General features: G+C 41.0%; 3 protein-coding genes and 1 long non-coding RNA gene across 9 annotated transcripts in view; 3 read left to right on the top strand and 1 right to left on the bottom strand.

Annotated features, from left to right (window-relative positions):
- The window catches only part of LOC143516392 (cytosolic phospholipase A2 gamma-like), a 14195-nt gene extending 10651 nt beyond the window's left edge, over positions 1–3544 (top strand). Inside the window, exons 10-12 of the mRNA XM_077007942.1 lie at positions 2181–2335; positions 3027–3189; positions 3366–3544. Of these exons, the coding sequence (XP_076864057.1) occupies positions 2181–2335; positions 3027–3189; positions 3366–3529 (482 nt within the window). The 3' untranslated portion in view covers positions 3530–3544. The remainder of the gene's footprint in view (positions 1–2180; positions 2336–3026; positions 3190–3365) is intronic.
- Positions 3545–14012: 10468 nt separating this feature from the next.
- Positions 14013–37368, bottom strand: LOC143517645 (uncharacterized). Of its 4 annotated transcripts, none has more exons than XM_077010373.1 (6): positions 37124–37368; positions 34102–34188; positions 33796–33916; positions 25486–25581; positions 22767–22860; positions 14013–21959 (listed from the first exon to the last, which is right to left on the bottom strand). In XM_077010373.1, exons 1-6 carry the CDS (start codon positions 37164–37166, stop codon positions 15285–15287), a joined length of 7116 nt encoding a protein of 2371 aa, XP_076866488.1. In that variant the 5' UTR covers positions 37167–37368; the 3' UTR covers positions 14013–15284. The 4 variants fall into 4 exon arrangements, with proteins under 4 accessions (XP_076866488.1, XP_076866489.1, XP_076866490.1 ...); XM_077010374.1 differs by having other exon boundaries at positions 25486–25542; XM_077010375.1 differs by having other exon boundaries at positions 37129–37368.
- A 7035-nt stretch (positions 37369–44403) lies between these two features.
- Positions 44404–45293, top strand: LOC143517678 (uncharacterized). Its single transcript, XR_013132015.1, has 3 exons — positions 44404–44523; positions 44628–44775; positions 45254–45293. It is a non-coding gene; the product is annotated as an uncharacterized LOC143517678 (long non-coding RNA).
- A 17901-nt stretch (positions 45294–63194) lies between these two features.
- The window catches only part of LOC143517662 (cytosolic phospholipase A2 gamma-like), a 7199-nt gene continuing 930 nt past the window's right edge, over positions 63195–69463 (top strand). Inside the window, exons 1-12 of one of the 3 annotated variants that reach the window (XM_077010396.1) lie at positions 63195–63351; positions 63778–63847; positions 64029–64137; positions 64531–64673; positions 65186–65384; positions 65936–66041; positions 66353–66493; positions 67073–67147; positions 67284–67427; positions 67609–67725; positions 68083–68169; positions 68423–68577. In XM_077010396.1, coding sequence (XP_076866511.1) covers positions 63831–63847; positions 64029–64137; positions 64531–64673; positions 65186–65384; positions 65936–66041; positions 66353–66493; positions 67073–67147; positions 67284–67427; positions 67609–67725; positions 68083–68169; positions 68423–68577 — 1293 coding nt within the window. In that variant the 5' untranslated portion in view covers positions 63195–63351; positions 63778–63830. The remainder of the gene's footprint in view (positions 63352–63777; positions 63848–64028; positions 64138–64530; positions 64674–65185; positions 65385–65935; positions 66042–66352; positions 66494–67072; positions 67148–67283; positions 67428–67608; positions 67726–68082; positions 68170–68422; positions 68578–69463) is intronic. The other 2 variants (XM_077010399.1, XM_077010397.1) reach the window with 2 other exon arrangements.

Genomic DNA, 69463 nt, shown 5'->3' with positions numbered 1-69463 from the left:
GATAAACTCGAAGAAATCTTGGTGGTGGTGGGAAGCATGGGCCAGGAGTTGATGGCCTACCCCGCCTCCTTTCTGTTCCAACTTCAACCAAGCCCTGAGCTACCAAACCCTGAAAAGTTTGAGGATGTTTGATCCACTGATTCCCTGTGCCTTACAGTCATGCTGGTAAAGCCATGCTTTGATTAGTACGACAGACAAGACATGCCAGAAGAGTATCATGTACCAGCCACGGGTCCTGATGGGAAATTTATACAGCGTGCAAGATGTGGATCCAGCATGTCAACTCCTCTCATGGAAGTGTTATACTCCTTGATGATGTTCGGCTGATCAATGTTGACGTACTGCTTTTTGGACTTGTCCCAGTGCTGAGCTTTTCCCATAGGCTCTGATCCAGCATAGGTTGACATCAAACTGCTTTAGTGTCTTGCCATTTCAAACAAACAGTGTTGGTGTTGGACTCTATTCGATAATCATAGGATCCACGGCCTATTCTGGACAGTTCTTTGTCTGTTATCCGGTTGCATGCTGTTTTTTTTGCACAGTTCTGGTGTAGTAGATTCCCTTTGCCAATAATTTCTCAATTGGGGCAATGAAGTGAAGAAATTGTCTGCAAAAATCAGGAAATGTACTTTCTCTGCAAGTGATTCACATAGCTTAATCACAATGTCTCCACCAACTCCCAACTGACTCTTCCTTTTTTGTTTATTACCACCACCTTTTCCCTGATGTATGTCAAAGTCGTGCAGGAGACCAGTGACATCGCAGCGTGCCCACACTTTGAATCCCCATGGATGTGGCTTCCCTTTGATGTACTGTCTTATGCCACCAAATTTTCATTTGTACGGCACCATCATCTCATCAATGGTTTTTGGTGAGGAGCTGTAGACATTGCCTCCGAAAAGAATCAAAAAATGGTCTCAATTTCCAAAGTCGATCCTTGTTTATTTCTTCACTGGCCGTTTCATTGTATACAAAGTGGATGGCAGAGAGTAGAAGGCTGAATAGGTTGCGATTCATTACGTCTGCCACAGGCCCATAACGAACTTCACTTTCCCAGTATTGACGTACCCCATTCTGATCCCATTCTGAGATACATTCCTAGAACTTGTTCTAGCTCCTTCACTGAAGTGTCTACACATTTTCTATGCTTTTGAACACTGAATTGATTTGTATGCTCCACGATATTTTCCAGCATATCAAGAGAAACAAAACGTCGAAAGTAAACCAGTGGGGTGTCTGTCGCAGCATCCTGGTATGACTTAACCTGTTCACCTTGAAAGTTTATGTCAGGCAACTGAAAGTCTTTCTTTCCCCACTTGTAAGTGTTGGTGGCTGGATTTGGCTCCATCTGTGCACTAGCAGTGTTGGCAAACAGCCCATCTTCATCACTGGACGAGTTATTGGACAAGTCACTGTCTTGGGAAGAAGATTCACCACCATCTCTTTCATGCGGGTGAAACAACTCATCAGAATTGCTATCACTGTCAAACTCAGGGCCAAAGTCACTAACATCAGCTTCAAGTTGCTCTAATACTTGTTTTACAGTGAACTTTTGCTTTCCCTGTCCTGAAAAGGGAGCGGCCATACTCCCTAAAAATAAAGAGGTATTTACTTTCTTAGTCTCTGTCCCTGTACTACCATGGTAACTTACTAAAACATATAAAAAATACATTTATTTGAAGGCTTTAGCCAAATACAAGACTGTCACAAAAATTTTACCAACCTCTGATTTGCTGAGAAGCCAAATTAGTTTCCTGGGTTTGCAGCTCAACAAAACAGCATGTGGGTAGCCATCTTGTCACTGACACTGTTACTAACTGCAGTTCAATATTCACTACATAGGTGTCACTATACAGGGGTCAGAAGTGGCACTCTAGGCTTTTGAGGTTATATATATATTAGTGCTGTCAATTCCAGGTGCCGCAATTAAAAGTCCTCACCAGGATTTTGCTCAGGCTTCCTGGATTGTGTTGATTCCACTAATTTTACCTGGATTGCTAATTAGAAAATTAGAGCAAGCTTGAGCAAAATCCTGGTGAGGACTTTTAATTGCTCATTTTGGATGGCAGCAATTAACCACAAACCAAATTTGACCCCGTGGGTTCTCCAGGGCTAGTCTGTGTGTATCTGCATATAATCTGGTTGAATCTCATGTAATGAGTCTTGTTTGTCATTATCAGCTGCTGAAGTTCACCCCAGCATCCTGAAGTCAGAGACTCGACAATATGAGGATGCTGGACTGTTACTCAACTCTCCCTACTTCTCTGTACTGAGAAAGGAACGAAACGTTGACCTCATTATTTCACTTGACTTCAGTGCTGGAGATCCATTTGAGGTACCACACACACACACACACACACACACACACACACACATATATATATATATATATATATATATATATATATATATACGCACACATAGACTACATTTACGGCATTTAGCAGATGCTCTTATCCAGAGCGACTTACAAAAGTGCTTTGCATCTGATCACAACACCATAGACTATGTAATCAAATGTGTCTCTGGATAGGCAGATTGACATCTGATTGCTGTATAGCATAATAAATGCAAATCTGCTCCTACTGAACCTGCTCCTGCTGAACCTGCTCCTACTGAATCTGCTCCTGCTGAACCTGCTCCTCCTGAACCTGCTCCTCCTGAACCTGCTCCTACTGAACCTGCTCCTACTGAACCTGCTCCTACTGAATCTGCTCCTGCTGAACCTGCTCCTGCTGAACCTGCTCCTGCTGAATCTGCTCCTGCTGAATCTGCTCCTGCTGAATCTGCTCCTGCTGAATCTGCTCCTACTGAATCTGCTCCTACTGAATCTGCTCCTACTGAACCTGCTCCTGCTGAACCTGCTCCTGCTGAATCTGCTCCTACTGAACCTGCTCCTACTGAACCTGCTCATACACACACACACACACACACACACAAACACACACACACACACACACGCACAAAGTGCCCAGACACACGCACAAACAGCTAATTTTGAAAATTGTGCTTTTTGCCCCATACAGACAGTATATAGATCTGCTCAAATGTGCACAGACCTGCAGATCCCTTTCCCTACAGTCAAGCGTCCTGGACCTGGTGAAGAACTACACGACATCTATGTGTTTAAGGACAACAAAGCTCCAACTGTCATTCACATCCCTCTGTTTAATGTTGGTAACTGTAAAGGTAACTGTGATATACAGTAAACAATCCTTCACTGTGTAACTGGCTTCACTGTGCATGCATGTTTCAAGCACAAAGCACATCTTCACCAAATCCAGAGATAAAATAACAGACAGCCAAGACAATAGGGTTATAAGAGATCTATGTCTGTTATGAGTGATCTATGCCTGTTTCCCCAGGTGAAGTTGAAAAGTGGAAAAAGAGATATCACACCTTTCAGTCAGCTTACAGTGACAAAACGATCAGAGATCTTTTGGAGAAAGCTGCTCAGAACATCACAAATACAAAGGAGAAACTCCTGAAGGAGATCCAAGATGTGGTTCAAAGAAAGAAGAAACATTAGAGAAGAAACCTGTTAAATAAACACATGAGCAATTTGAACATGATGCCTGAGAATGTGATGATATACACCTTTATAACTGAGTAGACTGGGTAGAGGTCTGTTAATTATGTGATGGTGTACACCTTTATAACTGGGTAGACTGGGTAGAGGTCTGTTATTTATGTGATGATATACACCTTTATAACTGAGTAGACTGGGTAGAGGTCTGTTAATTATGTGATGATATACACCTTTATAGTACACCTGGGTAGTCTATAAGAGGTCTGTTAATTATGTTAGGGTTAATTAAACCCTGTCTGGTTTGCCATCATTTCCATATGCCGTGGACACCAACACCAATCACTTGTGAAATGGCTACAATGCTCATTAACAGACCCATATGCGAGATTAATAGGTAATTAATACGTATCACTAGTACATACATACGTACTGAGGGAAAGGCACTAGGGCGCGGTTCTGACATCGGTGATGGTGTGGGGCTTACAGGTCCGGGAGCGGGAGCAGCAGGTGAGGTTAGACCTTGAACGTACTGAGTCAACGTCTCTACGGTTGCGTTCAGTTGATGGAGGAGTTGGTCGTGACTACCAAACAACCTACCCTGGGATTGAACAGCCGCCAGTAGTGAAGACAGACCTGCTGGATCCATGGGAGGCGAAGTATTCTGTAACAGATCAGAATCATGAGACAGGTTGGGATCCATGTGCAGGTAAATAGGTTTAATATCGGACAATCCAGAAAACATAGTCGTACAAGCAGGGGTTGAATAATCCAGATAACAGAGGCAATATCGAGGACAAGGCAAAGGCAACGTCGAGAGAACCAGGCAGAGAGATCATACACAAAGAGGCTATAGAGATAAACGCCCGGTATGCAAACTAAGAAAGAATGGCAATACTTTGCAATGAGCAAGAGGGCTGGGCAGTGTTAAATACGCTTGTCAATCAGATGTAATGACAGACAGCTGGGCCACACTAAAACTCTGGGGAGTCAGACCTCTGGTGACCAGTGATGTAGTAACGCGTTACTCTAATCTTACCATTTTTTTCGGTAACGAGTAGTATAACGGCTACTATTTCCAGTCCAGTAATCAGATTAAAGTTACTTATCCGAATAACTGTGCGTTACTATTTTTATATTCCCTAGTAAAAAAATATATATTTGCTTTCTTCTTGGCTCAGTTCTACTTTTGCGTCTGACCGTAGCGCTCGACTCCGCACGCTGCGCGCGACCCTGTGAGAGCGCGAGCGCGTTTTACAAGTCATTTTTTGCAGTGTCCTCCTGTAACGATATGTGGTAGTGTAAAGAAACACCCCTCAAAAACAGGGGAAGGAACATTTACCTGAAGAATTTTAATGTTGCACTGTGTTCCACGTTTGAAAAGTGCTGGAATTTTAACTAACGTAGCCTACTTTAAAATGCTTGAAATTGGTATAATGGTTTTTCGTTTCACAAGCTGTCTGACTGAACTGGGGTGGGTTTCCCGAAACGTTCGTAGCGCTAAGTACTTCTTAACCTCGTACGTTTCATACGAGGTTACGAAGTACTTGGCGCTACGAACGTTTCGGGAAACCCACCCCAGTTCGCTTGTATTATGTTTACAAATAATACCGTGCAGCTACACAAAAGTAATGTCAGGAAATACTGTAGTGACTACTACTACGACTGCGCGCGCCAGGGTTGCGTTATCAATAAAGTTTCCCTCCTCGGGATTTTTGGATTAAGCAGTTTCTGCCTCGGTTACCGAACCGGCTTCAATACATTGTTACTGTTAAAAATGCACTTCCAATAAAGTGAGTATTGGAAAAATTTATTTTGCTGCTGAATGTAACTACTAAAGTAACTTGTAATCTAACGTAGTTACTTTTAAAATCAAGTAATATGTAACGTAACTAAGTTACTTTTAAAAGGAGTAATCAGTAATCAGTAATCGGATTACTTTCTCAAGGTAACTTAGCCATCACTGCTGGTGACTACCCAATCCTAGACTCAGTAGGTATAGCCCAAAATGTGACAGGGCCTACTCACCGCTGTAAACACACCTTAGATTTAATACTTACTTACGGGTTAAACATAGAACATTTGGCAATCATCCCCCAAAATGACGCCATTTCAGATCACTCCCTACTGATATATGAAATAGCTTTATATACGATTTACATCAGATGTGCCATACAAAAATCACATGCACTATCACATCCGACACTGCAACAACATTTATAAACAACTACCAAACACTATGCCACTGCAGCCGAATGAATTAGAATAGGCAACACAACAGTTTTATTCACCACTCACCAATATCTTAGACAAGTTAGAGCCTCATTATTCGACACTAATAGAAAACAACAATAACCCTAGATTTCTCTTCGCGACTGTATCAAAACTAACAAGAAATATCAATGACACTAGTTCTAATACAGCACTTACACACACTATTGATGAATTTTTAAACTTTTTAAATAATAAAATAGATAATATCCGACTACAGAGTCACAATACATCAAAGCCTAACCTCCAATCCAACCCCAGTAGTATAGGTATTAGTAACTACGCTTCTGAAAATATTACTGAGCTGAATAGCTTCGATCCTATATTGCAAAAAGAGCTCACAACACTGATTAATTCATCTAAGTCTACATCATGTATATTCAACCCAGTTCCAACCCGTCTGTTTAAAGACCTACTCCCAGCCATTGCAGGGCTCTTACTTAATATGATTAACTCCTCCCTTAACCTAGGGTATGTGCCCAAACAGATAAAATGCGCCGTAATTAGACCCTTGATTAAAAAACCAGAGATTCTAGCCAACTATAGAGATCCAGAGATTCTAGAAAAAGCAGTTTCCAATCAGTTAAGCCATTATCTCCAATCAAATAGTATCCATGAAAAGTTCCAATCAGGATTTAGAACGAACCACAGCACTGAAACAGCTTTAATCAGGATAGTGAATGATTTACTAATATCGTCTGATAATGGGCACGTCTCGTTCCTTATACTGTTAGATCTTAGTGCAGCTTTTGATACTGTAGACCACAAGATTTTGCTGGATAGACTAGAAAACACGGTAGGTATTAGAGGAGTTGCACTCTCCTGGTTTAGATCTTATTTGACCCACCGCTTCCAATGTGTAAGTGTTAATAATAAAACCTCTAAATCTGTGCAGGTTAAATATGGTGTCCCACAAGGGACAGTCCTAGGACCACTTCTATTTACACTGTACATGTTACCCTTAGGCGAGATTATGCATAAACACGACATCAGTTTCCACTCCTACGCAGACAACACTCAACTATATTTATCAGCAAAACCCGATGATTTAGGTGTAAACAGTAAAATCGAGAAGTGTGTAGAAGAGATAAAACATTGGATGGTGTGTAACTTTCTAGCACTAAATCCGGATAAAACAGAGCTAATAATAGTTGGGTCTAGGGCAGCGAGAGACAAGATACGTAATGTAGCATTGAATCTACATTCTTTTACTGTAACCCCCAGCGCAGAGGTAAAGAACTTAGGTGTCACAATAGACCCAGATCTCTCGTTCGATACACACATTAGTAATATAACTAGGGTAGCGTTCTTTCACTTACGCAACATTGCTAAAATTAGAAACATATTAAATACTAGTGATGCGGAAAAACTAATCCATGCATTCATATCCTCTCGTCTAGATTATTGCAACAGTCTTCTAGCTGGATGTTCTGGTAAATCGATAAACAAACTCCAGCTGGTTCAGAACGCAGCAGCGCGAGGTTCACCTGGGGAGTAACACTGCAGTTAGAGCCTACAATACCAGTATCATCGCTCTGACACGGAATGAAAACCTGGAGTTCATCACAAGACATTTACAGTGACAATATCAACACCCAGAATTTTCATTCTAATTACATTATACTTATTCTGATTGTGTGATTTGTGTGTGACTTGTGTGTTCGTCTGTATTATTTGATTTTGTGTAATTTGTGTGTTAACGGGCCACCCAATGGAGGATGGGTTCCCTTTTGAGTCTTGGTCCTCCCGAGGTTTCTTCCTATTCCCCACCATCTGGTTTGGACCCATTGTATTGTTAACCTTGTAAATCCTGTAAAGCTGCTTTGTGACAACATGTGTTGTGAAAAGCGCTATACAAATAAATTTTGATTGATTGATTGATTGGTGGCGAGACCGGGGAGTGCAGGACCTGACAGTATGACTGGAACCATTTCCAAGCAGAGCCAGTCATACCAAGGCTAGAAAGAACAAGGGATGTTGTTGTTGACCATGTCAAATGTTGCAGAAAGTTACAGAAAAATTAAAACTGATGATAGCTTGTTAGCCTTGGCAGCATGGACCTTCTCGGTTACCACTTTGAGGGCCATTTCTGTTGAGTGTGCCCATTTGAAGCCAGGCTGATTGGGACCATGAAGTTGCTTCTAGGTGAAGAAGAGAGATAATTTGTCATAGACTAAGGATGGAGAAGGGGGCGGGTTAAGAAGAAAAGAAACAGAACTGAATTAATTATTATGATTAAAAAAAAAATAATAATAATAATAATAATAACAGTAAAAATAATAATAATAATAAATATTGATGATGACGATAGTAGTGATAAGGGTGATGGTTAATAGTAATAGTGATGATAACCATTGTTGTTATCATGGTTAATGTTGTTATTGTTAGTAGAGTAATTCATATTGATATAACTACCTACATAGTAATGTGAAATGGACATATGTAATATGGAATAAATCTGGGATACTATGTATCTATACTATTTGTATGTGTGATAGTGTTGTGGGTTGTGGATGGCAGCAAAAAGATGGATTCTGATTTGGGATGGACGGGGGGTGGGAATTAATAAGCATGGCTTCATCCCACTCCTTTCCAAGTTGTTGTATGTATGTTGATGTATGCGTAATGTATGCATATGTGTAACTGTAAAAATATGAATATTTATATATAATTGTAATATTGGATTGTAATTGTTGGCTTGGCTTGGCATAAATCAAATCAAAAAAAAAAAAAAAAAAAAAAAAACTGAATAGTTTGCATGGGTTGGATGCGGATGACTCAAATTTCTCTCTATAGTAGGCCAACATTGCTGGTGTGACTTACAATGAGAACTTTGAAAGGAGAGACTGATATGAGCTGGGAACTGAATCTAGGTGACTTTTCTTCTACAGCCTTTCTGCAGTTCTTAGTACTCTCCTGCGGCTGCGTAGTACTTCCGTTTGCCAAGGGGTGGATGAGACAGATCCTATAAGCTTAGGAGAGAAGGTGCCACACCAAGCTCTGCCCTCCTCCCTTGTCCCGCCTTGTTTCCCTGTTACCATAGTTTCCTCCGTCTGTCACGCCCCTGCCCTCAGTGTTCTCAGCTGTGTCTCGTTCTCGTGTCCCTATCTTTGTGTATTTAGTTTCTCCTGTCCCGTGCTTCCTCGTCAGTGGTTGTCTGTAAGTTGTTGTTTCCCTGTTCGCCTTGCTCTCACTTTCTTGGTTTCTCTGTTTCTTACGTTTGCATATTCCTGGTTTCTCTTCACATGTTATTTTATGTCTTCCTTATTGAGTATTACTATTACCTGTTATCACTGTAATCACTTGCATTTCTCTGTTGCTCATGTATCCCCGTTCACCTGGATCATGTCTTAGTCGTGTGTAGTTCACTTCTTAGTCTCTGCTTTTGTCTAGTTGTAGGTTGTTGCGTTTTCTTAGTAGCCTGCATAATTACTCTGCTCTGTTGTTCGTTTGTCACGCTGTGATCACTTTGTTTAATGCATGTTGTGTTCAGGTTTTCTCTGTATTCATTGTGTAAGTGTTCGTTGTCATTTCTGTGCTTCGTGGATTTTAAGTACTCCTCGTTTCGCTGCCCATCGTTGTGTGCCTGCCTCTTTGCTATTTGGTTTAGTTCTTCTTTATACCGCTTTAGTTTTATGAGCATTCTGTTCTTTACATTTTGTCATATCTCACATGTGTACCCTGGTCCCTGTTGGTTTAGTTTAGTGTGTTGTCCTGTCTACTTAGTTGTGTCTAGTCATTGTGTTTCCCTGTGTTGGTGGAAATGGCAGGGAGGAAGAAAGAGAAGTTTAGAAGGTGATGGTCTGAGAGGTGAATGGGGAGTGACTGTTATATCCTATGTTCTGGTGGCTTTTGTAAAGACCACACCCAGAACGTGAGTCGGAGGAGACAGGTTGATGATGAGGTCAAATGCCAAATGCTCTGCCTGCGCCTAGACATTACTCAGGGGACCCGGAGGAATGCAGGGGGTTTTTGCTTCAGTGCTCCCTTGTGTTCGAACAGCAGCCGTCACAGTTCCCCACCGAAAAAGCCAAGGTGGCATACGTAGTGACACTGCTTTCTGGGAAGGCACTGGCGTGGGCAACCCCGGTTTGGGAAAACCAGCCAGAGCTGTGCGCTTCGTACAACCGCTTTTCCGAGGCCATGTGGCAGGCGTTCCACCATCCTGCCTCGGGGGGAGTAGTGGGTAGTCGGTTGTTGCGTCTGCGCCAGGGGAAGCGAACAGTCTCTGAGTATTCCCTGGAGTTCAGAACACTAGCAGCAGAGAGCCAGTGGGAGTCCGCAGCCCTGCTGGCGGTTTTTCAGGAGGGGCTTAATGACAACCTTAAAGATGAGTTGGCTGTCCGCGAGCCCCCCGGCGACCTTGACGCATGCATTGGTCTCGTGGTTCGGCTGGAGAACAGGTTGCGGGAACGCACACAGCGGCACCATTCCCACAGCAACAGCTCCACGCACGCACCTAGGGTTAATCCCCCGGTCTCAAGCAGTGAAGCCGGGGAGGACAATAAGGAACAGCCCATGCAGATAGGGCAGACCCGGTTAACCCCGCAGGAAAGGCAAACACGTCTGTCAGAGGGCCGGTGTATTTACTGCGGTAGCCCGGGTCATAAAATCGCCACCTGTCCTGACTTACAGGGAAAAGCCAGGGCTACCGGCGGGCCTCTCGGGATCTCCTCAATACACTCGTCTGAGCCTTCACACAACCCTGTCATGGCGGGGCACCACCGAGCATCGACAGCTGGCTTTCGTTGACTCAGGGGCAGCTGGTAACTTTATAGACGCCATGTTAGCTAAGGACCTTGGGGTGCCGTTGCTCGCTCTTCGAACGCCACTATCTGTTGCTGCCGTAGACGGCAGGTCGCTATCCTCGGGGGAGGTCGCCAACCAAACTATTCCCGTCAAACTGTCAGTAGGAGAACACATTGAGCACCTTACCCTGTACGTCATCAGTGCCCCCAAAACACTGCTTATCCTTGGGCTTCCGTGGCTCCAGCGTCACAACCCCGAAATAGACTGGCTCAACCTGACGGTTAGCCAGTGGGGTTCTATGTGTAAACAGTCCTGTCTCCTCGCTCATAAAGCCGGTTTTCCCGATGGGCCCCCTGAATCCATTAACCTCAGTCGGGTTCCCTCTGTCTACCACGACCTTAAACAGGTGTTCAGTAAGAAACAGGCTAGCGTCCTTCCTCCTCACAGGTCCTATGACATAGCCATCGACCTTCGACCTGGTACCAGTCCTCCCCGGGGTAGGCTGTTCTCTCTCGCTAGGCCCGAACGTAAAGCCATGGACCTGTATATCCAGGAAGCCTTGGCGGCCGGTCTCATTCGGCCATCTACGTCCCCGGCTGGGGCAGGGTTTTTCTTTGTGGGCAAGAAGGATGGGGGTTTAAGCCCGTGTATCGACTACAGGGGCCTGAATAAAATCACCGTGAAAGATCGCCATCCGCTGCCTCTCATGGCCACTGCCTTCGAGTCCCTTCAGCAGGCCAAGGTCTTTACCAAACTGGACCTCCGGTGCGCGTACAACCTGGTTCGGGTCAGGGAGGGGGACGAGTGGAAGACAGCTTTCACCCCGTCTGGTCACTACGAGTACCTAGTCATGCCATTTGGTCTCATGAACGCCCCCGCTGTCTTCCAAAGGCTCATTAATGACGTTCTGCGAGAGGCTCTGGACCGATATGTGTACGTCTACCTCAACGACATATTAATATACAGTCGCTCGCAGCACATGCATGTCAAGCACGTCCGTCGGGTTTATGTTAAGCTAGAAAAGTCTGTCTTCCACGCCACTGTGGTGCCCTTTCTGGGTTTTTATCGTCTCGCATAACAGGCTTGCTATGGACCCCGCTAAAACTAAGGTCGTAGCTCAGTGGCCTGTACCCACAACACTTCGCCAAGTGCAACGGTTTCTAGGGTTCGCCAATTTCTACCGTCGTTTCATCAAAGACTACAGCAAAGTTGCCGCTCCCCTCACCGCCCTGACCAAAAAATCCCCGGGGCCATTTGCCTGGACCCCTGAGGCCCAGGTGGCCTTCGACGCCCTTAAAGCGCGTTTCGTGGCCGCCCCGGTTCTCGCCACGCCCGACCCAGAGCTCCCTTTCACCGTGGAGGTCGACGCCTCAGATGAAGGGGTCGGGGCGGTGTTGTCCCAGAGGACAGTCAGTTGTTGGTCGGATAGTCGGGTTTTTTCCCCTGACGATTTTTGTTTCACTTACCTCTCTCTCGCCTTCTCGTTTTCGCGTTGAAGTATTTCCGCGTCTTTCAGTTGTTATTCTAATTAGTTTTCATTTTTATTCTGTACTTACCGCGCGTCGATTCCACTCCGCGTCATTTCTCAGTTTATCGTGTTTTGTCCTTCATTATATTTAACTGTAGGGTTTTTCTTTGTCTCTTTTCCCGCACTCCTTTTGGCGGAGGTTTCAGTTCTTTGGTTTTCTGTTTATGGTTTGGCATTTGGGTCCCTTTTGTCTAAACATCAAGCAGTGTGTGCGCGTGCGCACCACCTGCCTAAAAGAAATGCGCCATAACCAGAGTAGAAGGAGAAGTGGAAGGCCCCGCTGCACAACTGAGCAAGAAGACAAGTACATTAGAGTCTCCAGTTTGAGAAATTGACGCCTCACAGGTCCTCAACTGGCAGCTTCATTAAATAGTACCCGCAAAACGCCAGTGTCAACGTCTACAGTGAAGAGGCGACTCGGGGATGCTGGCCTTCAGGGCAGAGTGGCAAAGAAAAAGCCATATCTGGCTAATAAAAGAAAAAGATTAATATGGGCAAAAGAACACAGACATTGGACAGAGGAAGATTGGAAAAAAGTGTTATGGACAGATGAATCAAAGTTTGAGGTGTTTGGATCACACAGACAAACATTTGTGAGACGCAGAACAACTGAAAAGATGCTGGAAGAGTGCCTGACACCATCTGTCAAACATGGTGGAGGTAATGTGATGGTGTGGGGTTGCTTTGGTGCTGGTAAAGTGGGAGATTTGAACAAGGTAAAAGGGATTTTGAATAAGGAAGGCTATCACTCCATTTTGCAACACCATGCCATACCCTGTGGACAGCGCTTGATTGGAGCCAATTTCATCCTGCAACAGGACAATGACCCAAAGCACACCTCCAAATTATGCACAAACTATTTAGAGAAGAAGCAGGCAGCTGGTGTTTTATCGGTAATGGAGTGGCCAGCGCAGTCACCAGATCTTAACCCCATTGAGCTGTTGTGGGTGCAGCTTGACCGTATGGTACGAAAAAGTGCCCATTAACCCAATCGAACTTGTGGGAGCGGCTTCTGGAAGCATGGGGTGAAATTTCAACAACTCTGGTATCATTTCAGAAGTGACATAAGCCAAAATAATAAACAAACTTTCCCCAAACTAGAAAGTAAATTTGACTATGTCTAACCCAGAAAAGAAAATACACAAGTCCCTATCTCACTACTAACAAACAAAGACACAACCAACCCAAAATAAAATGGCAGCCACTTCCTACTAACCAGGGGTGGGTTTCCCGAAACGTTCGTAGCACTAAGTACTTCGTAACCTCGTATAAAACGTACGAGGTTAAGAAGTACTTAGGGCTATGAACGTTTTGGGAAACCCACCACAGAAAACATAAGAAACACCAACGTAACATGCCTGGTTACATTTGAATATAATACACTGTTACTCAACAGCCACGCCAACAAGTCATGCCATTGCAACACAAAGTCTGCACAGTCTAAAACCTCCCTTTTCCCTGAGACTTGACGTGATCGCTTCCATTTCATTTCGCACTCCCTGTCCATCACAGACACGTAAAAAGTTATATTATTCTCATTACCTGAGGGTGAAATTAATAGTCTGTTCAGTGACCTAATATGGTTAAAATATGATTTAAAAACATGCCACAGTGATTAGTTTAGTGTATAAATGCAAATTTTATTCATTTATGAATATCAACAATTTAACGTTATAATGCATACAACGCATAAGGTCGAAAACTTGATTTAGCTTCAGAGAGATAATCAAGTTATTAACTGAATCAGATGAAGAAACATGCCAACTGAAACAACTATGAAACAGAAAACTACAGAGCATTTAAACCAGGGGTCACCAACCTTTTTGAAACTGGGAGCTACTTCATGGATACCAATTATTGCAGAGCATATTTTGATAATAGATTGATAAGCATAAACCGAACCTAAAGTTGTTGAGCGAGGGAGGGGGGGGGGTGGTGGTTCATGTGCGAGTGTCAATTGCTAAGCGGAAAGACCGCTAGCAACCGCGGACAATCGCTAATAGCAGCAAAAACATACGTACTGATTTAAACCAACATTAACCAAGCCAAAAACTAAAATGATTAAAACAAATCTTAAGGAGGAAATGCCTTATGAAGTAAATTCTTAACAGGGTGAGAATGGCATGTCCTGTGTGTATGATAAAGTGGATAAAATCTAAGTCTAAAATGAAAAGGACTAAGAAAAGGACTGGTTATGATCACGCTAATTTGGTCAGAATAGCTAGTCTTATGGTGAGGACTATTTCTGAATGAAGGCAGACTTACTCATGGCGAGGGGCATGGGAAGAAATGGACTTCCATTATTGTTGACGCCACCTCAGTCAAGGCACATTTCTTTTGGAGTAGAACTGACTCTCTCCGTTAGGTTTTAATATTTAAGTATTAATCTGAGGGTGTTGTGAGAAGGGAGGGACTAGCTGTCATATGAATATATAAAGCTAAGGCATTTCCCTCCTGTTGGAAACAAACAGAAAAAGACAAATTAAATATCAACAGACATTGTAATGTGCATTTTTCCTACAGGTGTCAGGATACGAGTTACGACATTTCAGTGGCGTTCACTCTGGTGAAACTGCAACAGGGAGTGTGAATAGTCTCCACTACACATGATTATACACTATTCATATGTTGGGATATGTTGGGGGAGGGGGTGGTATACATTATTCATATGATGGGATATGTTGGGGGAGGGGTGGTATACATTATTCATATGATGGGATATGTTGGGGGAGGGGGTGGTATACATTATTCATATGATGGGATATGTTGGGGGAGGGGTGGTATACATTATTCATATGATGGGATATGTTGGGGGAGGGGTGGTATACATTATTCATATGATGGGATATGTTGGGGGAGGGGGTGGTATACATTATTCATATGATGGCATATGTTGGGGGAGGGGGTGGTATACATTATTCATATGATGGGATATGTTGGGGAGGGGGTGGTATACATTATTCATATGATGGCATATGTTGGGGAGGGGGTGGTATACATTATTCATATGATGGGATATGTTGGGGAGGGGGTGGTATACATTATTCATATGATGGCATATGTTGGGGAGGGGGTGGTATACATTATTCATATGATGGGATATGTTGGGGAGGGGGTGGTATACATTATCACAGTGTAGTTGACTGTGTAAGGTCCTCCTCACTGCTCCTCTCTCTGTGTAGTTGGCTGTGTAAGGGACACTTCCTCCTCCTACTCCTCCTCCTCACTCCTCTCCTCTGCAGCATCTGTTCTTTGTTGCTGTGTGCTACCTGGAGGTTCTCCATCTATCTGCTTCATGCTTCTCCTCCGTTTCTTTAGGAGTACCAACCCAATAATGTGTACAATAACAACAAGCCCAATGATTACAGTGGTTTCCAGAATCTTTAGGACTTTGTTGAATTTGCAATTTTGCTGAAGTGTCTCAACAGAAACTAAGCCGCCCCTCATAATGAAACTCAGATGGCCACAATGTTGAGTGGTGTTGACCCAGTCCTTCAGGAATATTCCCACAAAACCGCCGTCCCCAGTGTCAAACTTCAGAGACAACCCTGAGGAAGACTCACTGCACTCAGGAAAGCTTCCTGAAACAGAAGGCAGATATACGATATCAGTAGCACCATCTTCAGCACAGTTGTCAATGGTGATCCAGCCATGATGAGGCACCATCATGTAAATATCTCTTCCCTCTCCTCCAATTAGATAATCCCCGTCTACTACAGACACAAGGACATCATCTCCATCTGATCCTTTAAGAAGGGCAGGTTCATAACCAGAGACCAGGATGTCAGAGTAGATGGTACCAATTACGGTTTCCACATCTTTCAGCACGTCTCCCTCTGCATCAGCCTGGTGTCCTTCTCCACTCAGCAGGTTCACATAAACCCCTTCACCCTTCCCATGATCCCCCTGGTAGAGCACTGTGTCTCTCCCAGAGCCCCCGTCCATCACGTCTGCTCCTGGTCCTGGAATGAATTTGTCCCAGCCTGGACCTCCCATCAAGGTGTCATCTCCATCTTCTCCATACAGGGTGTCATCTCCTGAGCTCCCACGTATGATGTCATTTCCCTGCCCACCTATCAGCGTGTCATGCCCATCACCTCCATCTATGATGTCATGTTTAGAGCCACCAAACAGGGCGTTATCCAGATCATTACCTTCAATGTAGTTGGACTGACTGGTGCAGCCCTGAACCGTGTAGACAGTAGACAGATTTCTCTGTAAACCCAAATTTATGTGGCAGTCTAACTGTTGGTCTTTTAGAATCACTTTGTAAGCCTCAATCCAGGGATCGTGAAGTACCTGAGACTGGTTTGTCATAGGAGACCTGACCCAGAAATGAACTCCATCAGCACTCTGGAAGCTTAAGTGCTGATGTTTTTGTCCTGCTCTGTAATTCTTCAGCCTCACTTTCATGTCCTGCCCTTTCTCATTGGCTGAAATTATGACATCATGATTATCTGCATGAACTGAGAGTGGATTGGTCAGAAATTCTGCCTGAAACAGCACAGTGTCTTCCATTCCATCCTCTGCAAAGTTATCGATCACTATGTGAGTTCCATATTCTGGTTTTACAGTGTAAGTGTCTTTACCTTGTCCGCCTGTCATCGCCCCTCCCCCAGTGTAAGGGTCCAGCAGGTTGTCCTTGTCATTTCCTATCATGGTGTCATAACCAGATGATCCATACATTTCCACCACAGAAACAAACTCTCGGTTGTTCATTAGCATCATTTGATCAGATGTCTTAGTCCTGTAATCAACAGTCTGTGGAAGTTTTAGCTGGTCTCCACATTTGCTGGAATTTGTTTCCAGATTGAAAGTGATTCCATCTGCTGTACGAACCTGCAGGTGCTGTGACTTCACTGAAATAAACCACTGTTTAAGGTGGACTTCCTCTCTGTGGTTTTTTAGCCTTCTAACTGGTTTAAAATATGGTATATGGTAAAATGAAGAAAAAATGGTCAGATCTGGCCCAGAGCATTTGATTTCAATGAGCTCATAATTTACTTTTAAGAAAAGTGTATCGAGAGCAAAGTCTGGTGAGTAGTTGTCGATAGTTTTAAGTCCAAGACCTGGTGTTACAACGTACAAGTCCTGTCCTACACGACCCTGGAGAAAATCTGCTCCTTCTCCTGGAATTATGGTGTTTCCTTGGCCATTTCCTTTAATATTGTCATCTAGGTTTGAGCCACGAACTTCAGTGACATTTTGCAAAGCCTCATCTGTTTCTAGATCGACCACAAGAGGAGATGGAGACTTACTGTAATCTATGATTTGGCTCAGGATACACTTACTGTGGACTGGATCAGGCTGATTGCAGAGAGACATGTCTGCAGACAGACTAAAGATGATCAGATCTTTTGTGACAACTAACAAATGTCTGTCTTCTTCTGAACTAAACCAATTTATCAGAGTAACATCAGACCAGATGTCACTAAAAGGCATTAATATTAAACTGGTCCCTTCTACTTTAGTTTTAAAGTCATGCAGGTTTGCCTCTATTATCACCATGTCCATTTTTTTATCCATGGAGTAGTTTTCAATCATCACTTTAGAATCTTTCTTCTCGTTCACCACATAAACATCTTCTCCCTCCCCCCCCTTCATATAGTCCCAGCCCCCTCCTCCGTCTATCATGTTTGTCTGTGCGTTCCCGGTCAGACTGTCATTGTGAGGAGACCCCATGATGTTGGTGACAGTGTTGAGAAGGGGGTCAGTGGTGTCCACTGTCTGACCTTCAGATTTAGACATCAAGTTCACCCCTCTGGCCACAAGCTTCACAGTGGAAATCACAGTTGGAGAAATACCAAACAAAACCCCATCTGCTGATATAATGTTTATATGCTGGTATTGTTCTCCTGTGAACCAGTCCATCATCATCACATTATGGTCACCATAATACTGTAAAACAACACTGTTCCCAGTTTTAGTCACTGATATTTGATGGTAATTGACACTGAGAATGAGAACATCAATTGTTTTCTGAGGGTCGTAGTTATTGATGATGGCGTTGCCTCCATCTTTAGGAATGATGTACGTGTCTTTTCCACCCTGACCTTCCACATAGCTCCTCTGAGGGCCCAGGTAGAAGGTGTCGTCTCCTTCTTTACCATACAGCTGATAGTAATAGCTCAGCATGACTTCCATTATATGTTTGTCTGGGTTTGTCTGAACGGCATAAAAATTATTTTCTTTACTATTTCCACTATAATGTCCATATCTGGAGTTCTGAATTTCCTCATAACCAGAAACTACTCTTACTGATCCAGCTGGTATCAATAGCAAGATTCTTATTTGTATGTTACTATATACTAATGAATGTGATTCTCCAGTGCCCAAAATGACATCATCTGTCTCATGTGTGTCAATATTCCAGCAATGTCTCCCAATGCTTTCATCAGCTGACACAAAATCATCCATGCAGAATTCTGAGGGGCCCTGATCAGAGAGACAGAACGTGATGTCCCCTCCATTCCAGGAACTCTGACCTCCTGTAAAATCAATGGCCTTTCTCCCAGCTTGGACTTCTGTTGTGGAGTAATATTTATGGTAGTCAGATATTTGTTCTACAAGCTCCTGTCCATTATCTATTTCACGATAAGGAATAGTGACAAAGAAACTTTCTACATCAAGGATAAAATGAACAAAGCCCTTCCCAAGACCTCTGAAAAATGCTCCTATCTTGTCAAGAATCTTGGCGTCTGGTGGAAGCTTTTCAAGCTCTTTCTGGACATCAACATAGATGTCATCAAAGACCATTCGAATTGCATTCACTGCGAGATTGATTGGAGCTATAAATGGTGTTAGTACTGGCACAAGTTCTACAACATCTAAAGCAAGAATTAGAGAGTCAAGGGCTAAATCGATTTTCCCCAGTGTATCATTTCTTTTGCTGTCCTCCCAGATATTGTAAATACTAAACCCAATTCCAGCAAGAGGCAATACTACAAGAGCGCGTTTGGTTACAGGGTTTTTTAACGCAGTTGCTATGGTCTTCATTACTTTGCTTCCTGCAGAAACAGACACTTTTTTCCCAACTGCAGCCAGAGCCATTCCTGTGAATCCATGAACAGACTGTAGAGTACCCATAATTCCCTGTGTTATGTTTCCGTGTTCAAATGCCTGTGCTGCCCCATGAGCTCCCAGCATAAACCCCAATATCCCCAGTGCCGTCCCAGTTCGCTCCATGTGCTCAGATATCTTGTGGGTGGAAATTTTGGCAGAAACTTTTTTCATGCTTTTCCAAATCTTTTCCATTTGAGTTTGGCTTTCTGATGGTAGTTTCATCTTCCATTCAGTAATTTCATGGGGATTTTTTACAGATATCAGTTCAAATTTAAATTCTCCATCCTTGATGATCACACTGTCTGGTTTCACATGAAGTTCCTGCACTTTCTCACCAAATGTTCTCTGTAGTTCAGTGTGAACATGTTCTGCCAGTAAGGTAGATGATCTGTAGTAGTGTGATGAAAATTTTAGAGAACTCTCCACATCAGCAGCTGAATGAACATCACGTAGTGTAACTGCTCCATCATGTGATCCTCCCAAGACTCTTACTGGATGCTGCTCCTGCTCTGAACCATAATTTTCACTGAATTTCTTAAATTCTTGTTTAAAATAATTAGAATCCTTTGGCTGATTATTGGTAAAAAGATAACTGAATAAATTTCCATCAAATACAATATTTTCAATTTTTTGATTATGGTTCAGAATTGACTTGTATTTATAAAATTCAGTTGCAACATGATTTTCATTTCTAAGCAAAATCTTTAGGTCATTTTTTAACGCATCTGGAGTTTTTGTATAAAGTTTATTGTTTAATTTACTTGAACCTTTGTCTGAGGCTGACCCTCTAAATCCTCTTTCATTCGGGGAGATCCAAGTGTTTTGTCGGGCCATGGGAAGCTCCTCTAAGAGAAACTTTATGCCATTTTCTTTAACATTGTTATCACTGCTCTGGGCCATTTCCAAAGCCATTAGATTAAGGGGTAAAGTACGGAAATTTCTAGAGGACTCTGACATCCATGATCCCAAAAAATACACACTAAACCAAGACTCTGTTTCCATGTTGTATGTCCCTGCTGTGTATGAACCCTCTAGAGTCTGCTTGCAGTATTGAGCATAACCGTGCCTATCTTTTATGTTTTTACGAATTTTGAAATAACCTTCTTTCCCAATGTGGTTTTTAATGCATTTTTGGACACTGGGCATTATTTCATTTTGTTTAAGCCTTTTTCCAACAGGATAAACATATAAATTTTTACTGTCTACCTGAAAAATCCATTCATTTATCATCATAAATGTATCATAATTATCTCCATATTTTGCATTATGATGTATCACGTTAAAAAGATCATTACCAGATTTTATTTCTCGACATTTCTTAAGAATAGCTTTCATTTCACTTTCTGATTTAAGAGAGATGTCCACGTTCATGTCAGGTGCTTTATTATTTTTGTGGTCTTTTTCAAATTGTTTATACTGGTATCTAAGGTTTTTAAGTTTTTCTATATCAAGAATCAGATATTTCTCCTTTTGTACATTAGGCTTTACCCAAAGCCTGTCTATGACTGATTTACTGTCATGCTTTGCAAAAAGAACCCAGCAGAAACCCTCTATCTCAGTAATATGCTCATAATTATTTAGCTGAATTTTAATATCCTCATCTTCATAATGTTCCACAAATGTTTGAGGTCTGTTTATGTCTGGCCAGTCATTTTTATAACTTGTTAAGTCTTTCTTTATATTTCGATAATCTGTGAAGTCATGTGTGCCCAAGACATTTCTTTCAGCAGAAAACATTTCTTGGCCTCTGATGCCAGACTGAATCTGAGTAAGAACCTCCCCATTTTTGTCAAGCTTTACTATGATTTTCTTACTCTCATCCCTGTGTGTCCAGAATAATCCATCTGTTCTAATGTCTGCAGTAATCTTCTCTCCAGAATGGAAAACTTGAACCAGTGTATTTCTCAAGTGAAGCTCTGTTTCTATTGATCTAGCTTGAAGCTCTTTAAGTAGAGTGTTTCTGAAGGTTTCATCTGACCCAACGTCACAGCCCACCACACTGGTGGTTTTGATCTGGTTCTCCTCAATGTTCATGTGTGTAATGATCATTGCTACCTCCTCAGCTTCATAGCCTGCCAGCCTCATTTTTCCATCACTGCTTTTCTTCCCATGACCTACAAGCACCAGTCTGCTTTCTGCAGAAAGAGGCACTGGGTCTCCTTTGATTAATTTGGGCCTCTGATTCTCCAGTATGTAGACAGAGCTCACAGTGGGATGTTTCTCATAGAGAAATGTAGCAGCATCTCGGACTATGGGGTCATCCTCCATGATGAGAATGTGCTGTGTGTCGTACTGAGTGGTGTGGTCCACAGGCCTCTTTGGGACCTGATATACAACAGCTGCTCCTGCGTCCTCCACAATCTGGTAAACATGATCATTCTGGATGGTGGTTTCTAAGACTGCATTGATGTCATGTGATCTAAAAACACTCAGGAAGTTATTTCTAAACGTTCTGCTGATGTTGCCAGTGATGGAGAACAGGGAAGCCTCATGGAATGAAAGTATTAACATCAGAGATGACAGAGATGATCCAGAGAAGCCTGACAGAGTGTCTCCATCTTGTGAGATTTTCCCAATAATCTTTATAACTGTGTCACTACCAGCCACTGAAGAGCATGAGTCAGAGTTCAGACAGGTGGGATGAACCTTGGTAGAGTAGTGAGGGTCTTCACTGTACTCCTCTTCAGACTTCCTTATGGTCTCTGGTTCATTGTCCATTATGAGGATGAGTTTATGTCTGTAGGTGTAAGACACTTCAGATGCAAACAGTAAAGCTTCATGGGCTTTTTGTCCTTCAATGTTCTTCAGAAAATTATTTAGATCCTTAAACACACAAATGATTTTAGTTACTAACTATTATTAAAATTATTATTGTTATTGTTTTTTTTTATGTGCACTGTATATGCAGATAAATTTATTATGAAATTATTCATATAGGCTACTAAAACAGCACAGTAAATTATTCATATATTAAAACAGACTTAACAGCATGTGATAAAGTTAATTTACAATATCAGGAATATGAATGTGTGCCACGTAGGTCCTCCGCCCGTGTTGTTATTGTGTGTTTAGTTCCTTTGTTTTAGGTTTCCTTGGTTTTCCTTATGTCTTATGTTGTGTCCCCACCTTGTGATTATCGTGTTCAGCTGTGTGTTGTTTTATTTCTTGTTTGGTCTGTGTATTTAATCCTTGTGTTTCCCAGTCATGTTCGTTGGTTATTGTGAGTCTGTGCATCCTTGCTTATCCTGTTAGTCTTGTATTATTGTGTATGCCAGTCGTAAGTTCGGTCCTTTCCCTGTCGTGATTCGCCTTGCATGAATGTCAATATCTCGTTCTAGTTCTGTGTCCAATCATTTAGCTTTAGGTTTGTTCATGTCGATGGCCCACGTTAGGATCTTACTCTATGTCTTAGCTTAGTAGCTGTGTGTATCTGATGTCATTGGTTTGGTTTATCTCTTTTAAAACCAGCATCTCTCGCACGCGTGTCCAGTCTGCCCTTTCCAGTCGTTACAATTGGATTCACATTCAGCATTGTTTAAAATGTCATTTTGTTTGTTCATTTTGTAGCGTGGTTTAACAGCTGGGAAGAAATGTATGACAGATTCAAGTCATTATTAGTGTTCTTCCTACCTGCTGTTTGTGTAAGATGCACACAGCAAAGTCTGAACACTGTTGGAGATGTGTGAATGTTTCCATTTTCATGAGCTCATCACTGCATTTGAGGCTGCAAGAGGGTCAAATACAATACAGGTGATGTGATGCAATACAGCCCTGTGATAAATGTGAACACACTTCTGACCATCAGTCACTTATTAGGGTTCACACACACAGTGTGGGAAACCTATTGTTATTGTCGGGTTTTTTCTTTCTTTCTTTCTTTCTTTCTTTCTTCTTATTATTTTTCTACTGATAAAACGCATACTGCAGCCTAGACCGTAAGGCCCAGAGACACCAAACTTGGCAGAATGGTGTAGTCTCTTTGCGAGACCGTGCTAAAGTACAGACACCTACATTGGCCTGATGGTGGTGCTATAGCGCATCATTTTGCATTTTGGTCCATATCTCCCAAACCGTAGGGCCTAGAAACAAAATTCCACTTCTGATGGATTCCTTGGCTCAAGCCAAACAAAAAAGTCTCAAGAACCATTAAGCTCCGCCTACTTAGATTTTTTGCTAATTTGCATAATATGCAAAACCTACTTTTTTGTACTAGTCCCTGGTTTTTCATCCGATCACCACAACCTTGGTGTCAAAATATTCAGGAGAATCTCATTATCAAAGTTGCTTAAAAACATTTTGAGATTTGCATACAGTCTGGTTGTCACATGTCAATCAATAGCTCCGAGGCGTGGCCAAATTTACTTAAACAGCCATATCTCAGCAACGCTTTAACCGATCTTCATAAAATTTTAACAGTTGTTAGGGAACATGACTCCGAGGTCATAGGTCAAAGCTGGCCACGATTGTCCAATAGCGGGCGCTATAACATAGGAAAAACTGTTTCTCATAAACCATTAGTCACATCAAGCCAAAACTTTACAGGCATCATCAGGGGCCCAAGTGATATCAAGACACACAATGATGACATCATCACTCAAAAAACATGGCCGCCATGAGCCAATTAATTTTTATTTGAATTAATTGGCCATTTGACAGACTTACCATTGGCCAAACAACATGAAACCTCACCACTGTGCATATCTCAGGACTATGTGTCATGCTGTGCAGTTTTGAAACATTTGACCACTAGGTGGCGCTATTTGTGAAAATCATGCATAACTCCTCCAAATTTTCACTTAGGAACATGCAACTTGTTTATTTTTATTCCTTGCAGTAGACCTGACAACTTTGCAATTACAAGTCCTATTAAAAAATGCATACTTTTGTCACATTCATCAATTGTTTGAAAATAGCTATTTACAAACTAGTCATAGGAATTTGATCCAATTATGGCATAATTGCTATGAGCATAATCAGTAGACTGTAGGTAAAAAGTCATTTAAAAAATTTTGGATTTTTATTTTTCTGATTGGTCCATTTTACCATTATATCATTGTGGCCATGCCATATATGACCTATATTGCTATAACTGATAAACCATGTATGCAATCAACTCCCAATTTGAAAGGCTTTTATATCCTGAAGTCCTTGTGAGGAATGTCAAGTTTGGTTCAAATTGGCCTGTCGGGGGCGCTACAGTACCCAAAAACCTAAGAAAACATAAAAACTCATGCTGCAACCTTGTTATGCAGAATACAGACAAGTAATTGGTCTTGTATGATCCAGATCAATAAGTTCTATAACATTGCAATTGCATCTTATAACAAAAAGTGCACTGCCTGACCAGAAATGAACCTTTTAATTCACCAAAATGTCATATTGCATTACTGAGATTAATGAGATAACAGTATGGTAGTACTTGGGCTCCATCTAGTGGCCAAACATCGGAACGGACTGAAAACTATTGCTCACATGAAATACCACATAAACACACACACAAAGCTGATCTCAGCATGTGATTTAGTTCTGTGATCTAAATAATTTTGCCAATACAATTTATTTTGAACCTTTTGTGTATTTAGTGCCTCAACTGAATTTTTTTTTTTTACATAAAGTACACTGCCTGACCAGAAATGAACCTTTTAAGTCACCAAAATGTCCTATTTCATTACTGAGATTAATGAGATGTCAGTATGGTAGTACTTGGCCTCCATCTAGTGCCCATATTCCGGAACTGACTGAAAACTATTACTCACATGAAACACCACACAAACACACACAAAGCTGATCTCAGCATGTGATTTAGTTCTGTTATCTGACTCAATTTCCCAATACACATTATTTTGATCCTTTTGGGCCTTTAGTGCCCCAATTGAACCTTTTTTTGCACATTGATTTATTTGTGCATTTTTTCCACTCAAACAGCTTCTTTTCACATTTAGGGTCTAAAGGACCTTTTTGGCCTCTGCCTATTGAGGCCAAGAAGCCTATTTGTGTGTGAACCCGCCAATTGCCGCTTGCGGCTATATTTTATGGTAGAAATTTACTGCTTCACTTAGACTGATGAAACAGATCATTACACTCTCTCTACGTTTTACTTTTTAGTCTCAATCTTTAGTTTTAGTTCAGAGCAGATCTTTCCATATCTGGCTAAAATACAAACAAACTACATTTGGAGTTAAGATTGTAAGTTCCCAAGCCACAAGAACAGCCAACAGCTCCTTTAGCTCCGCCCACTCCGGCCTTCTGCTCATACAGGCAGAGGTACATGTTACTGGTTACCATGGAATCCACAGGGTAATACTGAAACTAAGACAGAACACAGTGACCTGTGTGCAGTTGTGCTCACCTGGTGTCTCTGGCGAGACCTGAATCACGTATCTTCTCCTTCCACCTGTGCACCTCACTGTGTTGGTTAAAAGCTTGATCATCTGCACTCCTCACACTTTACATTAATAAACAACAACAAAATGTATTTACGTTTGTTTACACATGGAATTAATGTCAATGTGAGTTTTGCCCACTTTTATGTATAAATGCAGACCACTAAAATATTAATTGCAAAGTAATAAAATTCCATTGAGTGACAATAAATTAAAGTGTGTGAGAACATTTGAAGCATTATGAAAATATATTTTCATATATTTTAACTGACAAATAAAAGATAACCAGGGATTATGGCTTGTGAGATGGAGATTGCATCAAACCTTATAAGACAGGCTGATCCCTATAATGTTTAAACCTGATACAACAGGCCGATTCTTATTCTAGTGTTTAAACCTGATACAACAGGCCGATTCCTTTTCTAGTGTTTAATTCTGATACTACAGGCCGATCCTTATTCTAGTGTTTAATCCTGATACTACAGGCCGATCCATATCTAGTGTTGTTCAGTAATGAAATGAGCTCTGATGCCTTGATATTGAACATCCCATCTCTTCTTCTCAGTTCATCATATTGGATTGTAAACATCCCATCTCTTCTCCTCACTCTGTATGAGCTCTGTATCTGTATCATATTGTAAATGAGCTCCATATCTCTGTACTGTATTGTAAATTATCTCTGTATCATATCATAAATGAGCTCTGTATCTGAATCATATTGTAAATCAGCTCCATATCTCTATTGTATCGTAAATGAGCTCTGTATCGTAAATGAGCTCTGTATCGTTATTATATTGTAAATATGCTCTGTATCTCTGGATTGTATCGTAACTGAGCTCTGTATCTGTATCATATCGTAAATAATGAGCTCTGTATCTGTATCGTTTCATAAATGAGCTATGTATCTCTATGTCATATTCTTGATATCAAACGTCAAGTCTCTGTCTCTCTCTCTGGACTCTGACTCTGTTTAGACCAGGGGTGCCCACACCTTTTCAGCTTGCGAGCTACTTATAAGATGACCAAGTCTAAATGATCTACCTACTATAAAATGCAAAACAATGATAATATAGAAGAAATAAATTTAAGTTATAATATAAGATGCTTCAGTGGCTGCCTTCGCTTTTGTGGTCAGATGTGAGAAAAATGACAAATGAAAAAATAGAAAAATGTTCTTTCACCTTTCTCCTTCTCAGCTCACTTTTTTAGAGGAAAGTCAATGTCATAATTTTTATGAACAGTCTAAAAATGCCGCTCCACATTTTCCTTCTTTGGAATAGCAACGGCACACTGACAGATGAGGCAAACACACTTATGACATAGTGAAATGTAGTGAATATGACATAGTGAAATGTAGTGAATATGACATAGTGAAATGTAGTGAATATGACATAGTTAAACAAATCCTCCTCCCATTCTGTATGAAGTAGGTTTTAGGCTTCTTACTCAGACCAGCTACGGCACTCATTTTTATACCCTTTGTTGTATTTAGTTTAAGATAAGATAAAATAATCCTTTATTGATCCCGCAACGGGGAAATTTGCAATATTACAGCAGCAGAGAGGAAGGGACAGAGAGAGAAGTATAAAGATAATATATAAGGTAAATAATAATTAAAAACAAAACAAAAAGTATACTGGTTACAAAAATATATGATATTGAAAAATATAATAATCTTATGTATGGTGATATTGGACATAGAAGTAGTAACTATTGCACATTTGCCGTATTGAGAGAAAAAAAAAAATTTAAATTGGAGGCTAGCTACGCAGCAAGCTAACTGAACAAGTTAGCGCGGTATAACGCGCATGCATAGGTTGTCAGTAGTTCAGACGTCAGATTGGCTACCTTGTATGTCAATCAAAATGCAACTGTCAGTGCAGATGGACGATAGCCTGTCATTCATCCAGTACTTTTTAATGTCATGTGATCTACCCACACTTCCTTCGCGATCGACCAGTAGATTGCGATCGACATATTGGGCACCCCTGGTTTAGACCTTAGATTGTTTATCATTCTTATGAAACCCCATTTTAAATCAAAATATAAAGAAACAGTTTGGTTGCAATACGTGGCAGCCAGTTAGGCAGTCATTGTTGGATTAAAAAAATAAATAAATAATAATAATAATAATAATAATAATATTGATGATGACGATAGGAGTGATGATGGTGATGGTAATAGTAATAGTGATGATAACCATTGTAGTTGTTATCACGGTTATTGTTGTTATTGTTAGTAGAGTAATTCATATTGATATAACTACCTACATAGTAATGTGAAATGGACATATGTAATATGGAATAAATCTGGGATACTATGTATCTATAATATTTGTATGTGTGATAGTGTTGTGGGTTGTGGATGGCAGCAAAAAGATGGATTCTGATTTGGGATGGACGGGGGGTGGGAATTAATAAGCATGGCTTCATCCCACTCCTTTCCAAGTTGTTGTATGTATGTTGATGTATGCGTAATGTATGCATATGTGTAACTGTAAAAATATGAATATTTATATGTAATTGTAATATTGGATTGTAATTGTTGGCTTGGAATAAATCAAATCAATCAATCAATCAATCAATATGGTTCTCAACACCCTAGTGAGTCTGAGTTGTTCAAAGCTCTTACTGGTCAGCTGAACTGACCACTGCCACTTTTGCAAACTGCCCCTCCCCCTCCCACTGCCCCTCCCCAAGGATATAATGCAGCACTGGGACATGGATGAATATTAAGAAATGGACAAATATATTTTCAAATAACTACTTCATGCTGGCCCTTATTTTCCCCTAAACATTTGTTGTTTTTATACAGTCACAAGCACTCAAATCTTTAAATTCAAAAGAATACACAACATCTACTTAGGTAGCCAATCTTTGACAAAGAAATCTTTAGATGCTTTCAAATTAGTAGGATTTAGTAGCAAACAAATCAGATACATGTCAATGTCCTGATAATGTTTCTGTCAATTATACTAAGATATAAAGGAGTGAAATATGTAGTTGAGGTATCTCAACTCTGCATTTGTGCTTTTTACAATACAAGTTGTAAAATAGAAGCTTTGCATTGGTCCTAGACCCTGATGAGCATTAGAGGAGAGGAATTAATGAAGAAACCTCCTTGGGAGTCTCCTTGGGCTGCCCAGCTAATCAACACTTTGTTAGTTGTGTTTAGTCCAAGCCACTTCAGTAGAGGTGTGGGAATGTCAGCACATTTAGGCAAGGCAAGGCAAGTTTATTTATATAGCACCTTTCATACACAATGGTCATTCAAAGTGCTTTACAAATGAAAAGAAAACATAGAAAATGTAGAACAATAGATTTAAGAAATTAATCACATATATAAAGAAAAATATATAATAAAATAACATAGAATGTAAGAAGTACAGTAAATAAAATAATAACAAGTAAATAAGATCTAAAGGGGGGGAGCAAAGATAAGAACAGTAAAAATAAAATGTTAGACTTTCTTCGTAGACTGAAGAAACAAACACAATAAAATCTAAAATAGGAAGCATGATTAAAACAGTAGATTTAAAGGAAGTTAAATTAATGAAGATAAAAGTGCTGTTACAGAGTAAAGGTAATTAAACTGAGCTGAAGGCCTGCTCAAACATGAAGGTTTTCAGTCTGGATTTAAAGGTATCTAGTGTTGGGGCTCTTCTAATGCTCTCTGACAACCGGTTCCATTTCTGAGCGGCGTAGTAGCTAAACGCCGCCTCTCCATGTTTAGTTTTTACCTTAGGCTGCACTAACTGACCAGTTCCTAATGATCTGAGAGTTCTGCTCGGCTCATATTGTTGGAGCACATCCAATAAATATACTGGTCCTACACCATTAAGACATTTATAGACCAGTAATAGTACCTTAAAGTCTATCCTGTAACATACGGGTATCCAGTGTAAGGATTTAAGGATGGGAGTGATGTGCTCCCTTCTTTTACTCCTAGTGAGAACTCTGGCAGCTGCATTTTGAATCAGCTGAAGCTGTTTAATTGTCTTTTTTGGGAGTCCAGTTAGGAGCCCATTACAGTAATCAATCCTACTAGAAACAAAGGCGTGGATAAGTTTCTCCAGGTCTGCTTTAGCCATACAATCTCTGATTTTGTTGATGTTTTTGAGGTGATAGAAAGCTGATTTGGTGACAGCTTTGACATGACTGCTAAAGGTGAGATCAGAGTCCATTAGTACACCAAGGTTACGTACTAGTTCTTTAGATTTTAGGCCTCTCGAATCTAGATAGGCAGCTAGTCTGTGTCTTTCATTGCTGTTCCCAAATAAAATAATCTCCGTTTTATCTTTATTTAACTGCAGAAAGTTGTGTTTCATCCACTTGTTTATGTGCTCAAGGCATTTACACAGTGAGTCTAGGGGACCGTAGTCGTTTGGGCAGAGAGCCATGTAGATCTGAGTGTCATCTGCATAGCTGTGGTAAGATATCCCATAAGAATGCATGATTTCACCCAGAGGAATCATATATAAATTAAATAAGAGTGGCCCAAGAATTGAACCCTGGGGTACACCACAGGTCACTGGCACAGTCTCAGAAACATTACCCTCCATTTCCACAAAGAAGTTCCTTCCTTTAAGGTATGAACTGAACCATTTTAGGACAGTTCCTGAGAGTCCAACCCAGTTTTCAAGTCTATTTATGAGAATTTTGTGGTCAATGGTGTCAAAGGCAGCGCTGAGATCGAGCAGTAGAAGAACAGACATGTTTCCTGAGTCTGTATTTAGCCGAATGTCATTGATAACCCTAATTAGTGCAGTCTCAGTACTATGATTAGGTCTGAAGCCAGACTGAAATTGGTCTAGACATCTATTTGTGGACAGAAAGTGCATAATTTGCTTGAAGACAATTTTTTCTATTATTTTTCCAATGAATGGTAGATTAGAAATTGGTCTATAATTATTCAACAAGCTTGTATCTAGGGTTTTCTTTTTCAAGAGAGGCTTCACAACTGCAGTTTTTAATGCACTCGGAAATACACCTGACATGAGTGAGGAATTTACTATTTGAAGAATGTTCACAGATATTGCAGGAAAGACATTCTTTAAAAACTTGGTTGGTAATGTATCAAGGCTGCAAGTGGATGATTTGAGATGACTCACTGTATCAATTAAACCTTCTTCATTAATAGTACTGAACTGGGACATGTTGAACATTTTGCGTGGTTTTGGAGAGAAAATCGGCTCGTTGGTGGACGTAGGCGTACAGATGGCTTGTCTGATATTGTGGATTTTAGTATTAAAAAATTTTGCAAACTCATTACATCTCTCAACTGAAACTAGCTCAGGGTCCATATATGTAGGTGGGTTTGTTAGTCTGTCAACCATAGTGAAAAGCACTTTGCTATTGTTAACATTATTGTTAATAATGCTAGAGAAGAAGGATTATCTAGCTTTACACATTATTATATTGTAATCACGCAGCCTATCTTTGAAAATCTCTTTATGTACGTGAAGGTTGGTTTTACGCCATCTGCGCTCAGCCTTTCTGCATTCTCTTTTTTGGTGCTGAACTGAAGGATCATTTCTCCATGGAGCTTTCTGCTTACATTGCATGGTTTTAACTCTAACTGGTGCAATCTGATCCAAGATACTGGCAGTTTTTGAGTTGAAACTATCCAGCAGAGTATCAACAGAGCCTGATAGTTGGCAAGGTGCAGAGCACATTTTGGTAACAAAAAGTGCAGCAGTCCTGTCATTTATCTGTCTTTTCTTTAACCTAACCTGCCTGGCATTGCTATGGATTGAAATCCACATTTCAAAAAATACACAGTAGTGATCAGACAATGCAACATCCTTAATACAGGCTGAAATGTTAAGACCCTTTGAGATAACCACATCCAAAGTGTGACCATGGCAGTGCGTGCTTCCAGTCACATGCTGAGAAAGTTCAAAAGATTCAAGTACATCATAGAATTCTTTGGCATAACTATCATTGGGATTGTCAATATGAATGTTAAAATCACCAGCAATGACAAAATGATCAAATCCAGTAGAAATAAAAGATAACATATCTGTGAAATCATCAATAAAATTAGCATTGTACCTAGGAGGCCTGTAGACAGTGACTAGTAATATTCTTTGTACCCCTTTTAAAATTGCACTCAAATATTCAAAAGATGTGAAATCACCAAGTGACAACTGCTTGCATTGGAAAGTATCATTAAACAGCATTGCTACACCTCCCCCTTTCTTGCCATTGCGAGAAACATTTAAAAAGTTAAAGTTTGGTGGAGCCGACTCAGTTAGCACAATATCAGCACTATATGAATTTAACCATGTCTCTGTTAAAAGCATGAAATCAAGCCCATAAGATGTAGTTAAATCATTAATTAGATAAGACTTATTTGTAATAGATCTGATATTTAGTAGAGCTAACTTAATAACCTGTGCATTTTGTTTCAAAGCCTGTGGGATATTTCTAACATACTGTAGGTTGGATGTATTCACAGTATCTGACCTAAACTCCTTGTTCTTTCTGCTTCTGATAAGAACTGGAATGGGAGAGATAATTGGGACACAGGGTCCATGCTTGTTTTGAAAATATGTACCGCTGATATCAACACTGTAGCAGCACGGACCCAAAAGATATCAATTTTCCTTTACGGTGGTGGAGGGTGGGTGGAGCTCCTGCTGGTGATGAGCTCGCGAGCGGAGCTGTCTATTTGGTGGATTATGAGCTTGTTTTTTAATTTGAGGTTGTGGGGGAGATTTGTTCAATAGTTCATCCATTTGGCTGAGCTTAGATTTGGCTCCTTTCACTAACTCCTTGATTGGGGAAAGTGGTTGTGGTGACTGTGGGGAAGGAGTTGAGGTGATTTTCCGCTGTACCTGAGGACTCGCTGACAGTGAAAGCGTCAGTCTTGTCCCTACAGATACAAGCTTCTCTAAAGTTTCTGGAAAGTTCAGGTGAGGTGATGATGATGATGAGGTGGAGGTGGTGGAGGATGGTGTGGATTGTTTATTCGGTTGTGGTGTTTCTGGCAGCTGATACAGCACATGGCTCCCATCTGATAACTCCGCACCCTCTATGTTGTTAATTTGTAGTCCATCTCGATTGAAGAACTCTCTCTTCCCAAAAAACAGATTGAAGTTGTCGATGAAGTTCAGTCCATTTGACCTGCAGGTTTTCTGTAGCCAAACATTTAATGCCAGTAGCCTTGAGAACATATTGCAGCCCCCTGCAGGCACAGGGCCACTGATGAATACCTGGATGTTAAGTTTCAGCAGTGTGGAAAAAAGATCATTAAAGTCCCTTTTCAACACCTCAGACTCCTCTTTTCTTATGTCATTCTTTCCAACATGAATAATGATCCGTTTCATTGTTCTGTATTCAGCCAATACTGTTGGAAGTTTCACATTCAGTTCAGAAACTGTGATGTTCGGCTCACATCGAGCTAATAGTTTCCTATTGTTTTTCATGCCATGAATAGAGTCATCCCCAAAAACAAGGGTGTCTGCTATGGCTACGGCCTGGAGCCTGGTGGCTCTTCTAGGATGTTCTGAATGGCTGAATCTTCTGGTTCTTTCTGGGTTAAGTAGACTGTTATTGGGAAAGTCATTGAGGTCTTGCAGTGGCTCAAATCTGTTTTGCAAGTGCAGCGACTGAGACTGATTTCCTCTGTGTCTGTGCTGTGATCTCTCAGCAACAACTTTAGCATTAGCATTAGCTGGATGTACTATGTTAGCCGGAGCATGTCGTTTGGGTTTAGCTCCAATGCGAACCCATTGCTGGTTTTGCCCATATCTTTCCGCTGTACTCACGTTTTGGACTCTGTCCACCTGTTCAGCCGGTCCAGCTCTGTGCATCTCCACCGCTCGCCTGTCTGCCCGCTGTCCGCCAGCAACATTCCCACACACAGATTGTCCTCGAACAGCGCTGAGATGCCATTCCTTAAACTCTGATAACACGGTCCTAAAATTTGTTTCTAAAATGGTCATTCTTTGTAAAAGATTGTAGCAGTTCTGGCAGCACATGTGCTCTGAACCAAAGTGCAGAGGCATCTTGTAGATTTCTTCTTAAATACTTTTCAGATTACTCAAATAAATGAAAAAACAGTAAAGGACAAGCAGAGCTAGCAGAAAAGATAGGTCACAGTTCTCGGTGTAACACCTGTTTAACCTGTCACCTGTTAATTTATTCATTGTAAATATTAATAAAATATCTACTTCGTGTGCTTTGTCTCCTGTGGCTTCACCCATGTTTGTGACTTTCTCCCACACAATGTTGTTTTAATCTCATCTTCAGCGTTAGTCGTGCTGTACTTACTGACGATGGTCTCCTCCCTCTGCTGTGATGGGGTGATGTGTGATGTGTTGGGCCAGTCCCTTCAGTCTGTGCAGGGAGGCCAGGTCAGACCCCAGATCCTCCCAGTCACGCTCATCCAGCTCTGGGGGGTTATTGTTCAAGCATAATTTAATTTCATTATAACTTCTAAACAAACACAGTGATGTTGAAACTCATACGAGAGTATTATATAGAATTATTATATAGAATTATTTCAGTGCAAGCGAATCTGAGGAAAAGACGTTTCCCTGTACTCTGCTGCCCTCTGTCTACCAACAGTAAACTTACCAAATTCTGCTGTTGGGCCAATAACACAGATCAAGAGCACCACCCACAGGAAGCACTGTGTTACTGCCATTGTCACTCCTGCAGCTCCTGGTTTCATTTTGGACCAAACACAAACAATTAAAGAGACACATTAATACTGAAATACTCTACTGGGCATTTACACTACCGTTTTAGGGTTACGGTTGGAATAACAGGCCTGTATTTGTAAACGTAATACAAGCCAACTGTTCAATCAGATAGCTGTTTGTTGTGAAACAAATACAGTAACAATTTCAAGCATTTTCAAGTTGTTCAGACAAAATTCCAGCACTTTTCAAGCCTGGAACACAATGCAACACTGAAGGTAAATGTTCCTTCCTCTGTTTTGAGCAGTATTTCTTTACAGTACCACACATCGTTACGGGGAACACTGAAAATAATGTGACGCGTCCAGTACGCTTCCGCTGCGCGCAGGTTCGTGCGCAAAGATTAAAGATGAACAAGGCACGGAAAACGACACAAGGGGAGAAGAAAGAAAATCAAAACGGGGCTCATGAGGCCGCCTAGGGAAATAGACACGTAGACTGACAAGGACAGGTAAAACGAGGGGTTTAAATACAAAATTAACGAGGACTAACAAGGGACAAGACACAGGTGAACCCAATCAGAAACGATGTGCTAGGGCTAGTGAACTCAACACAGGGGCTGAAAGGGAAATGAGATACGTCCCTCCTATTCAGTACACTAAAGCAGTACGAGGTAACAGATAGTAAGTCCGAGAGGATATAAACACTGCCCATTCGCCTACTGAAAGAACACACTGCTTTAACGGTTAAGCAGGACGTAGACAGAACTTGACTTTCGTGTAAATCTAAAATGAATATATATTTTTTCATGCACAGGAAATGCACATCACATGAACAGTGACTTCCATGTCCTGATATGTCAGTGCAGTCACACTAATGCTAAGAGACAACTACTTAATGTCAGTTAATATCATTCCTGTTGTTCATCAGGAATGTGACATGGGACAAAATCAAATGAAACAAATTGATTAGAATTCTAATTAATAATAAATAACAATACTAAAACATATCAGGACCCAATCAAATGATCTCCAGATTTACATACTTTTTGTAACGTCTGAGACTCGCAAAAACCGGAGGGCGAACATATTTGCGAAGAGAGCTTACTTTTATTCAGTACACAAGGGGTTAAACTCTCAGTGACAACGGAGAGAGACGAATAACCCACACGAACACTTGACGAACCCTTCCGGGATCGACGAGGCATGATTAACCCAATATACAACAACAAACAAAACAATCCTAGAAAATCACACACACGCAAAACTTACAATCAAAATATACACAGGTACAACATCACAGCAATTCTAATACGAACGGACACCAATTGAACAATACACTAGACACAGGCACAAAGAATACTACGGCTACATAACTGAATCAATCTGACCAAGTGCATCAGGCAAGACAACTATCAAAAGAACTCTCAACACGATTACTTACACAACATAAGACTCGCACAGAACACTGATTTTTCTACAATTACAAACAGTTACTCTTTAAACAAAAACGACAGGACAAGAATAAACTGAAGACTTCTCAATTCCATAAAGCACCGCGCTCCAATACACACAAGGAATTCAAACAGAGGACATGAACGAACAACACTGATTACTTCAAGGAGACAAAACGTGAAAGACCAAATGACAAAACCGTCTAATCTAACTGGACAAATGCGTGACTAGGATCAGTTTAATCTTAGCAGATTTTCATCAGTAACTCTTACATGAACACAGACGTACATACATGGCCAAGACGTAATAACAGACAACAATGGAGAAACGCGAGAGAACTAAATAGGAGAACGACACAGAATTAAATGCAACACAGGTGAAAGTAATAACAACCCAAATTAAATGAAAGGCATGAAAAACCAAGGAAAAACAAAAGAGGCAGACCCAGGGAGGGGCTACACGTTACACTTTTACATTGTAGATCACACATGCATCTGACATAGGTCTATATGATTGTGCTGGAATAGGTCCAGCAGTTTCAAACCAAACAGATCATCAGATATGATGCTTCCTGACAGTTTACAATGACACTAAAACAGATAAGAAACCCCCCAAGTCCACAGCAGAGCACGGAATGCAGATGCTGCCCTAAAGCACAGTGATTCAGACAGACGCACAACACACTCCACATCCCTTCAGAACATCCAGTAATCACAGAAAACTGGAGCCGGGGGGAACTGGAGAGGACAGAGGGGACAGAGGTTGTGTTGTCCCAAACAAGATAGAGATCGAGAGAGAGAGAGAGAGAAAGAGAGAGAGAGAGAGGGGGGGGTGGTCTTCCAGGAGCTGAGTGCATAATCACATACAATATGAACATTTACAAATTGTAGTAAAGTTCACAAAGTTTCCAGAGAAACTCATTCATGGGCTTCTACACCTCCAGTGGTGTAAATCAGTTCATTTTTTTTTTATTTCCTAATTTCATTGCTGCCATAGCAGTGACTGGCTATGTAAACACATATGTCGTTAATACAATGTCCATTAGTATTAAAATGTTTTGCCACGGGAAATTACACATACTTAATTTTGATGGTCTGAAAGGTGTAAAACATAAAAGCCTCATCTATGACGCAAACCTGGTTTTCAGGAAAACCTCAGGAAAAACAAGAGATGTAAGATTAAAGATGATTTGTTCCATATTATTAACGAATGCTACTTTCTAATTCATTGAGGTGAAAATAAGTTTATGTTGCAAGTAAAAACAGAAATAAAACATATAAAATACACATATATACATACATAAAAAGCACGTACAATTAAACAGCCAAAGAACGTTTGTTTTTACACAAATTATTAAACAAATCATTCCAAGAGCTACACGAAGTTCTAACAACAGTCCTGTTATAGATCACAGTGTAATAACAGATTAAATGGAAATGTGAAGCCAGATATCTGAAATAAACTCGTGCCAGTAGCCAGATGTCTACCAAGAACACTACTCACCGTACCAAGTTCTGAGAAAGAAGCGAAGCGACCACGGTACCATGGATTTGTATCATGGTAAGTTTCACTTTAGCTGTACGTATCCTGTATTTGTGGAGGTGGGAATAATTACCACCACGATAACTACTTTCTTTGATATTAATTAACCATTACAAAACACAAATAAGTGAAACAATGAAATGATCAAAAACACAAGTGCGCAAAACTCCTAACGATGAAAACGAATGAAATCTAAAAAGACGCGTATCGAAAACAATCACGTATCCCACCAACTGCGGTTGGTTTCACGTTCGCAAATTCGCATATTCGGAATTCTTTCTTCAATAATTTTAAGACAGTATCAGCAAAAGTGCCAAAATGTGCAAATTCTTATTTCTGGCAAACAAAACAAATACCTATAACTTTGTTTACGCCAGGAATATACACATTTTAAGTTGTAGACAACATTTTATTTAAAATGTAATATTGTGACCGCTACAACGTCTAAGGCACCGTCTACAAATTACATTAACACGGTTAACACGGATGCAAGTGGCGGTATTAAAGGCCCCAGAGCACTGCGCGCACTGAAATGCACATCACATGAACAGTGACTTCCATGTCCTGATATGTCAGTGCAGTCACACTAATGCTAAGAGACAACTACTTAATGTCAGTTAATATCATTCCTGTTGTTTATCAGGAATGTGACATGGGACAAAATCAAATGAAACAAATTGATTAGAATTCTAATTAATAATAAATAACAATACTAAAACATATCAGGACCCAATCAAATGATCTCCAGATTTACATACTTTTTGTAACGTCTGAGACTCGCAAAAACCGGAGGGCGAACATATTTGCGAAGAGAGCTTACTTTTATTCAGTACACAAGGGGTTAAACTCTCAGTGACAACGGAGAGAGACGAATAACCCACACGAACACTTGACGAACCCTTCCGGGATCGACGAGGCATGATTAACCCAATATACAACAACAAACAAAACAATCCTAGAAATCACACACACACGCAAAACTTACAATCAAAATATACACAGGTACAACATCACAGCAATTCTAATACGAACGGACACCAATTGAAAATTACACTAGACACAGGCACAAGGAATACTACGGCTACATAACTGACTCAATCTGACCAAGTGCATCAGGCAAGACAACTATCAAAAGAACTCTCAACACGATTACTTACACAACATAAGACTCGCACAGAACACTGATTTTTCTACAATTACAAACAGTTACTCTTTAAACAAAAACGACAGGACAAGAATAAACTGAAGACTTCTCAATTCCATAAAGCACCGCGCTCCAATACACACAAGGAATTCAAACAGAGGACATGAACGAACAACACTGATTACTTCAAGGAGACAAAACGTGAAAGACCAAATGACAAAACCGTCTAATCTAACTGGACAAATGCGTGACTAGGATCAGGTTAATCTTACGCCAGGAATATACACATTTTAAGTTGTAGACAACATTTTATTTAAAATGTAATATTGTGACCGCGTCTAAGGCACCGTCTACAAATTACATTAACACGGTTAACACGGATGCAAGTGGCGGTATTAAAGGCCCCAGAGCACTGCGCGCACTGTTTTTTTTTTTTTCAATAATTTCAATAGCTTTTCAAGGGACCATCATAAGAGCACCAAAGAAGTTGTATTAGACAAAGTGCATCCTAAATAACAATCTATACATCAGAGATGGGTATTCATAGCTGTTATCTATTTGTTGCAATCCATTGTTGTCTTATTATTTCAATAGCTTTTAAATAGTCCATCATAAGATCACCAGACAAGTTCTAATATATTAAGGGTATCCTAAACAACAACCTACATAGCTTATATGTGTATTTCTACCTCTTGTCTATTTGTGGTGGTGAGTTTTTATCTTATTATTTCAATAGCTTTTAAACGGTGCATCATAAGATCACCAGTTAAGTTGTATTACATAAAGTGCATTCTAAACAACAACCTACAACTCGGATATGGGTATTTCTAGCTCTTATCTATTTGTGGTGGTGAGTTTCTGTCTAATAATTTAAATAGCTTTTAAACGGTCCATCATAAGAGCACCAAACAAGTTGTATTACATTAAGTACATCCTATACAACAACCTACATCTCAGATATGGATATTTCTATCTCTTACCCATTTGTGGTGGTGAGTTTTTTCTTATAATTTCAATAGCTTTTACACGGTCCATCATAAGACCATAAAACAAGTATATATTAAGGGCATCTTAAACAAAAACCACAACTCAAATATGGGTATTTCTACATCTTGTCTATTTGTGGTTGTGAGTTTTTATCTTATCATTTCAATTAAAAAAAAAGTGTGCAGTGCTCTGGAACCGACCGCCACTTGCGTCCGTATTAACCTTGTTAAGGTAATTTGTAGATGGTGCCTTAGACGTTGCAGCGGTGACAGCAGTACATTTAAAATAACACGTTATCTACAATTAAAATACGCCTATTCCTGACGTAAACGGAGTTGTAGGTGGTTGTTTATGTTGCCAGAAATTAGAATTTTCATATTTTGGCACTTTTGCTATGACTGTCCTAAAGCTATTGAAGAACGAATTCTGAATATGCGAACGTGAAACCAACTTTACCGCAGTATCCCACTGCAATGTACAGTAGGCTAAACGACATTATTATTATTATTGCTGTTATTCTTAGTAGTATTATTACAGGTGTTAATGGATGGCTTGTTCTTTTTCATATTTGCTATTCTCCTGGAGCGTTTAGTAGACCGTCATTCACAAATCTCTAGCGACGCCTCTTGGCTTTCGCCATTATACCATCGTTGGTACCAAAACTATAGCTGAATTGCAGCCGTCACACAAAAAATTATTATGCTTTATTTTAACATATTGCTGTGTCATTTAAAAACACATCCACAAACTCATCAGGATTTCCGACGCCAGTGCTTCCTGACTCTGCTTAACACGTCCAAAGTGCTGAAAGACGCTCTGAATTTCTCAAGACAGTCCTGATAAATTCACATGCTGCATTGTTCAGAGGCAATCCAAGCACAACTTTGCAAAATGTAAAACAAAAAACATTCAGAGAACAGTGGAGCAGGAAGCAGAGGAAATGATTGCTTCTTTGAGAAATGCAACCACTCCCTCTAAAGCACAGATGCCTCTGTGGAGAGGGAATGAAATACAGTTTCACTTCACTGCTTCCGGTTGTTGTTTCGGTCTGACAGGCCTCTGTTCTGCTCTAGATCAGGACCAGGAGAGTCCTACGAAACAGCTCAGATGTTCTTAAACTGCAGTCTGTTAAATGAAGAACTGTGAGATTTATGGGGTTAGTTTGTTTTCATCCAGATATCTCAGTAGAAGCCGTCCACCGTCTGTCCTTGTTCTCCACCGTGTCAGTCCCACATCTGATTAACTTGTTGCTGAGTCACAGCTCTGACTGATCCTGGACTTTCTCAGACATCCCCCCATTTTTAATGTAACATCGTAGTCCATCTTAATGTTCAGATTTTATTGTAAAGAGGCTTAACTTTCCCTTAGAGTTTAGGATTACACTTCATGACACTCTTTGGTAGATTTTATTTTAAAGACATTTAGAGTTACTACAGATTTTTTTTCCATGTTTTTCCATTTGGTTTTAGATGTATTTATTTATTTACAATTTGCATTCACCCAAGTATTATTTTCTTGTAGTACTGCATTTAGCCTAGTACTGCATGTCACAGTGACACTCCCCAGCTCCCCAGTGGCACGCCCACTCCCACAGCTCCCCAGTGATACACCCACTCCCCAGCTCCCCAGTGGCACGCCCAAAGAAATGGACATTAAAGACACAAAAGCACCACTCTCGCATCTATGGATGTTATTCTGTGTCAATATTCAAATGAAAATGTAATACGCATTTGCATTTACATGTTCCACTCATACAAGCAACTTTGAGCTCAAAATTCAAATTCAAATGCAATAACTCCATTTACATTTGCAATGTGATAGACGTCTATTCACATTTCATTTACACATACATGTTGAGGCTTTATTTGTGCCTTTATTGAAATGAAAATATATTTCCCGATTTGAATTATCAAGTTCATGTGATCATGCAAAGGTTGTATCAAAATTATAATTAAAATGCTATTCGCTTAATATGCTTTGCATTTAGTGATAACACGTTTGAAATGTAATTTTCAACCTCACCACCACGCTAAAAAGATGTCCATATTCAAACGTTAATGGAGAAATAGCGCCACCCCTGTTTGCAATAACATTACGATACCAACAGCGCTCAAACTGTGTCAAAATGCATCTTGAAAATGCAATCCGAGCAGATGTCTACCAGAATGTCTACCAGACTGGGTATTTGATTTATTTAATTAAGAATAGAGGTTTAATTGTTAAGTTTACTTCTGTTGTGAACAAACCAGTTGTCTCAGGTTGAGAGAATTTAATTTAATAGATGTAAATGCACTTTATATAGTGTAACTGTTTACTGTAACGTTCCCAACACTGGTCAAAATGCATCCGAGCAGATTGCATTTTCATGGTCTTCCACTATAGTCAAATTAGATCCCATCAGCCTTCCAATCAGATTCCACAGCCCTCCACTTTATTCAGCCAATCGGGTTCCATAGCTTTCCACCTCAGACAGCCAATCAGGACTGAACTATAGCACACTAAGCAATACAGGCGAGTTTTTTTTTTTTTAACATGGCGGCAGAAGAACTTATCAGATGAATCCGAAGGGTAGCAGACGAGGTGGATGAGAGTCCTCATGGTGAAGTTACATTTACACTTGATCATTTACATTTACATTTATGGCATTTGGCAGACACCCTGATCCAGAGCGACTTACATTTTTATCTCATTTTTTATACAAGTGAGCAATTGAGGGTTAAGGGCCTTGCTCAGGGGCACCTCAGTCATGGCCTGGGGATCGAACCTGCGACCCTCCGGTCACAAGACCAGTTCCCTAACCGCTAGGCCATGACTGCCCTTATGATCAGTGTGAAAGCTTAATCAATCAAGTGTCAGAATTCTCGGCTTTCTCTGGCACTGATGTGACTGGTGTCATTGCCAAACTGAGAGCCGTTGCAGAGCAACTGAGGGCGTACTCACACTAGACACGTTTGCTGGTTCCGTGCTGGGGCCCGGAACTCACACTGGCTTCATCAACCCGGCCCGAGCACGCTTACATCATCCCAACGGCGCTTTATTTGGAAAAAAAGCACGCTCGCACAACACTATGGAGTTCACGATTCTTTTTATTGTATTTTTGGAGTCGTTTTGGGAGTGCAGAAACACGGTGCAAGCACAGATTTATCGATCATTTGTCATTTGCCACCATGACTGTTTAACGTGAGCGTCGCATCACTGACATCATGTTTGAGTTCCGGCAAAATGAACCAATCGGACGAGGCACCAAGCGGGCCCGGGCACGGATAGCGCTCACACTAGAAGCGAACCGGGCCCGAGCACGGTTAACTGAGCCGGGCCCGGGCACGATTCGGAGTGATCACACTAGTCAAACGAACCGTGCTTCGGCAGGGAACCTTGCCCGGGCCCGGATCACAGACCCTAGTGTGAGTGTGCCTATGGCGGTGGGGAGACCTGCTATAAAAATTTCGGCGCATGCCAATGAAGGATATCTTCTTTTCGGAATGAAAATTAAAGATATTGCAACTGTGTATGGAGTGAGTCGGAGCACTATTGTTCGTCGTATGTTGGAGAATGGATTAAGATAAACTGTATTTATTTTTGTTGGTTTATTCATTCACTCACTCACGCATGGCATTTTTGCGACCGTGGTTAAACCACCTGTTGTAGCAACCCTTGGATCCCAAACAGAGTCTCGACAGGCGCTTAAACTTCCTTTATTTTTTTGCTCATCACAGCATAAACTTTGTTCATTTATTTTATCTCATAGCGCCGTGAAAACTGAATAAAATACAAACAAGACATCAGTCACTCCATACAAATCTCACACACCAACCATATACAAGCCATACAAACTGACATGCCTTATTCCGTTGTTAGACACAGGCGTCAATATTTTCTTTGACAATGCAAACCCGCAATACACCACATCTAGGCTTGTTGCAACCAGCGACGTCTCATTACGCCCAACTGTGACTTCTTTACCTTTATAGGCATTCCACCCCGTGCAATCCACGGCATCCCCAGCAGGACAAATTCAACCATACAAATACAAAACGCACACAAACACGCACAGAATATAAATACATCAACACACAAACCCAAATTAATTAATCCAGTGAATTCAAACCGATGATCCTGGTCATTTACACCTGTGTTTCGACAAAAAACTGATACTGGTCGCACGTAAGATATGAGTGCGCGACTACAACACACTTAGCGGTAAGAGTCACAGCACTTGATCTGAGAAAAGGTGCAGAATTAAAAATCACCAGTTGATAAGTCATTTCTAATAAATAGTTCAGACGTCCTACAAACATAAATTGATCATGCTTTGTAGCTATAAAATATGAAGTGGTTTTACTGTAGAATTTAAATATTTGGCATTCAAAATTTGGATTGCATTTACTTTAAACCTGGACAGTGGAATCACTTCATAATTAATGTCTATATATGACAGAATTGAACTGATATATGTTGGATTTATGCTTATTATAATGACTACTGTGGTGGAATTGATGGCACAGAAGTTGAGATCTCATATTAAACAGTATTTATTTGATAGCAAGAGAGTTACAAAATATAAAAGTATGTGAAGCTTACGCTTCATGCAGTAACTCTGAACTGTCTCTCTCAGTCCAGATTCTTTATAGTCAAAGTGTGTGTGTAGAAAAAACTAAGGATGCCTGCTTCCCAGGAGCAGTTATCAGTTTCCCTGGGATTCAACCTTGGGTGCATAGAAACGGCTAAACAACATTATCTCTAATTCTGCTGCTGCACAGAAAACTTCAGTCTTACAGATAAAACATCTTCAATATGGTCATAGTTCATTACTAAGCAGTGCGAGCAGTACTTTTCACACAGACTGCGCTATAGTATCTGCATTGACATGATTAACATGAATCACACATGAATATAACAGAAGTGTCAATTCCAGGTTCAGAAAGTAAAAGTCCTCACCAGGATTTTGCTCAGGCTTCCTGGATTGTGTTGATTGAGCAAAATCCTGGTGAGGACTTTTACTTTCTGAACCTGGAATTGACACCTCTGGAATATAATCAATATTTATTTCACACTACTTATTTGAAATTTAACTTGAATCCAATATCTTTCTTTTTGTATTCCAGAGTAGCAACATTGTACTCTAACATAAGTAATGCAGAGCTGGATAATTTGGTTTTACAACTTCACCAGGCTCACCCACAGTCAGGATATCGCATGATGAGAGCCTTACTCCAAGCAAGAGGACAAAGTATGTTTGTTTGAAAAATGTTTACTGCCACATTTCATATCGCCTTTGTTACAGCAACATTAAATGTCATGTATTACACTAATCATTTGCATGGTTTTCCAAAGTTACTAGAGTGCGAGAGTCATTGAGAAGAGTGGATCCAGAGGGCACTGAACTTCGAGCCTTGGCCAACCAAACTCTTCATCGGAGATCAAACTCAGTTCCTGCTCCAAATTGCATGTGGCACATTGATGGAAACCATAAACTAATCCGGTATTATTTGCTTTCTTACACCTACTTTGTTGCTTCACTCATTAGCAATTTTATCAGGTATAGTTACCATATGAGTGTGCTTATACCATATAAGTGAATATAATAGCTGTCACGTATGACCGTGTCCCCCTCCGTTAGCTGTCACTCCGAACCCCTCGTGTCTGTGTTCCGTACCTGTTTACCCCGCCCCGCTCGTTTGTCTCTGTGATTACCTCGTTAGTTCCCACGCCCCTTGTTATTACCGTCACCTGCCCCTTGTTTAATGTCATTGTATTTAAGCCCCTGAGTCTCCCTTGTCCTTTGTCTGGTATTTTGTTTGATTTGGTTGTTGACAGTCTGCTGTTGATCTGTGTACCTGACCGTGGTGTGTTGTTGGTTTTGATTCCTTGTCTGTTCTCATATCCCTTGTCATTGTCATGCCCGTATTCGCCTGTTACTCGGACTGCCCTCCCGTTATCAACCCGGACTGGTGTAGCAGACTCAGTATCGAGATGATCCAAGGAGCAGGCAAACACGAGCCAGGTGTAGACAACTATGGATTTATTCTGTAAAGATACAGCATGGGGCAAAATGGGCACACGGCAATCAGCGTTTTTTTTTCCCCACTCTGTATCGTACAGCATCCACTATGCTTCTGACGCACATAACACGCATATGCTTCGCACGTTACATGGTTCAAAAAAGAACTACCCATTAAACATTAAGAACTACCCATGCTACCCATGTTAAGAGAGCAGCAACAAAAAATGTATTCAAATAAAATATGAATAAAGTTTGGCCTGTGACCGTATAGTGTACAAGTCTCGCGTTTCAGTTAATCAATACAACATACCTGTAAAGATACAGCATGGGGCAAAATCCCAGCTTAAGGCCAGGCTGTTTATATCCTCTTTTTCCTGTGGGCTCAGCTCACTCTGGCTTTCCAGCTGTAAAATTATAATTTGTGAGACAAAACCGCCAACAGGTTTTTTCAATTTCTGCTTTAAGATAATGTAAATTCTTTAGAGTCACAATATTAGCCACATCTATATCAGGGCAGTGTTTCAACTCCAAAATAGGAGCATCTTTGTTACTGCCACTTAGAAGGGGAAGGAGAGATGGGCTCAGCCCTGAGAAGAGTGGACCTCCATGAATAAATGTGTGGCCAATCATTCTTCCCACAACTCTAAACAGGTCACCATCTACAAGTGCTTTTGATGTTGAAGGAACCTTGTGATTATCTTCTCCATTGAATAGAAGTGTTTTTCCACAGCTATCTGGGGGTTAGAGGTTAGGAGACATTTTAAAACCTAGATAAAAAGTCACACAAAATTGTTTAATAGCAATGTGGATTCAGTGAATATAATTAATTGCCTGAACATGACTGCCAAAAAAACTGTAATAGCACAAATCACCCACAGTCTGAAACAATCAGTGGTTTACCAAAACAACCAATTGAATAGCGCTGTACATCAGTCAAACATGGACGTAATTCTGAATTTGAAATAATGTCTGCAAAATCCTTTTCAGGCAACATTTACCTTACTTTGAAAAACTGCACAAATTCCATCTTATGGGAATTACATCTACTCACCAAGGTCAATGTCAAATCCAAAGTGCAGCTTGTCCATTAGGGAGAAAAAGTGTCCTGTTACTCCGTCCCCCATTGCAGCATCTCCTGTTTATGGTTGTAATGACCAGAACGCTTTAATAATCATTATTATTCTATAGTAACAAAGTCAGTCAAATGTAATTACATAGACCATGTTACCTTTAAATCTTACACTGAAGGGACTTGTCCAATCAAGATTTTGTCGTTTATAGAAGGTAAGCATTTCTCGTTCACGATCCTGTTCACTGGCATGTACATCAAGTGTCACAACTACATCTGGCTTTTCCTCAGCATTCCTTAAAATGCGCCTTCGATACATCTTGGCAGCTGTGTCAAGATCAGGCTCCATCTTCCACTCTGTGGTGTTTGTGTGAAATATTAATAATACAATAAGTTAAATATCCACATCAAAAAGACAAAGGGCTTTTATATGATGTAAATAATGTTTAGAACATTTCTGATTCATGAAAGAAAAAGTTTATTGGTTGGCCTCTTAAAATGCAAATGAACACATGTACAGCTCTGCGATATGATTAGGACTGAACCTTCAATGGCAGACTGCTGTTGAGCAATGACTGGTTGATGGATCATCAGCCACTGATGCTGAAACCCTGTCCTGCCTTTCAGTGTTGCTCTCTGCCACTGTTACTGATGTTCCCTCCTGCCCTGCATCACCATCATCCAACCTCTCTCTGTCTCTCTCATACAACCTAGTGTAATCAGCAATATGTTAAAGCTTGTGACATTTTGCAGTAGACATTATGTTCACTGGTGCTGCATTTTAATGCCCAAGTTATTACAATAACATCAGAGATGTGTATTCCTTTAACACCAATGCAGCTCTGGGGGAAGGAATAAAAAAAAACTAAAACAGACACCACTTAAAAATGACCAGCTTCTTTGCTTCTGATATTTAATATCACTGACCACTTGTGTGAAGTGAACCATTCTGCCTTTGACCCGCCCAAGCAGTGAAACACGTGCACAGAGCACAGGGGAGCAGATGCAGGTTAGGTGTCATGATCACGGGTTCTTCAGTCACGTCCTGGCACTTCGATTTGATACAGTGACCCTCCCGCTACCCTTCAGGCTATGCTTGCCCGATTTATAAGCGGTATAAATACAATTGCAAAAAATAGCGAATTTATTATTCATTTTGGAATTGGAGAAATGTTTCAATAATTTATAAAATAAAAACAAATTCAAACCAAAAACACTAAAACCTAGGTCAGTCATTTTTAAGTGGTCAATTCCAGGTGCCGCAATTAAAAGTCCTCACCAGGATTTTGCTCAAGCTTGCTAGATTTTCTAATTAGCAATCCAGGTAAAATTAGTGGAATCAACACAATCCAGGAAGCCTGAGCAAAATCCTGGTGAGGACTTTTAATCGCGGCACCTGGAATTGACGGCACTAATAATTTTAGAATAAAAGTATTATTCTTGAGATATGTAAACCCTGCCACTTACTTCTCACAGACATCAACATGGCCTGGCATTTCTGACAGGCTGTATTTCTCAGTGCAATACAAATCAAATCAAATCAAAGTTTATTTGTATAGCGCTTTTCACAACACATGTTGTCACAAAGCGCTTTACAGGATTTAAAAGGTTAACAATACTATGGGTCCAGAACCCTAATGAGCAAGCCAAAGGCGACAGTGGCGAGGAAAAACTCCCTATGATGGTGGGGATTAGGAAGAAACCTCGGGAGAACCAAGACTCAAAAGGGAACCCATCCTCCATTGGGCGGCCCGTTAACACACAAATTACACAAAATACAGACAAATACACAAGTCACACACAAATCACACAATCAGACTAAGTAAAGGTAAAAATGAAAGTTCTGGGTTTTGATATTGTCACTGTAAATGTCTGTTGATGAACGCCAGGCTTTCATTCCATGTCGGAGCAGCGATGCTGGTATTGTAGGCTCCGACTGCAATGTTACCTCGGAGAAAAGATACGAGATGTAGTAACTATGTAACAGATTAATCAAAGGCCAAACTAAACAGATGAGTCTTTAATCGAGTTTTAAACATTGAGACTGTGTCTGAGTCCCGAATAGAGGCAGGAAGATTATTCCACAATTGTGGAGCTTTAAAAGAAAAGGCTCTTCCACCTGCTGTGATCTTTTTGATCCTAGGAACAGTTAATAACCCTGCGTCCTGCGAGCGAAGTGAACGCGCTGGGTTATATTGTTCAATAAGTTCACTAAGATAGTCTGGAGCTAAGCCATGCAGCGTTTTATATGTTAGTAAAAGTATTTTATAGTCAATACGGAATCTAATTGGCAGCCAGTGTAATGACGATAGTACGGGACTAATGTGATCAAACTTTTTAGTTTTTGTTAAAACTCGTGCTGCTGCGTTCAGAACCAGCTGGAGTTTGTTTATCGATTTACCAGAGCATCCAGCTAGGAGACTGTTGCAATAATCTAAACGAGAGGATATGAATGCATGGATTAGTTTTTCTGCATCACTAATATTTAATATGTTTCTAATTTTGGCAATGTTGTGCCAGTGAAAGAACGCTACCCTAGTTATATTATTAATATGTGTATCGAACGAGAGATCTGGGTCTATTGTGACGCCCAAGTTCTTTACCTCTGCGCTGGGGGTTATAGTAAAAGAATGTAGATTCAATGCTTGTTCTGTTTCCCACTCAAATTTGTTTATTCATTGCCCCCCCCCCATGGACATTTTGGGTACTGCAGGCATTTAATTCCCATGTGGCAGTTCATCCTCCATTTTTGTTTTTAGTTATGTCTCAGCCAAGACGCAGTGTGCGTAGACTCCTTCGTTGTCCCTTTTTACATTCGAGTGTGGGAAGATATATGCCTGTAAGTTCGTGATAATTAAGATTAGAATAAAATCTTAAGTGATGATGTTAGTTGGAGAAGCTTAAAATGAAAATGTACATTTATTGATAGGGTTTGCACCGTTTGTTTTGCCGCGATTCGTACTGTACTTGTGTGTTTGTTAGCTCGTAATGCTATGCTAGCCAAGGTTTTTTTTGAGTGAATGTAGTTGATTAATTAATTTACTCATGCAATATTATTGATTAACAAAGTTTATTTCTTATGTGTACATGTCGTAAAATACATTTGGTTTGTATTTGCAGTTTTACAAGTAAGAATGAAGAGAAAAAATTAAACGAGGAACAAAGGATGCGAACGAATCATTCTTTTCACAAAGCTCACAATTTTTCTTGGAATTCCTGTTAGCTATCTGTCTAGCTTTGCTTAAATGCATTCGTGAGGGCAGAATAGTAAAAAGGCATTTTTTCTGCGGTTGAAGACAAGGGAACTCTTACGGTCAGCATACTGCAATCAAGCGAATTAAACAAGTAATTTTCAATACTCAAAATGGAACAAGTCAGAGAGTCCGAGCAAACCTTCGAGACAAGGTCACAGGTCTCTGGCTCCAGGTCCTCAGGGCGAACAAGCCGGAGTTCAGCCAGCACGGCAGCTACTAGAGCAAGAGCTAAAGCGGAGGCAGCTCGTGCTCAGTTCACATATGCCAAGGAAGAAGCAGCTATGCTAAAAGAAAAAGCAAAAATAGAGGAAGAACAGCAGAAGATCACTGCAGAAGCAGCAAGGCGTAAGGCAGATGTCGAAGCAAACTTATATGTGCTACAGTTGGAGAGAGCAGCAGTTGCAGCCTCAGCCGAGGCAGCTGTATATGAATCAGCAGCGGAAGCTGAAGAGGAGCAAGTTGAAGGGTTAGCTCAGATAACTACTCAAGACCCAGTTCAGCGCACTAATGACTATGTATATAGTCACTCCTTTGCACAGTACGCTCAGCAGCAACCAGCAGATTCAGTTCTGCCCCAGTTGACTCCTAAGGATGTAGAACATCCTCAGCCAAATACATCTTCAGTGCCACTAGAAGCCCATGCATCTCCATGTCTTGCGAGAAAGCCACATGTAGAAGATAACACAAATTGTGATATTCTGAAAGCAGAAGGGTCGCGTTTTTACCCTCTCACACGGTCTCATGCTTCCAGCCTCTCTGACCATGCATTTCAGAACCCGCAAACAGGTGATCTAACCAGATATCTCATCCGCAAAGAGATGGTGTGTTCCGGGCTGCTGAAATTTGATGACCGTCCGGAAAATTACTGGGCATGGAAATCTTCCTTCCAAAGTGTCATGAGAGATCTAGACTTAAATGCTAGGGAAGAACTTGACCTCTTGACAAAATGGCTTGGACCAGAGTCATCTCTGCAAGCCAAAAGAATTAGGTCAGTGCATGTTCATAATCCTGCAGCTGGTGTTAACATGTTGTGGCAGAGATTAGAGGACTGTTATGGGTGTTCCGAAGTCATAGAGCATGCCCTGCTAAAGAAACTCGAAGAATTCCCTAGAATTTCAAATAAGGATGGTCAGAGATTGAGAGAGCTTGGAGATGTCTTGATGGAGATCGAATCAGCGAAACTGGGAGGCCGTTTACCTGGTCTGGCATATCTGGACACAGCTCGAGGTGTCAATCCTATTGTTGAAAAGCTCCCTTACAGTTTACAGGAAAGATGGATCACACAGGGCTCTAGGTATAAAGAAGATCATCATGTATCCTTTCCACCCTTCAGTTTCTTCACACAATTCATCTGCAGCCATGCAAAGACAAGAAACGATCCAAGTTTTGCATTCTCCACGTCAACCAACTCGACATCTCTGAAGACAGAGAAACCTGTGAGGTATGACAAAAGGTCACCGGCGACAGTGAGAAAAACTGAAGTAGCAGCCATGCCGGTAGCCAAATGCATCAATCAGGAAAGAATAACAGATAATCCACACGACCAGTGTCCTATTCACAACAAGCCACATCCATTGTCCAAGTGCCGTGGATTTAGAAATAAGCACATAGACGAACGAAAGGCATACCTGAAGGAGAAGTCCATTTGCTTCAGATGCTGTGGTTCCAGTAATCACATAGCAAAAAATTGCAAAGTATCAGTCAGATGCATAGAGTGTAACAGTGACTCGCATACCTCTGCACTGCATCCTGGTCCACCTCCCTGGTTGGTAGAAAGCTCCAAAACTGAGACAGAGCATGGCGGGGAGAGAGAGGACACTGCAGCACCTCCAGTCACAGCGAAGTGCACAGAGATTTGTGGTAAGTCCTTCAGACCTAGATCCTGTTCCAAAATCTGTCTAGTAAATGTATATCCTTCCAGCCATCCTGAGAAAGCTGAGAGGATGTATGCAGTCTTGGATGACCAGAGCAACCGGTCGCTTGCAAAATCTGAGTTCTTTGAATTATTTGACATCCGAGGAGAGTCATTCCCTTACATGTTAAAAACATGTTCAGGCACCATGGAGGTTACAGGACGCAGAGCAAGCAATTTAACAATTGAAGCAATTGATGGGAAAACTCAGGTAATGCTTCCAACTCTAATTGAATGTGACATGCTACCAGATGACAGATCTGAGATTCCGACACCAGAGGTCGCACAGTACTACTCTCACCTTAGCTCCATAGCAGACAAAATCCCAGACATTGATCCCAGTGCTCCTATTCTCCTCCTGCTAGGAAGGGACATTCTTAGTCTGCATAAAGTACGTGAGCAGCACAACGGTCCCCATAATGCTCCATATGCACAGCGGCTAGACTTAGGCTGGGTCATTGTTGGAGAAGTTTGTCTGGGTGGAGCCCACAAACCCAGCGATGTCAGTATCTTCAAAACCAACATCTTACAGAATGGACGCTCTTCTTTTCTCAGCCCTTGCAAAAATAACATTCAGGTAAAGGAGAAATTGTGTGTTCCCTCACAGCTGCACCAAACAAGATGTCATCCTGAAAAACTGGGGGACACTGTCTTCCAAAGAAGCCCTGATGATGACATGCCTGCATTGTCAGTTGAAGATAAAATCTTTCTCAACATCATGGATAAAGAGATGTACATGAACAATGAGAACCACTGGGTGGCGCCACTGCCATTCCGCTCTCCTCGTCATCCCCTTCCAAATAACAAAGAGCAAGCACTTAAACGCCTTCGTACTCTACAACACACACTTGAGAAGAAGCCAACCATGAGAGACCATTTCTTTGCCTTCATGCAGAAGATGTTTGATAGTGACCAAGCAGAGCCGGCACCTACTCTAAAACAAGGTGAGGAATGTTGGTATCTCCCTATATTTGGTGTGTACCACCCCCAAAAACCAGGGCAGATAAGAGTAGTCTTTGACTCAAGTGCTCAGCACAATGGGATATCCTTAAATGACACTCTTCTGAGTGGCCCAGACTTAAATAACTCGCTCTTAGGTGTCCTCTTGCGCTTTCGGAGGGATCAGGTGGCACTCTCAGCAGATGTGCAGCAGATGTTTTATTGTTTCGTTGTGCGGGATGATCATAGAAACTACTTGAGGTTTCTTTGGCACAAAGACAATGATCCCAACAAAGATATAACAGAATTCAGAATGAAAGTGCATGTCTTTGGTAACAGCCCGTCGCCAGCAGTAGCCATCTATGGCTTAAGACGTTCAGCTGAGCAAGGTGAGCGAGAGCATGGAGTAGACGCCAAGCAATTTGTCATGAGAAACTTTTACGTTGATGATGGACTGACGTCTGTAAGCACTGTAGCGGAGGCAATCAGCCTCTTGAGAGAAACAAGGGAAATGCTTGCAGAATGTAATCTCAAATTACATAAGATAGCATCTAACTGCCATCAAGTTATGGAAGCTTTCCCTACTGAAGACAGAGCAAAAGACTTAAAAGACCTAGAATTAGGCATAGATCCTCTGCCTCTCCAGCGAAGTCTAGGGGTGAGCTGGGATTTAGAAACTGACAGTTTTACCTTTCAAGTTTCACGTGAAGCAAAGCCATTCACTCGCAGAGGCATTCTGTCCACTGTCAATAGCCTGTACGATCCCCTTGGATTTGCTGCTCCCGTAACCATGCAAGGGAAAGCATTAGTCAGAGAACTTTCTGCAGAGCAATGTGATTGGGACGCTCCCCTTCCAATTGACAAAGAGACGCAGTGGAAGACATGGACTGATTCTCTAACTGATCTTGAGCAACTCCGCATCCACAGGCCATATGTACAGGTGTCACCATCACTCACCCAGAAAAGAGAGATACACATTTTCTCAGACGCATCTATGATGGCCATAGCAGCCGTAGCCTATCTTAGAGTTGTAGACAATTGTGGGCAGAGTCATGTTGGCTTTATTATCGGCAAATCTAAATTGGCACCACGCCCTGCTCACACAGTCCCACGTTTAGAGTTGTGCGCTGCTGTCTTAGCTGTGGAATTGGGAGAGTTGATTGCTAAAGAGATGGATGTTGACCTACGTGCAGTTAAGTTCTTTACTGACAGCAGAGTGGTACTCGGTTACATCACCAACACATCTCGTAGATTCTACTTATATGTCTCAAACAGAGTTATACGCATCAGGAAATCTACTCAACCAGATCAGTGGCATTATGTGAGTACAGAACGAAACCCAGCAGATCATGGAACCAGACCTATTCCAGCAGCACTGCTACAGCACACCAGTTGGCTGTCTGGACCATCTTTCCTAAGACACACAGACACAGGAGAAGAGTTTAATGCAAGTTGCTTTGAGCTTATTGAGCCAGAAATGGATAATGAGGTTCGACCACAGGCAACTACTTATGCCACAAAGGTGGCAGGAAAATATCTAGGGTCGCACCGGTTCAACCGCTTTTCTACATGGAAATCTCTTGTGAGAGGCATTGCTACTCTTATTCACATTGCAAAGTTCTACTCTCACTCTGCATGTTCAGACACTTGCAAAGGATGGCACTATTGTAAGAAAAAAGACATTTCAGCAGAATTCACTCAAGCCAAAATCAACATCGTACAATGTGTTCAACAAGAGGAGTTCAAAGATGAAATCACCTGCATGTTAGAAGGACGGGAACTCCCCAAACAAAGTTCTTTGAGAAAGTTAAGTCCGGTTATAGATAAAGATGGAATGATTAGGGTTGGAGGTCGGGTGTCTTCAGCTGATCTTCTAGACGAGGAAAAACATCCATTAATTATTCCAGCAAAGCACTACGTCTCCACATTATTGGTCAGACACCACCACATACAAGTGGCTCATCAAGGACGACATTTGACTGAAGGTGCGCTGCGTTCAGCAGGACTGTGGATCATCGGAGGCAAAAGATTGGTTTCAAGTGTCATACACAAATGTGTAACCTGCAGGAAGCTCAGAGGTAAGCCGGAGGAACAAAAAATGTCAGATCTACCTATGGACAGGTTGACAATAGATCCGGCATTCACCTATGTAGGGTTAGATGTGTTTGGGCCATGGAGCGTCACATCACGTCACACTAGAAGGAACAGTGCTGAGAGTAAGAGGTGGGCCGTGATGTTCACTTGTTTAAGCACCAGAGCAGTTCATCTTGAGGTTATTGAATCTATGTCAACTTCAAGCTTCATCAATGCCCTGCGACGGTTCCTGTCTATCCGAGGGCCTGTAAGACATCTCCGGTCCGACAGAGGCACAAATTTTATAGGAGCTTGCAAGGAACTGAAAATCAGTACAGATGATCTAGAAATCAGGAACTATCTACACGGTCAAGGCTGTACGTGGACATTCAACGCTCCTCATTCATCCCACATGGGTGGTGCGTGGGAGAGGATGATTGGCATCGCTCGACGCATCCTAGATGGAATGCTGTTAAGAGATAACATTGCTCGTCTCTCTCATGAAGTCTTGACCACACTTTTAGCAGAAGTGATGGCCATAATGAATGCCAGACCGTTAGTTGATGTCTCTACAGACCCTGAGAAGCCAGAAATACTCTCTCCTTCGATGCTTCTGACGCAAAAGGCCAGCATTACTCCATCTCCTCCTGGAGACTTTGACTTGAAGGACCTTTACAAAAGCCAATGGAGGCAAGTCCAGAGCTTAGCAGAAACTTTCTGGAAGCGATGGAGGCATGAGTACCTGTGTACACTGCAAACCAGGAAAAAGTGGCAGGGCGAAAAACGCAATTTACAGGAGGGAGATATTGTCTTATTAAAGGACAATGAGGTGAAGCGCAGTGAGTGGCCTGTTGGGCAAATTGTGAAAACTGTGCCCAGTAAGGACGGCAAAGTACGCAAGGTCGAAGTGAAGATCTTCAAACAAGGGACTGTTAGAGTATACCTTAGACCTGTTTCTGAGGTGGTTTTGCTTCTAGCTACTACTGACTGAATGTACTGACTGAATTTAGTGGTATAATAGTTACATTACACCAGACGGGGAGTGTTCTGTTTCCCACTCAAATTTGTTTATTCATTGCCCCCCCCATGGACATTTTGGGTACTGCAGGCATTTAATTCCCATGTGGCAGTTCATCCTCCATTTTTGTTTTTAGTTATGTCTCAGCCAAGACGCAGTGTGCGTAGACTCCTTCGTTGTCCCTTTTTACATTCGAGTGTGGGAAGATATATGCCTGTAAGTTCGTGATAATTAAGATTAGAATAAAATCTTAAGTGATGATGTTAGTTGGAGAAGCTTAAAATGAAAATGTACATTTATTGATAGCGTTTGCACCGTTTGTTTTGCCGCGATTCGTACTGTACTTGTGTGTTTGTTAGCTCGTAATGCTATGCTAGCCAAGGTTTTTTTTGAGTGAATGTAGTTGATTAATTAATTTACTCATGCAATATTATTGATTAACAAAGTTTATTTCTTATGTGTACATGTCGTAAAATACATTTGGTTTGTATTTGCAGTTTTACAAGTAAGAATGAAGAGAAAAAATTAAACGAGGAACAAAGGATGCGAACGAATCATTCTTTTCACAAAGCTCACAATTTTTCTTGGAATTCCTGTTAGCTATCTGTCTAGCTTTGCTTAAATGCATTCGTGAGGGCAGAATAATGCTACATTATGTATCTTGTCTCTCGCAGCCCTAGACCCAACTATTATTAATTCTGTTTTATCGGGTTTTAGTGCTAGAAAGTTACACGCCATCCAATGTTTTATCTCTTCCACACATTTCTCAGTCTTACTGTTTGCGCCTAAATCATCGGGTTTTGCCAATAAATATAGCTGAGTGTCGTCTGAGTAGGAATGGAAACTGATGTCATGCTTATGCATAATCTCGCCTAAGGGTAACATGTACAGTGTGAATAGAAGTGGTCCTAGGACTGTCCCTTGTGGGACACCATATTTAACCTGCACAGATTTAGAGGTTTTATTATTAACACTTACACATTGGAAGCGGTCAGTTAAATATGATCTAAACCAGGAGAGCGCAACTCCTTTAATACCTACCGTGTTTTCTAGTCTATCCAGCAAAATGTTGTGATCTACAGTATCAAAAGCTGCACTAAGATCTAACAGTATAAGGAACGAGACAAGCCCATTATCGGCCGATATTAGTAGATCATTCACTACCCTGAGTAAAGCTGTTTTAGTGCTGTGGTTTGGTCTAAATCCTGATTGGAACTTTTCATGGATACTATTTGATTGGAGATAGTGGTTTAACTGATTGGAAACTGCATTTTCTAAAATTTTAGAGATAAATGGGAGATTAGAAATGGATCTATAGTTAGCTAGAATCTGCGGATCGAGGGGTGGGACCAACCGCGCTGCACCTGGCGCGTCGGCCAACTGCACTGCACCTGGCGCGTCGGCCAACCGCGCTGCACCTGGCGCGTCCGCCAGCCGTGCTGCGCCCGGTGGAGGGTTTGCGGCAAGGGCGGGAGGAGCATCGCCCACCGCAGCGCCTGCAGCACCAGTGGCTCCCGATCTCACTCCCCTCATCGCTCTCCTTCTGGCGCGCAGCCTGGCGCCTGTTTCATGTGTGTGTGTGTGCCTGTGTTCGTGAGTTTACCCATATGTGTACCTAACCCCCTCTTCCCGTTTGTGTCTATGTGTGTAAGCGTGCCTGTTTGTGTTTTTGTAACCGTGCCATTGTCTAACGTCTTTTCCCCTGTGTTCCCAGGGAGGGTGTTCTAGGCGGTCCGTGGCGGACGCTTCCCCGAGGGCAGTCACCTCCCAGACGCAGGACTGAGCGCGTCGGATCCGCCCATCGTCGTGGGTTCGGGGCACTCGGTCCTGTTGGCACCCCGGGACGGGTAGTGCCCTTGGAGGGGGCGTCTGTCACGTTGAGGACCCTGGCCCCTCCCTTTTGGGCGTGTGTAAACGTTGTCCACGTGCTTTGTCTGCGTCTGCGGAACTCTGTGGTGAAGGCTATGTTGTGTGAATAATGTGTCGCACCTGTGAATCGTCTCGTAATCACATGGGGCTAATGTGGTCTGTCTATTTAATGTGCGCTCGCGCAGTGTCCTGTGCTCGTCGTTGTCTAAGTCTGCACGTTGCTGTGTTAGTGTTTTCTGTTCTCCGTGCGCTATTGCGCAATATCTGTTATTAAAGTGACGTTTTCCCGTGTCTCTTCGCCCTGCCCGCACGTCACACTAGCTTTTACTTTAGGGCATGTTTATATTTGACTATGGCGTCTTTCCATGTGATTCTAAACACTTCTAGTGAGGTGGATTTCCATTTTCGCTCCACTGCTCGAGCTGCCTGTTTTAGAAGACGAGTGTGTTCGTCATACCATGGTGCAAGCTTTTTCTCCCTAATTAATTTTGTTTTAATTGGAGCTACACTGTCTAAGGTATTGCTGAGTGTGGAATAAAACTGTTGTGTTGCCTGTTCCAATTCATTGGGCTGCAGTGGCATAGTGTTCGGTAACTCCGGCAGTAAGTTTATAAATGTTGCTGCAGTGTCGGATGTGATAGTGCGCGTGGTTTTTGTATGGAGCATCTGATGTACATTGTATAAAGTCATTTCATATATTAGTAAGGAATGATCTGAAATGGCGTCATTTTGGGGGATGACTGCCAAATGTTCTATGTTTAATCCGTAAGTAAGTATTAAGTCTAAGGTGTGTTTACAGCGGTGGGTAGGCCCTGTCACATTTTGGGCTATACCTACTGAATCTAGTATGGAGTCGAATGCAATTTTCAGTGGGTCTGATTCATTTTCATAATGAATGTTGAAATCACCCACAATTACAAATCTCTCGATGGTTAAGACTAGTTCCGAAAAAAACTCAGCAAATTCCTGAAGAAATTCTGAGTAGGGACCCGGCGGTCGATAGATATTCACTAATTTAAGCTTTGTTTTATTGCCTATATGATTATTGCCTATTTCACCTATCAAAGCCTCGAATGAGTTAATAGAGGTGCATTCTCTATTACAAGCATTCATAATACAAGCATTCAGTCAATGGGCCAGATGATATGGACTGATCATACCCAAGCTCAAGGCTCTGCAATATCATGTAAGCACACAAAAAATGCAAGCTTGAAAACAGAACTCTGCAAGACTCCAGCCCTCTAGCACAGGGGTTCAACAGACCAGATTGTAGCACATGTACCCTTCAAGTCATGCTTATCCAGCTATTTTCCACCATGGACATCAGCACACTAACAAGCCTGTATTGTCAGAAACTAGCAGAAAGATGTGCATGCAGAGTTTCATCTGCACTTCAACAAATGTAACATTACAAATTGTTTATTTACCTGTACATCTATGTCCTTCTGTAGTGGTCGTATATATACAAGAGCTTGTCCAACCATGAGTGATTTACTCAAGAGATACTCAGGAGAATAACCATCATCTGGACATGGTATTTCCTCAAGCAGTTTACAGCGAGTGTATTCCCTGGATCGCAACAGCTGAAATCCACCACATTCCTTTAAGGCAGGGAAATTTAACAGTATACTGTAAAGATGGTGCTGGCGAGAAGGATGAGACACGAATCCCACGTAGCAGCAAATGTCACGTTTAATTTCAACACTTTTACAGCGCATATAGGGCACATGAAACACTCAACTCACAGAGACGTGAATACTTTTAGACAACGACAAGCACAGGACACTGCGCGAGCGCACATTAAATAGACAAACCACATCAGCCCCATGTGATGACGAGACGAGCCACAGGTGAGACAGATTATCACAGGACTAAACCACAACCAAGTAGATTTACTGACATAGACGAATAGACGCGGACGACGTAAACACACGCCCAAAAGGGAGGAACCGGGGTCCTCAACGTGACATATACGCTCTGAAAAATCCTGTGGACTGCAGCATTTGTCTGAAACGAAGGGACAATTTCAAAGTTCATTAGCAAAAAGGGAAAATCAATCAATGATTTATATATTATGGTGAGAAAGGAGCTGTCTAACAAAAATGGCTAATGTATAAGGAAAATATGCTCCCAGTTAATATAGACAGTATTCTGTACCTATAGAAATGAAAAATCACATCCCATAGTCCCTCATTCACACACTCATGCACAAATATTTCTGAAACCCAATGAATAAAATACCAGGGAAAGTTATCCTCTTCTCTCCTAATCCTACTCTCTCCAATTTGTTTTTTTGAGAAGGGTGTGGCACCTCCTTTTCCTTTCTTTTGGAGAGGCAAAAGAATCGATGGGTGTAAGAAGACATTTTCTTTTTTTTTTGACTGGAAGAGCAGTGCTACGTCGCAGAACGGTGGGACGTCTAGTCCCTATGTTCCTTGATCTTGCATATGGAGCAAATAATCTCTGAACCTCAGCTGCAATAAAATATATGAAACCTTTCAATAAAATTTATGCTAATAATTAAAAATCCCAAGTGTATAGATTTCAAGTATTGCTCGACAATACGTTAAATTGCAAACTCACGACATTCCCTATTTATATCCTTTCTCCCTCTCTCTGTTTTGGGCCCACTGGGTAATCTGTGAACTTTCTCACTCACCTCGAGTTCCACCACTTCGGTCCAGAGCTGCATTTGTTTCTCTCTGAAACTGAAGATGTTCTTTGGTGTTCCAAAGCTTCGGCAGCCTCACGCAGAAGCTGAGACACTGTTTTAGTCATTTTATTTATTTGCAGTTATATCCGCCAACATGCGCAACACGACTCCAATCCTGATTGACTGCCGGAGGTGGAAAGCTATGGAACCCGATTGGCTGAATAAAGTGGAGAGCTGTGGAATCTGATTGGAAGGCTGATGGGATCTAATTTGACTATAATTTGACTATAGTGGTAGACCATGGAAATGAAAATGCAATCTGCTCGGATTGCATTTTCAAGATGCATTTTGACACAGTTTGAGCGCTGTTGGTATCGTAATATTATTGCAAACAGGGGTGGCGCTATTTCTCCATTAACACTCTTTCCCTCCATTTATTATGACACTATTCTCTACCTAGACTACAGTCAAACTACAACCTGGTCCACCTCAGGATCTAATGTCCCTGCATAAGAAAAAACAGGAAAGCATAAATAAAAGCTAAAATATTGTGTCTATTTGCAATATTGTATATGCAATGAGGCAACATGAGGATGCTTTAAACTTATAATTACACATACCTCTTATAAGTAACATTAACATAATTAACACTTGCTTGTACTGGTTAGTCAACAGACACAATAGAACAATAAAATGTAAAGAGATGACTACAGAATCAATGTTTACACATGTAGCTCTTGAAAATATTAGTTTAAAATTCACAAGTTGTTTTAGTCCTATCATTGATAACAAATAAACTGGTAACATTTAAAAATATATTTAATGTATTTAAAAGATTTAAATATATTTAACAGATAATATTTAAAAGATTTCAGTTTGTCTAGTATTACATTTTTGCAAAGTCACCTTGGTGAAAACATGTAAGACCACTTACGAAGTGGTGTTGAGAGGGAAAGACCTAACCCTATCCATAACTCTATCCTAACCCATACCCTACCACCATTATAACCCTACTATAACCTTAACTCTAACCTTACCACCACCATAACCCTACAATAACCTTAACTCTAACCCTACCACCACCATAACCCTACTATAACCCTAACTCTAACCTTACCACCACCATAATCCTACTATAACCCTAACTCTAACCTTACCACCACCATAACCCTACTATAACCCTAACTCTAACCTTGACTCTAACACTAACTTTTTTACATTGGATTTCATACACAATCTTTTTTCTCTGTCTGTATGCAAACACAATAATGTTAAACCATTTCACTCTCACATGTGCCATATAACAGCTCTCACACAACATTTAAATGTGTAAAAATATTGTATTAACACGTACATTTGATACTACAACTACAACAGCACCTAAACACAACACCAGCCCAACGCACAAGCAAACTAAGCAACTGCATAGGGCCCCCTTGGCCACCAGAGGGTGGGCAAGAACACTAAATGTTTTTGTGTGCTTCAATGATGATCATACAAAAATCCAATATGATCTTAAGTATTTATGTGATGTATTTAACCCATAATTCTCTTGCCCCCAGCGTTAGAAATTGGTTACATTTACCAAGTCTGTATCTATCTATCTATCTATCTATCTATCTATCTATCTATCTATCTATCTATCTATCTATCTATCTATCTATCTATCTATCTATCTATCTATCTATCTATCTATCTATCTATCTATCTATCTATCTATCTAACCAGAAGAAATAACTTTTGTTTTAGAGTTTAGGCATTATTATTGATGATGATTAGTAATCAGAAGGTTGCAAGTTCAAACCCCCCCCACTGCCTAGTACCTGCTGGGGCCCTGCACAAGACCCCAATCACAGTTACAAGTGTGTGTGCTAAATGTAAAATTAATAAGTTGGTGAATACACACATTCACGTATCTGTAGAACAAATGAGTGTCTTGCATTATTTTGAAACCATCGACTCCGCCTTCTCACTGTACTATAAATGGTCTTGCTTTTCCTCATATATAGCCACAACCCAACCTGAGCTTTAAAAGCCTTTATGCTGAATATAAGACTTCAGTGAACATATGTGCTTTCATTAATTAAACTCATTATTCAAATTCCATTTGTATCGATTTTGTAGTGAATTTAATTCTCATAGTTTAGTAATTCTCATGTGTTGTGATGGACATCTAAACAATCCCATTATAATTAGCATTACAAACTGTCTTTACACACATCAGTAGATGTAGTAGTGCTAGTAGATGTAGTGAGTTTAATAGTGAGTTGATAGTGCTTAGTATGTGTTACACAGAAAACAAGACAAACCTTGAAAATGTGATGGAGAACTTCTATGAACATGTCATCTGTCGCTCCAGAATGTCTTATACTTTAGGCCATTGTTATCCAGTGTTTAAGCACAGTTACAGAGCAAACAGCTGGGCTATAACAGCTGGACTGCAGTAGCTGGTATATAACAGCTAGACTGCAGTAGCTGGTATATAACAGCTGGACTTCAGTAGCTGCTCTGTAACTGCTAGACTGTAACAGTTGGTCTATAGTAGCTGGTCTGTGGTAGCTGGTCAGTGACAGCTGGTCTATATTAGCTGGTCTGTAAAAGCTGGTCTATAGTAGTTGGTCTGTAACAGCTGATCTATAGTAGCTGGTCTATAGTAGCTTGTCTGTGACAGCTGGTCTATTTTAGCTGGTCTATAGTAGCTGGTCTGTAACAGCTGGTCTGTAACAGCTGGTATATAGTTAGCCAGTCAAGTACAGTGATACTGTAGTTACTGTACAGGCTGAGAGGAGGAAACCTTTACAGCGGTTTAACAGCTACTGTGTGATAAAGTGATGGCCACACTGAACTTTGAACATTAAAACAAACTTGGGAAAATGGGGAAAGTTAAACCCTGTTAAACTGAGTTTATTGGCCAACATAATCATCGTTCCACTGGGGGAAACATCCAGAAAAACCCAGCAGCACCACTCCAACACTCACATTTAGCCCCGCCCCCTCCTGTCATGTCTTTGTTTCTCCCTTGTGCTAATGTTTGTATTCCCATGTAGTTTTCCTGCCACTCCCATTTCATTTGTAATCCCGCCCCTCATTATCACTCCTACCTGTTTCTAGTTGTTTGCCTTGTTAGTCTGGTCTATTTAAGCCCAGTGTTTGTCTAGATCTGTGCTAGTTCTTGTAGTGTAATGCTGGTGTCTAGACTCTGTGGACATAACTCTGTGCATTCCTGTATTGGTCTTGTGTTTGTTTTTCTTTCAAAGCGTCTGTAAGGTAGGTCTCCAGTCTCCATATTAGTTATCCCCACATGTCTGCTCAGTTCTGTTGTTCTGTTCTGTCTTGTTTTTAAATAAAATTATTCCACTCCAGCACTAACGCACGGACATGTGCACACAGTCATGATTATTGGTCTTAAACTCGCACACAAATAAATCAACTGGCTAGAAGTTTAATGTGTTGAGGACGTTAGTAAAGGTTTCTGCTACTTGTATGTATACTACTCCCTGTATGTAGTTGGGAACAGTTTTGAAAGCTTCTTTTGAATTGGTCCTGTAAACCTTCCTCACAGACTTCATGAATCTCGTATGAGTCTGAGTTCTGCATCTGTGCACCTTGAACTGCAAGTGAATTCATTGTGTATATGTGGATATGTATTGTATGTGTTTTTGTGCATTGTGTTTCTGTCTGTGTTCTCAAAAGCTTCCCTGTTCTCAGACTCTATTCTTCTACAGCGCTGACCCCTCCATCCCTCCATGGACCAGAACAAAAGGTGTTTCTGGTTTTTTTTTTTTTTTTTTTTTACATACACAAATATAATTCTTTTATGTTACAGAACATTGTTAAATCTGCTAACCCAAAGCACTTGGCTTTCACTTTTCACTACATATTCGCTATAAGGGTTGAACTAGATGGCTTTGTTCTTACCTGTTTTACTGTATCATGTGTAACAGGGCTGTGAGACTTGGACACTCTCTGAATGAGGCTGAGAGACAACATGTGTCCAACAGGAGAGGGACTGTTCAACAGTGTCTGCAGAAGCACAATATACCCTGCAGTCTGGTAAAATAGATTCATGAATATATTAATTTGATAATCTACTGTTCTGTGCTATAATTTCTACTGTACATGAAATGTACCAACTTGCCTTTTTGCCACAGATCATTGTGCTTTTGTCCCTCTTTACTTACACCAGCATAATATGAGTGTGGACGGGACACTGCAGTGTCCTCGCAGCTGATATGCTGCTCCCACACTGGATCTCGGACCAATGATATTGTCCTCAGAGCTGTACAGCATCTGTACACATTTCATAACATTGTCCATCAGTGTTAAATCTGTGCATATACTGGTCACCAATAATCCTGCAGTCCTGTAGACTGTGTGTAGCTGCTGTGCTGGTAGGTTCTCCCCAGCTGTGTGGTGGGTTTAGGGTGTGTGTTCCTACACCTGCAGGACGAGGTGCCCAACATTGCTGTGCTGGGCTCTGGTGGAGGGGAGAGAGCTATGATTGGACTGCTGGGGTCTCTGAGTCAGCTGGGTGAAGAGGGACTGCTGGACTGTATCATGTATCTCAGTGGTGTCTCTGGATCTACATGGTACTGATCCTGAACGTCCAGATATTTATACATCTTATGTTCACACACAACAGCACACACATCAGACAGAGACACACTGATGTAAATTACATCTAGACATTCAACAAAAACACAACTTGGTATCCACATGTCATCTCAGTTCTTGAGGGGAGGGAATCCAAATATGAGAATTATAGACAGTTTAATTTAACATAAATGTTTCTGGCAGTGTGTAAATACCAAACTTCATACAGAATCACTAGGAAACCTACAGAATGGCTGGTCCAGGCACAGTGTTATACATGATGGTTAATCCTTTCCCAATGGATTGTGTATAATGTGCGTTAATGCAATAATGCCATTTTACAGAATTATAAGCACTGTTTAGACAAAACATAAAGAGAATCATTAAATATCTTTAGTGAATTTTTACATCTTTACTGTCTAGAAAATGTTAGTTTTCATAGTTTATCTAAATAACGAACATACTTTCACACATTGCCACTAATAGTGTTTCTCTCTGACCTCTGAAGGTGCATGTCATCAGTGTACAAAGAACCAGACTGGTCCACCAAAATGGAGACGGTGAAACAGGGCGTCATCAAAAAGCTCAACAGTGGCCAAGTCAGCAAATCTGAACAATACAAGAGACTAGAGAAAATGACTGAAAGAGACAACTTCAGTATAACTGACATCTGGTCTGCACTGGTTGTCAGTAATGAAGTAAAAGAGGTATTTATTATTATTTATTGTTGTCGTAGTAATGTGAGGCAAAGCAGCATATAAGAGGACGAGGAACTGGAAGAAACTACCACAAAAGCTGATTTAAAAAGGTGCATAAAGAAGAGTGTAGAAAGGAGAATAGATTAACCTTGGGAGAGCAAGACGAGGATTAAATACACAGCCAAGTTGGTGAAAGTGATAAAGGGCCACAGGGTCATGAGACACAGTGGAGTATTAGGGTGGAGTGTTCATCAAATCAAAGCAAAGCCACGTGACGTTTAGCTCCAGTGACTTAAAATAATAATAATAATGCATATAGCATATATTGTCATGTAAAGTTAATTAGTGAATAATATTATGATAATTCAGGGTGCATATTCATTTTTACTCACAGTATTTATCATGGATTATTCTTAATTTACCTATAATCAAAATACTATGGCAGGTATAATGGCAATTTTCATTCGGCAGTTTAACATCAGATGTGTACACAAACTCTGCAGTTTAATGTTCTATGAAATCTGTGCATACAAACTCTGCAGTCTGTAATATATTTGCAGATTAATGAACACGTTCTCACAGAACAGAGGGGTCTGCACACCAGAGACCCTTATCCCATCTATACGGTGATTGACAAACAGTGCAGCCATGATAAACTGCATAAAGGTATTTTTACTTGTATGTCTTTATCTGTGATGTGTGTGTATGTGTATATGAATGTGGAAGTAAATCAAGAATTAAATGTTTAGAGTATGTTGTATTTGTAGATGTTTGGTTTGAGATCACCCCAGATGAGTGTGTGAGTAATTAAAGGTTTCGAGTGTGTTGTGTTTGTAGATGTTTGGTTTGAGATCACCCCAGATGAGTGTGTGAGTAATTAAAGGTTTAGAGTGTGTTGTGTTTGTAGATGTTTGGTTTGAGATCACCCCAGATGAGTGTGTGAGTAATTAAAGGTTTAGAGTATGTTGTGTTTGTAGATGTTTGGTTTGAGATCACCCCAGATGAGTGTGGCTACTCCCTCACTGGAGCCTTTGTGGATTCAACTGCCTGGGGAAGTCTGTTTGATAAAGGAGCAGTGACCAAGAAACAGCCTCAGATTGACATACTGTCCCTACAAGGTAATGCCTGGAAAAAAGGTGTGTGTGTGTGTGCCCGTCCGTCCGTCCGTCCGTCCGTCCGTCCGGGGACTGGATAGCCCATAGCGGTGGACCCAGTACTCCTGGGACCCCCGTCCCAGAGGACTCCCTGAGGGACACTGTCTAATGTCTTCTCCAGACTAAAACACATGAGGACAACACGTACAGTACCCATGCAGAGACCTTACCAAGGACACTGAGGACTGTGATCGTCCGATAGTTGGAGCACATCCTCCAGTCCCCTTTCTTAAAAAAGGGAAATATCACCCCTGCCGGTCCAGACGCACTATTGCCCCTCGTGTCCCTGCAAAATTCCAAAGACGTGTCAGCCAAGACAGTCCCACAACATCCAGAGCCTTAAGGGCTCTTAAAGGCCTCGCCCACCCCTGGAGACGTGTGGCCAAGGAGTTTCACAACTACCAATTTTCATGTAAACTAGACTACAAAACCTGGGGCTATAGCTCTTTATGTAATTAATTGAAGGACACGCATAATGCAGTTTTTATTTGGCTGTCTGTGTGCTAAATCTTGTGAATTTGAGGTGTTTGTTGATCTTTGCAGGTCTGTGTAGTAGTACGCTAGCAGAAGGGAAAGAGTTTAGGCAGTGGATCCTACAGGAGCTTCAGCACTTCACACGTATGGAACACGGCCTGATATCACCAGTGTGAAGTGTCCTCACAATGCAAGAGAATTAAGTGTAAAAATATCTTTAATTAAAGTTTAATTAAATTGCTAATATAAACAATGATCTTTTTTATTTCTTTACTATCAGAGAAAAAAGCATCAACCACTACACAAGCACCAAATAAGGACGAGGCTCACCAGGTGGTGTCCAACCTTGTGGAGTTGACTCGACGTTCCTTCACGGAAGAAGACCCTTCTGTTAGCATCACCAAGATGAATGATTTACTGAAAGGTTGTGTTCACTTATATATAATACAAAGAACAGTGTATGCATTACTTAAGCTCTTAACCTCTGACATTATGAATCAGTAATTTAATGGAATAATTATTCACAAAGATTCTTTATAATCCTTTTAAAATTTATTAAAAGTACCCGATACACATGATAAAAAAAAAAAAACCTCTGTTTTTAGGAAAGCAAAATAAGGACGGCCGTGATGTAAAACTTCATGGGACAATCACAAATGAGGCGTTAAATAAGTTCACCATGGATGTCTGTGATTCTTTCTTTGTCTGGTTCAAGGAACACGGTGAGTCTCTGACATTTCAAATCAATGAACTTGTGATTTTATTTCTACTAATTTAAACAATATTCAAGTAAACCAGCCAGTAATCAGAATCTGACATAGAACTACAGATTCATTAAACATGGATGGCGTTGGTTCAAGACAAAATGGTGGCATGTATGTGTGTGCACGCACGTCCGTCCTGATGTGGTGAGTGGGGTCATGTCCAAGATGTGAAGTAATTAAGACTAGTCCTGTAATTATTCTACACATTCCAAACATATAAATTAAAGATTTGTTTTGTTTTTATCCCCTTGTAATTTTTACTTTTAAAAGCCAAAACAAAGACTTGATGCCTGAATCTTTGTTTTATCTTGTCAGACATTTGGAGAGTCATTATTAAATGCATGATGAAAGTTGCAGAGTGGGACTGGGGAACACAATATAACTTCCTCTACAACACGAAAGGTGAGGAATACAACTGTGTGTGTGTGTGTGTGTGTGTGTGTGTGTGTGTGTGTGTGTGTGTGTGTGTGTCCCCCTTCAGAAACACCTCTATTGTTTCGGGTGTCGTAATCTTTTACTTTGCGCAAAAAGTTTTAAAAACTTTGATTCCTGATACAACAACAAAAGCAAAATGCAAAAAGAACTGTGACCCCTGAACAGCTGATCTAAACTTAGGGGACTCTTGAATTACGGGACTCTTGTTTGTCTTTATCAGCTGCTGAAGTTCACCCCAGCATCCTGAAGTCAAAGACTCGACAATATGAGGATGCTGGACTGTTACTCAACTCTCCCTACTTCTCTGTACTGAGAAAGGAACGAAACGTTGACCTCATCATTTCATTTGACTTCAGTGCTGGAGATCCATTTGAGGTACCACACACACACACACACCTGCCTGCACATAGTCAAAGACTGTCCACAATCAAACTCTTATTGCATGGCTAGATACTGGTTTGGGTAAAACAGGTTGTTCGTGCATCTTGTATCTGAATGGTTAAGATTTTAATGACCCACGCTATGTTGTCACAAGACTGAAATCTGCATAATAAATGCAAATCTGCTCCTGCTGCTGGAATCTGCTCATATGTCCTGTGCTCTTCTGCTGTTATGCTAGATGTAAGTCATGATGGCCAAGGATGTTTGAATAGTGTTTAACTTCCTAAACAAAAATGAGTGTTCACTTTGTGGTTCAAAGTGTTTCACTTCACTATTGTTGAAACAATAAGAGGAGAGGAGTTCATTATCAGCTCTGGTTCAGAGAGGCAGATGTGTTTAAACTTCTATAAGGCTGGTCTCTATGTATATCAGTGAGGAGACAGAAATGCAGACACTCGTAGATAAATCTACCGATGTTACAGCAGTCCAGATATGTAAATGATGATCGGGAACTCGGGAAGTCTTCTGTTTTAGAAAAGCAATGGTCTGTACTCCAGTTTATTTAAGTGTACAAGAGTTAGTCTAACTACACAAACAAAGTTGTATTTTTGTGTGTCTAATATTATATTACTTAATATTTTTTATTTATACATTTTCTTAATCATAAGACTTTCGGGGCGGCATGGTGGTGTGGTGGTTAGCACTGTCGCCTCACAGCAAGGCGGTCTGGGTTCGATTCTCGGTCTGGGCTGCTCTGTGTGGAGTTTGCATGTTCTCCCTGTGCCTGCGTGGGTTTCCTCCGGGTACTCCGGTTTCCTCCCACTGTCCAAAGACATGCGTGTTAGGTTGATTGATCATGCTAAATTGCCCGTAGGTGTGA

The sequence above is a fragment of the Brachyhypopomus gauderio genome, chromosome 6, assembly GCF_052324685.1.
Source record: "Brachyhypopomus gauderio isolate BG-103 chromosome 6, BGAUD_0.2, whole genome shotgun sequence".
Classification (NCBI taxonomy): Eukaryota; Metazoa; Chordata; class Actinopteri; order Gymnotiformes; family Hypopomidae; genus Brachyhypopomus; species Brachyhypopomus gauderio.
This window is presented reverse-complemented; position numbering and strand designations above follow the sequence as displayed.

Coding starts and splice junctions, on each gene's coding strand:
- LOC143517645 (XM_077010373.1), bottom strand. CDS start 37,166: ATGGTACCGTGGTCGCTTCGCTTCTTTCTCAGAACTTGGTACG. Junction 25,582..33,795: donor GAGGGAGGAGACCATCGTCA/GTAAGTACAGCA, acceptor ATTAATGTAAAG/TGTGAGGAGTGCAGATGATC. Junction 22,861..25,485: donor GGTCTCGCCAGAGACACCAG/GTGAGCACAACT, acceptor ACCCTCTTGCAG/CCTCAAATGCAGTGATGAGC.